We start from the raw sequence: 72,089 nt of genomic DNA, 5'->3' as shown, positions 1-72,089 counted from the left end.
AAATACAAGTTTCATTCATATAACTAACCCCATTTGCCTGTATTTACTATATATAACTTAGCCGTCTACAGAGTTTAAAAATATTACTGGCAAATTCCTGTCTTTGGGATATTTTTAGTTGCTATTGTCTCCTCTGTTATTTTGGTGGATAGTATTGACGAGGACGTGAAAACGTTTAGAAAAGCTTTTAGAATGAATGATTTTCAGTAGGAAATGAATGTGGAATGTTAACTGTGATCTATTTTTGCATTTTATTTCGTGAGTTAATTAGAACTCAATTCAAAAAGAGCTATTACATGCTAGTAAGCATCACTTTATCTCCTTCTTTAAAGTTCCTTTGGTTTTAATGGAATTACAAAGCAGAATTAATGTATCAGTTCCACTAACTATGCACCAAAAAATCATTTTATTGTAAGTGGAGCTGGGCAAAGAATACATAAGGAATAATTTATCCAGTGGATTTTGCCTCTTTTGCCAATATTCTGAAATGTCTTTTGTTATTCAAAAGTATGCCCCATATAATTTCTGCAAATAACCCTTGGTTTATGGATTGCTTGTGAGCTGTTCACATCCCAGGTGCATCTATCAAGCTCCCCTACATGTTTCATGGTGTCCTAGGGGCTCCTGTTCCACATGAAAGAGTTTCATTTCTGTGCTCTGGCTGTACCATTTGCACATGGGCTCCTATAACTGACCTCTGTGGAGCGAGAGACTGATGCAGAAGGGAAAATATTCCCTTCACTTGTCATACCCTACGTGTTAAAATGAAACAGACTGGTACAGAAAAAAGTCTCCCCTTATCAGTGACACATTATACAGTGTAATGACCATAATCCAATATTAGCGTATGATAGCGATCCTGGTGTTTGTACAGAATGTGCTGGAGGCGAGGCTGCACCTTGGGAGCGACCTCTTCTCTGCCCCCATGTTTCCTTTCACCTACTAGAATGATTCTTAGCACTTTCCAGCTCTGTTTTACACTTTCTGACTGGACTATTTATGGGGGATAGGGGGAGGAGGTTGTACCCCAGTAATTCCCTCTCCAAGTATTGCACATGTATAAATGGCACATATGTTTTCCCTAACGAGAGAAAGGAGCAGTCCAGCAAGAACTAGCCAGATGCTGGCTTCATAGAAGAATGACCAAGAAGGCCAAAGAGAGGGGGAAAGCGCCTTGCTGGGGAACTGCAGAGCTGCCTAGGGCAGGGGTGGGCAAACTTTTTGGCCTGAAGGCCACATCGGGGTTGCGAAACAGTATGGCGAGCCGGGGCGAGCCCCCAAACAGCCTGGCTCCTGCCCCCTATGCGCCCCTCCCACTTCCTGCCACCTGACTGCCCCCCTCAGAGCCCCCAACCCATCCAACCCCCCCCCACTCCTTGTCCCCTCACTGCCCCCCCAGGACTGCCCCTCCCGGGACTCCCACGCCAATCCAATCCCCCTGTTCCCTGTCCCCTGACTGCCCACTCCCAGAACCTCCCCTCCATCCAACTGCTCCCTGTCCCCTGACTGCCTCCCGGATCCCCCGCCCCCCGGGACCCCACCCCCTATCCAACCGCCCCCTGCTCCCTGTCTCCTGACTGCCCCCAGGACCTCCTGCCCCTTATCGAACCACCCCTCCCCATCCCCTTACCAGGAAAGCCTGGGAGATGGGTGGGCGCAAGCCGCACAGCCCGGCAGGAGCAGCGGGCTAGAGTGCTCCCTGCATGGCAGCGTGGCTGTGGGGGAGGAGGGCAGCAGGGGAGGGGCCGGGGGCTAGCCTCCCCGGCCGGGAGCTCATGGGCCATAGTTTGCCCACCTCTGACCTAGGGGGAGGAGATGTGTGTAAATGAATTCTCCCATACCTCACCACGCCCTCTTCTACATCTCCTCCATCTTCCTTTTCCCTTGCTGGGTCTCAATGCAGTTCCTACTATCTGTCTTTGGTACTTATATTGTCACCATTCCCAGAGTACCTGAGCACCACCCAAATCTTTTACTGGGTTTATTCTTACAACCCTCGTGTGAGTTAGGAAATAGTTCTATCCCTGGTTGTTGTTTTTTTAAATAGTTGGGGAATTGAAGCTCAATGACTTACCCACAGTCACACAGGGAGTCGGTGGGGGAAGCAGAGACTTGATCCCAGAGACCCAGATCCCCCCAGGTCTTAGCCTAGTGCCTTAACTAGTGGATGGTCCTTCCCATTACCATGGTAGGACCCCTGCCTAGCATCAAGAAGGCCTACCCTACAGTGATCTCTCTCTCTCCCCGTGCCACCGCTGCCCCTTTAAATTAAAAGCAAGAGAAAAAAGAAAATAAACATTGGTGTTGGAGGAGCCTTTCCCCACTCAAACCAAACCTCACTAATTAGGGACAGGGGAAGTCTCCAGCCCAATAGACCACGGGTTTAATCTCCTTCAGTGCCAAGAGGCTTGCTGTTAGGAAGGGAGATCCGGCTGTACCGAGGATTCCTGCCATCTCTGTGGAAGCCTCCGGGGGCATAATGACATTCCCCCAAGGTCATTCTGATGTGTCTGGTGATCAGGCTGAGTGGGAAACTTTGGGCCACGCTCTGCTTTCACACTGGTGTACGACGAGAAGGGATTGCTAACCTCAGGTGTTCAAAAATCATGTGTCACGTGCCAGAAAGAACAGCAGCCCTACGCCAGCATCCAGCCTCCCTCCAGCGAGACGTGGTGGAAGGATGCTGAGATTTTTTTTTTTTAATACATAAAGCTATCTGTCAAAGTGTTGTATTTGGACATGAATTTGAAATATCCCGCGCCGCATGATGAGCTTATAAACATTAAAGCCATATGCCTCCGTGAGGGATGCTGCAGCCAACTCCATTGCTGCATTCTGGCCCCAGCCTCGTTTACCCAGCGAGCTCTGCTTTAGAGTTGGCAGCTGGAGCAGAGCGCGGCAGCACCGCTGACCTTCTGTGCATCGTTAGCTGAGCAGCAGGGCCAGGGAAGGAAATCCAAACCATTTACATGTGCCTTTTAATATTTATCATCCTATAATCTCTCTGGCTCAAGTCAGGATATTTAACGTGTCAGTCACATTACCGTAGCTATTTATTATTACAGTGGAATGAATGCTGAAGAAACTCCTGACCAGGCGGGGAAAGCAGTGTGGGTTGCGCAAGGCTAATTCACTCAGCTGGGGTTTTTTTACTTTTAATTCAAGTAAAATGTAGTCAAATTTGCCCAGCATTTCTAACCAGAAAGTGAAATATGTCAGGTGCTAATATACTGCAGGGGTGGATGGAGGGGGACTCAAGATGGATCGGAACTGCAGTAAGGAGAACCAAACTGGATCCGAAGTTTTCCAAAGGTTGGGTGAGGGGAACTGAAATGTTTAGGAACTGGCTGGTGTCCCTTTCAATAGATTATGACCCCTTAGTGAACCTATGCACCACTTGAGCCTATTGTGAAGACTTAATGGGAGGTAAGAAGTGCATAGTCCTCAGGCTAAGCCTGGTAAATGTCACCCTAAATGCATTTTGGGGCTCCTGAGTTTTAGCTTTTGTCTGCCTGCGAAACAGAGAAACACTTCCCTGAAATACAGCAACATCTGTGAGCAAGCACTAGAGAGGTGTAAAATATTTGCAATGAAACTCACCCATTTTCGTGTGTCAGCATAAACTTGAAATCAGACTTGTTCCTTGAGAGGCCTGCTGGTAGGGGTCAGCTAGAGCCCAAGTGCTATGTACCAGCTGTAGTGCTCACTAGCAGGTGTGCTTACCACTGGCTATTGCGCTAACTTCCAATTAAAGACGTCTCACAGAGGTAACAGCTACATCTGGTATTAAGGATTTGCAGGATTGGGTGAGTGCATGATAAGTATATGGGGAAAAGGGACCCTGTCGCTGTTTATATTAGTCTCTCTATATATGCCCCTATAGCAGTGGTTCCCAAACTGGGGTTCGGGAACCCCTGGGGGTTCGCAAAATGTTACAGGGGGTTCTCAGGAAAAAATTCCCTAATGGCAGACAGAGTTGTCCATAGGGACCCCGGGCAGCCCGGGGCCAGCAGCCCGGAGCCCCTGGACTTCCAAGAGCTAAGCAGATCAAAGCAAGCCTATCTATCACACTGAGGAGATTTAAACTTCAAGACTCCTTATAAGAAATGGAAAGGGAGGTGGATATTTTTTGCTGGTTTTAAAATTAAACTGGCAGCTAATATTGTTTTTAAAATTATTATGAAGAACAAGTTTAAGCTTTGTTGTAATGTGCGTTGTTTGCCTGGACTGCTCAAGACCTGAATGCTTGTGTAGGAGGATCTCTTTGAGTTGGCTTCTTAAATACCTTCCTGCTGTTTCACATCTGACACTCCTTGATGAAACATAGGAGCCTTGTCTTATAACAGACTTATTCAAAGTGATACAAGCTACGAAAGTGAGATCTTGGAAGAGTGTTGCCATTTTCATAATGTAATAAAAATACTGTAATGATAAATAATAATTAATAATAAATAATGTGTAATAAGCATGTCATAAAAACACATTTTATATTTCCAAGATCACTGCTCTTATAATTTATACTCAGGTAAAGGAGAAAATCTCTGGAAATATTCATTTTTAGGAGGGGGTTCACGAGACTTGACATTTTAGTGAAAGGGATTCACAGGTTGTTAAAGTTTGGCAACCACTGCCCTATAGAAATGATAAATATGTAATAAAGTCAGCAATGTTTGGCTTAACATAAAAATCATATAAAATTCCTGATCTCCTGTGACTGAAGTATAAAACCAGGTAAAACTCAGTAGTCTTGATTCTATGTAGATTTGAGTTCATTTGCACCCCAACTGCAAAATGAGATCAAGGGTGAATCTTATGTGGGACAGACTGGAAGAAAACATGTAACAGCTATGTTGTGGCTCCTTGTCCCCCTCTAGTGGCTACATTTTGAAGGTGTAATTGCCATGCCCTCAACCCCTGCAGGCAACACCATCATTCTTCACAGGACTCTTAACAGGAGCCTCATGTTAAGATGTTGCAGAGAACACCAAGTTAAGGTAGAGGGACCGTGGGGATCTTAGCACTATGTAAAGGTTCTTTTAGGTCATAAATTTTATTTAAAGGCTCTTTCAAGACGACAAGAAAATTTAAGAGGGCAGTTAGCTTCTGGCACGTAGCTGCATAACTTTATTTGAGTATTTCACTTCCTCCCCAGTTCATAAAGTAAACATCTCTGATTTATCTGAAAGTGGCTGTACCCTCCTGCAGTGTTTTCTTAAAAGAGTCAATAGGAGCAAAGAGACATAAAATGATTCAGAGAGCTTGACCCAGGAAAGCATAGGTTTTTCAATTATACACATTCAGGAAACAGTTGAATTCAGCATTTTAGATGGAAAGGTTAAAATGTTTGTGCTGAATTGTATTAAGTCTTTCACCAATAAATCCTGTAGGAAGTTGAAGGAACCTACTCATAGTCAGAATCAAGGAAAGACTCCCATAGTTTCAAAGGAAAATGTCCATTAATCACACTGGACAAGTGCACTCTAATAAAAGCTGTTGTCAAATTAAGGCAACTTTTGTTATTAAACATTTTCCAAATTTAGTCTATTTTTTTTCAAAATCCCCTTTTTTGCTACAAAATGATGGAGGATCTTTGTTGCCTTTTAACCCAAAATAATATTTTTAGAAAGAAAGAGTGCCTGGCTAAGCATCAGGAAATCTAACAGGGAACAGCTTAATTTTTGACAGGGATTTCTTTATTGCCAGTATGTTGGGGGTGTTTTAATAAGAACAGAATAGAACTTGACCTAAACATCACCTTTGTGTTTTCGAAACAACCCAAGGCACTTCAAACGGTAACAAGTAAGGGCCATGTAGAACTCCTGGTTTTTAAGCAGATCTCCCCATTGCAATCCAGAGGGAGTTCTGCTCCAAAGCTGTTGGTACCAGGATAGGCTCCGGAGATACATGTGCTGTAGGCCACTGACTGTACTGAACAACCGCTCACACCCTGCATTCTAGGACAGTATTTTTTATGGAGGGGGGGTACAAGGCCTAAAGCAATGGGATTATTCCAGGCTCTTCACTTGGCTGCTGAACTTCCATGTGCACAACTACGAACTGCAAAGTATCATGCCCGTCATCGCGCACCCCTGGAGCGATGCACCACCTCCTACTGTAGGCTGGGTGCCCTTCAGAGCAAGTCTGGCCTGAGTCTTTGATTCAGTGCCTGGAGCACAGCAGCAGGAGACAGGAAAACTGAACTCTGTTCCAATTCCTGCCACTGACTTACTGTTTGACCTTGGACAAGTCACTTAACCCCTCTGTGCCTCAGTTTACCTACCAGTAAAATGCAGATATGATCGATAACTGTCTGTGTCAGAAGGGTGTTGTGAGGCTTCGTTAATTATTGTTATTACTTCACTTTAAGAGCCTTGGGTCAAATCCTGGCCCCATTGCAGTCAGTGGCAAAACTTTGATTGACTACAATAGGGTCAGGATTTCATCCCTTGTGTGAGGCCACTGATGAAATTTTGGAGCTGTTTGAATTTTGAATGTCCCCCCAACTTTGGGGTGTGTTTAGAGATGGGGGTTGGTTCAGGCCCATCCAGTCAGATACTGTGGTGGTGGGCAGCAATAGCAGAACCTGGGTAGACAGGCATGTAGAACAGATTTCTAGTGACAGTTCACTTTTTTTCTTGCCAGATGCTTAATTTCGTGCTAAGAATTCAAAATTCCCTTGCAAACCCCACTCTGAAATTATGGTGTCCAGGGCTGCACAGAACACGGGGTTCTATGAGAAAGTACTTGACTATGATGTGAGTTAGACGTCGTTACCCAAAGCCAGTGTCACATAACAGTGTCAAAGTCAATTACCTCAGGCTAGAGCTCTTGATGGTGGGACCATTGTGGTTAAAACCTGATGCGCAGAAGTGAGTTATTAATATTTAATATTTTAAATGGCTAAATCCTTTCTTTTTTAATATTAGGAAAAGTGTCCTGGTTTAAAACTGCTGACAATCACACATGTTGGAGTCGCTGGGAACAAAAGCCGAGGGCTGGAATTCTGAAAAGAGTAGGATGGCAACTTTGGACCCTGGTCTGCAAGGTGCTGAGCATCTCTTAAAAGGGGCTGAGGGCCTTCACCCACTCCACTGGCTGGAGTGGGACTGGAGGGTTCTCCATGACTAACAGGACTGGGCCCTTTGAAATTCTACCTTTATTACCATTAGAATGTGGAAATTCCTCTGTGGAGTTAATGGGGGCTTCTCCTCAGTCACGCTTGACTCTCCCAAGATTCTTAATGTATTTCAGAAAGAAGACAAACAAGAACAACTCACTGCTGGGAACAGAAAGTCAACCTATCCTGGGGCCTGATGCCTGAGAGGGGCTAAGCACCTCCAACCCCAGCTAAAGGCAAAGAGGTTTGTGGGTGCCCCTGGCTTGGAGGAACTTGCAGATGGAATGATGATGGGCCTAAACCTCCAAGTCTATGGGTCTATCTCTGCATTCAGACGCTGCCCCGTTTCAGATTTGGGGTTCTGGTTTTGACCCAGAATCAAGATATTCTAGGTCTCGCTTTGAGCCGTTACAGAGTTGCTGTGGTCTTTGGGTCCAGAACTATTCCTAATTTAAAAGCAGGAGGGTTTTTTCCCAGCTGCTCCAGAACCATCAAGTAAATCCAGTTCAGACTGATGGAAAATTTGCTGTATTCCTCAGCTCAGCCCGCTGAGAATGTTCAGTTCCTTTTCTAGCCAGGCATTTTACTGTGCATCCAAGTGTCTCCTGTCCATGGAGGGCTTGAAGTCACTCAAGAGACCACTGTTGTTGAAGTTGTAGAGACACTAAGGCCCAGATCCTGAAAAGTATTTCGGCACCTAACTCCCATTGATTTCACTAGGAGTTAGGTGCCGAAATACCTTTTAGGAGCTGGGCCTAATCCACATTATCTATCACATGCACCAATTGAAGGACAAATCCAGTGGTGTCCCATCAGCTGGCAGGCGCCAATGGAGCCATGGCCAACTGACTAGCGATGGGTTGCTTAATGGCCCTTAATCGACGATGATATAATAGATTTTAAATGCTCTCAGACAGCAGAAAAACAAACTTACGCTCTTCTCAGTAAATTCCCATACAAACTGTGAGGCTAAGAGGAGCACTACCATTTATTTTTAAATGCACGACGTTAACAATTGTCTACTGTGGAAATCTTCCACCCCTGTTTGTTGCTGGAGGGTTATTAATCAGGGACGAAAGATGACAAGGTCAGGCTCTGTGATCACAGTCACACTGTGACCACTACATATAAATAATCAAAATTTATAGAGACACAGCAGTGCGGGCTGGCATGCAACAGAGTATCACCAGCAGCAGACAGGGTATTCCTAGTGTCATTAGCACTCACAGGCCCATACTCTCCTACAAAACAAACAAAGGTGGATCCGAATGTGCTGCTCCCCCGAAAAGGCCAATTTATGGTGCCATATAAGCATTGGTTTTCCACATTTAAGGCATACACTGCTTCTATTGCAGCCACTGTCCCATACAGGGTAAATGATTAACCCCTTCCCACCCCCCACCCTAGATTCGACCTGTCTGTTTCAACCTAGTCTTTCTGTTCAAATAAAGAGGGGTATGCTTTTCCCTATGAATTATTTTAATATCAATACTCTGTAAGGAAATATTTAAACACAGATCTCAAGTCAGACGGTACACTTAATTCCTGTAGTTAAATGCTTACCATTTACATTCATGTCACAATCAGGAGCCATTCGTTTTTATTACACAAGAAGAGAGAACAGATGGAAAGTGATATTTACACCTGAAATAACAATAGCTTTAGGGCTGTTTTCCCCGCCCCCTTTCTTTCCTTAATTGATCTTTCAGGCGGCTCTGCAGGGGTGTTCTCTGCAGGCTATCTTGCTCTGCAGCAGGGTGGAATACTAACTTAAGCATGGGATAGGGACACAGGCTGGAAATTTCCTCCATGGTCTTGTTTTTAGGTTATAAAAAGGTTAAGTCTTAAGCTGCAAGATTCAGAACTGGATGCTGAACCCCCTCAAAAATCTAGGGAGATTTCTTTTGGGTGGTGGTGGCGTTTGATTGGGGCCCATTTCTAAGCACAAGTCCAAATCAGAGCAGGGACGATACTACAACAAATAAAAATAAAGTTTGAATTTCTTCCAGAGATAGTTTGGGCCTCTTTTGTTTGCTCTTCACGGACAGTTGGCTGAGAAAATTTTCCCCCGCAAGGTGTCCAACAAGAAAGGAAAAGTGCTGTGAACACTCATGCAAATATGTTTTGGCACATAAATGCTTGGGTGAATAGGGATTTACATAAGTGTACAGCCATCCTGCCAAGGGATTGGGATTGGGATTGGGATTAAGGCCATGGCTACACTTGTTAAATTGACTGAAATTACGCTGGCGATCATAAACCGCTGTGGTTACATTGCTTGTGCATGTTCACACCATGTTCCTTGTGTCGGCAGAGCTCGGCCACAGCTTTGCGCCCACTAACTCCGCCTGAAAGCCTGGATCCTGCGCTGCTCACTAGTCTTGTGATAAGCATTATGAACACAACACAGTTGATCCTGCAGTGTGTCATGAGCTACAAATCTGAACAGGAATCCGTGCTGCCTGCCCTGCTGTGTGCCATGGAAAGAACCAATTCAAGACTGATGTTGGCATTCACGGAGCAGCTGCACACGGTGCACTGTTGCTATAGGGCTCGGGAAACAAGCACCGAGTGGTGGAATTGGATTGAAATGCAGTTATGGGATGATGGGCAGTGACTGCAGAACTTCCATATGCGCAAAGCCATCTTCCTTGAGCTGTGCGTGGAACTCGCCTCTGCCCTGCAGCACAAGCACACCAAAATGAGGACTGGCCTAATGATGGAAAAGTGAGTGGAGATCACGGTGTGGTAGCTGGCAACTCCAGACTGCTTCCATCAGTCACAAATCAGTTTGGAGTTGGGAAGTCCACCATTGGGGCTGCGTTAAAGCAAGTGTGCAGAGCCATCAATTACCTTCTGCTACGAAGGACTGTGACTCTGGGCAATGTGGGGGAAATAGTGGATGGCTTTGTAGCAATGGGATTCTCTGTTGCACTCATCACATAATATTTGAATGCCTCCCTAAAGCTTTCAAAACCCAGAAAAGGTCAGTGGTTTAATATTTCTCGCTACTTCCCTGAGACAATTGGGACTCTGCTTTTTAATAGTTTAATTCTTTATCCCTTTCCCTTTCATCCTCTATTCTCTTTCTCCCTCTCTCATCTCCCACAGTCTTGAACAACACACACACAAGGACAAGATGAGATATTCGCTTCAGAGCAACATCCATTTACAATGGCTGGAGACCTGGCCCTCTAGGATTCTTATCAGAAGGTGAGATTTTCCAAAGCCCGTAGGGTTGGTCTAGCTCTGCTCCCAACTGAAAGGGAAATACAGAGCGTCTTTGAAAATCCCACTGTACATGTGGAAATCAGTCTAACGCCTGTACCTCCCTGGCCTTGATTGAGATTCCAACACTAATTTGTCCTTATTATACTGAAAAAATCCTACAAGAACAGCTTACCCATGCAAAAATATGGCCCTGTAACACCGTCAGGTCCAGTGAGACCAGAATGTCCTATGTACGAGATATCAGTATGTAGGTAATTTGGCACGTTCTCCCTTTTCCTTGTCTGCTTTAGACATGTATTACTTAGGGGCATAGTAACTATCTCCTACACCACTCTTTTAGCTGAAAATAAACTAAAACCCAGGATCCTGAATACAGTAGGAAGGCAGAGCAGTGCCCTTGCAGTGTGTATGACCTCTAGCAAATTTGCACTGGAGAAAGCTCAGCCTTGAAATAAAAGCACTTTTCTTAAGGTGCTGGGCGTGAGCACACCTCCACTAAGAGCTTTCTGGGCAATTCAGTGTAAATTCATGGCAAACAAGAGGTTCTTGGAGAAACACCCCCAGAAAAAAACCAACAGTTTGTAAGAAGAATCCCCCCATGTGGTAAAAGGACAATGCTGTTTATCTTCCTCAACAGCGCATACAATGGCAGGAGTAAATATTCACTTCAGGTTTATCAACAGCAGAAGTAAATTGCTCTGACTCTTAATGGCGACAACAGATTGATTTGAAATGTAATGCTGCCTATTTTGCTTTCTTCCTCTCTTTCTGTGGGTGTTGTTTTTAGGTTTTCTGTTTTGCATAATATCCAGTTTAATAGAATATCAGGGATGGAAGGGACCTCAGGAGGTCATCTAGTCCAACTCCCTGACAGATTTTTGCCCTAGATCCCTATATGACCCCCTCAAGGATTGAACTCACAACCCTGGGTTTAGCAGGCCACTGCTCAAACCACTGAGCTATCCCTCCCCCCAGATGGAGGAAGAACAAGTCCACTGGGGGCTTTGGAAAGCAGGACACATGACACAGGAACACAGACGTTCTGGAACTGTCCTTTCTTTTGGACTTGCAGGGAATGAACCTCAGCATAAGTGCAAACGTGAAGGCCGTGTGTGGATTTACAAACCGTTCTTTTAGCAAAGCCAGGGGCCGCGTATGTTAAAGCCCCAGCTCAGACACGCGTTTAAAAGAGCGGGGGCCCAATCCAGCTGTGGTGGCCTGACATGAAAGATCGACTCCCGCACCCATCACACAGGGTTTGATTGATTGTCAGGGCTGGCCTCTGTCTCTTTCCCGGAGCTGACAGAGGCCAAGGTGATGATGTACAGCCCTGTTGGAGATGATCAACAAATAATTAAGGAGGGGCATTAGGCTCTAGAAGGCAGGTTCATCGCGTGAAATGAGGGCTTCATGTGAAAGAGGGATTAAAGTCTGAGTGTGTTGCAGGGGGAGGGCGGGAGGGAGGGAACTGGGCAGGGCCATAGAACTCCATGCTGGGCAGAGGGCCCCATCAGAGAAATGGATAGGCCATGTAGGTTCAGTATAGACAAATGGGTGGCAGAAAGCAATACTAACCTTTGAGCGCTGAGATCCTAGTAGGCCCCTGGAAGCCTTGGATTCATCAGGCCCCATCCATAGCCCATTGAAACCAATGCAAAGCCTCCCACTGACTTCACTGGGCTTTGGATCAGGCCTGTGGTGCAACAGGAAGTTGGGTGCCATGGTTTGGAATGGAATCCTGGCCCCACCCAAGTTGCTGGGACTTTTGCCGTTGACTTCAGAGGAGTCAGGATTTCTCCCAGGGCTGCTATTGTTCATCTTTCTCAAACCTGCTGTATTGTGAAAGGCAATTTGCCAGGTTTGTGCAACTTAACATTTCTGGCCTCCTCCTTGATGCCTAGCCTTGATGCCCCCATCACCCGCTGCCTGGCCCCCTCTGAATTTCTATGCCCATTTGTTCCGTTACAGCCCCACAGCAGAATGACGTCAGGGGATGCCCGGACTAGGCTGCTGGGCATTGGGAGAGATGCGTGGGGCAGACTCTCCTGGGCCTGGCTGACCAGTTCTGGCCCTGGGTCAGGCCAATTAGTTCTGCCTTTCAAAATTGGCATGAAAATGTATCAGCGCAGCTAGAAAAGGCCAGCTCCTTCGCTGGCTCTTTGCAGTTCAGAGGATGGGAATAAATAACACACCAAGCAGAGGATATTCCACTCACCTGTCCAAAACCGAAAAGCCTGGCCCAGGGAACGGTTGTTTAGGATTTGACAAGGCTGCATGAGCCCCTGATTTGGCACCCAGCTCCTAGGCTGAATAGCCGGGGAGAGGTGAATGAGCCGTGACAGAAGGAATTCATCTCTCTGTGCCACAGAGCAGGTCTGGAGCCATTCGGCAGCTGCTACTGTAACCTTGAGACAACTCCAGCCTTGCAGCACTAGCAAGCCCATCCATGCTGCAGGGAGGGAGTAGCTATGGAGCCAATGGTCCTACCCCTTCCCCTCCCATGTTCATGGCTGGGAAAGGCCTCTGGAGATGACTCCAGCTCATACATGGGGGTGCAGCTGGCTGTTTAACTCTTCCAAAGCCTGCCCCCGTTGCCCAGCATGGCTCCTCTGGTCCCACTGCTAGGGACGCCTCTGTAGCTGCAGAAGCCACTAAACTAACCCACTTTGAAACGTTATGGGCCAGATTCTCAGCTGGTATAAATTAGCATAATTCTATTGTCTTCCACAGAGCTACATCTATTTACACCAACTGAGGTTCTGGCCCTATTGATTAAATACAGGCTTTCTAAGGAGAGCGAGTTTAACCAGGCTTGTTTGTTGGATGACTCATATTCTAAGTGCCATAGCCCTCAGGCAGGGGCTCATTTACATTTGAACTGCCATACAGCTCGCAGCAAAGCAGTGAGAGCATGACCCTCTAGGCCCATTGTACAAATTACACCCAATTAGAAAGTGGAAGGGAGTAACCCTTCCAACCAGAACTTTCGCGACAACTTCCCATTTTCCAAACAGAAGAATAAAGGAAACAATTAAAAGAAAGCAACTGCGTTGGCTAGCAATGATTTCATTGTGCTAGTCATACGCGCCTAAACAAGAACAACATGTTTTTAGCGGCTCGAGTGCGTCATTAGTTACTTGCTGACTTGGTGAAAACACCGTGGCATCTGCATCGAGTGCAAAATGAACCGGATCATTGTAGTCATGTTGTAAACTCATCTGGCTAGGTGACCTTTGCACAATGGCAAGTGAGAGCTCAAAAGCAGCTGTGTAACACCACTCAAACAGATGGTTACATACAGGATGGCAGGCACACAGTCATGCAGATGCTCTCCTGCGACAGCCCAAGCCATCCAGGGGAACCAGCAATGCTTGTTCAGGAAAGGAAAAACCTGCCTTGCAGGTGACTCACTGCACCATTGCAGGCTGGATAAAATTAGATCATAGGACATGAGTGCCATGGGATAAAGAATAGATTTGCAATGCTTATTATTGGTGGCACAATGGTCTGGAGTCCTCAGCCAGGATTTGAGTTAGGCGCTGTAAGAAAAAGTCTCTGCCCTGAAGAGATTACAATCCAAACAGAAAAGACAGATGCAGGTGTTGGAGGGGAAACAGCAGGAGAGAAGGGGGATGAGGCTTGTCCTAGGGCACACAGCATCAGAGCTGGGACTGGAACTCTGGTCACCCTGCAAAGGCCAGCCCCAAATCCATGGGACATAGGAGCAACATGCCTCATGGATCTTTGGCTGCATCTAATACCAATGCCTCGCTCCAGCTCCCTCTGGGCGGCTGCAAACCCATCCCTCTGCAGACACAGAAGCAGCAACTCTTCAAAGGTGAGCTCCTGGTGAGAGTCCTGCTTTTCCACTGGTGGAGATGGCTGCTTCTGACATCATCCACTGGCAACACCCAGGCCCAGATCTTCAAAGAAATCAAAGGGAATTACTTACCTTTGAGGACCTGGGCCCCATAATCCTCCTCCAACCTGGCCCTGTCCTGCCCACAATCCTCCGCCTTCTTCCATGGTCTGATGGAGAGAGCTACCATGACACACTGCACCATGGTCTTCATAGGGCATGGGTCTCTCTGGAGTGTTTCCATGACACAGCTGGCTGTGCTGCATTTCAGGTCTTGGCCCCCAGGCCTTTGACTTGGTGGCGGTTTCGCATGCAGAAGGACTGCAGCACCAATTCTGCAAACACACAGTGCCGGAGCAATTCCCTGACCAAAAAATCTGGTGTCAATGGGGGGAAAAAAATGTTAAGCTCAGCCTGAAATGTGACAAAGGAGCCTCGTGGCAGGTGCACATCGTTAAGTGCAGGGCACCAGCAGGAAAGGAAAGTTACATTGCACACCTCAATTACTTCATTCCTGTCATATCGTCTCATTTTGTCAGCCATCCGGCCAGAGAATATCCAGGCTAACAGTCAACATTTACTGACAAGCAGGCAATAAATAACATTGCTGGAGCCATCGGTGTCAACATCTTTGGCATTGTTTGGGTCTTGCCTGTCTTTCAAGTGACACCCACTCGGGGTCTCACACGCACACAAGCAAAAGCAAGACCCCCTGGCTATTGTCTGTAGAAGTTATCGTCTCGCAACATCTCTTCAGATGCCCCTCTTTTGTATACAGCTCAGGATTTAATTGGTGGTTTGACCATGTGACTAATTTTGCATAAGGTGTTTTCTCCACTTGCTGCTTTCAATCACTGCCCAGCCAAATGCATTAGTTTGGGATCAGGAGTGCCTCCATTTTGCCCGAGGCAGGGCCAGAGGGGCAGTCTGCCAGGAGTCTGAAGGAAACTTTTAGGACTGGATCCTTAGCTGGTGTAAATTAACATAACGCCATTGACTTCAATTATACTGATTTACAGCAGGTGTGGCTATATTCCGTGCTGTGTGAAACTCACTAGAGTGTTGCATTCTGTCCCCCTCTTTAATAGGGAAGTAGGACTCTTGCAGATCACAGCTCAGAACACCAGTTCTCCATTTTCATAGGAGCACTTGGGTCAAGATCATAGAATCATAGAATATCAGGGTTGGAAGAGACCTCAGCAGGTCATCTAGTCCAACCCTCTGCTCAAAGCAGGACCAACAGCAACTAAATCATCCCAGCCAGGGCTTTGTCAAGCTGGGCCTTAAAAACTTCTAAGGACAGAGATTCCACCACCTCCCTAGGTAACCCATTCCAGTGCTTCACCACCCTCCTAGTGAAATAGTGTTTTCTAATATCCAAGATAGAGCGTAGCGTGTTGGGAATCATAGTGTCAGTGGGTCATTGATCTAATCCTATCCACCAAACTTTGCCCGCCCCTTTGTTTGCAGTTTATCCAGTGAAGTTTGCAGTGAAGACTATCTCATCTTCTGGCAAGTGAAGGAGAGGGTGAACTTGCAGGATTGGTACAATTCATCAGGTGAACTCTTCCTCCATTGCCAGGGGGAAGACGGAATCAGTGGAAGCTCACGCCATTGAGTCAGTGGGCAATGTCACGAATGGTGAAGTACAAAAAAGCGTTGTGGGGCAGAAGATATTTTTCTGAACACGATTGGCCAGGGCTGAGGTCAAGGGAGTTGGGCTGGTGTTAATGAGAGCAAAAGCTCGCCAACTATTTCTGGGGAGAGGATAGTGGTGAGGAACTGTGGGCACAGCCTAGCAAGTGAGCTAGCCAGATCCATGGTGCCTATCTAAGGATCAAATTCTGACTTGGTGCAACGCCAGTGACTTCGGATGCCATGCACCTGCTCACACCAGAGCTCAAGCTGATGCTGAAACGGCAGTGCCATCAAAAAGCCTCTTTCAGCCCAAGAGGCGGCGTAGCGGCAGGAGAAGGCAGCATCGTAAGTGTTTTTAAATGAATATAGACGAATACCCATGAAAAGCGGGGGAGCTGCAAACAAGGGAATCAGGAACGGGAAGGCGTGTCTGATTTTTATAACTCCATCTCGGAGCATGGGAGGAGGTGGGATCAAGGACTGTGAGTGAGAAAGGGCTCACATGCGGGCGAGTGAGTGTGGGTGTGCGCACGGGTGTATGCACGGGTAAAATGGTGAGGGCTGAGACTCTCACGGGAAGGTGGATGAGAAGCCCCGATAGAGCACTTTAAAACAGCTCAGCGGGCCTGGCCCGCCTCTCTCGCACATGAGGTTTACATCAGTCTGAGGCCATGGAGCTGTGTGAAATTGCCACTAGCTCATACTACTGCAAGCGAGCAGAGAGGTCAGCCACTGAAAGGGGAACTCTTTGGCCCAGTCTGTGATCTGAGTGAAACCAATCAAAAAAGACTAAAGCCTCTTGTGAACCACACCCTACTTTTACTGAGCCTCCGGGATCAGTCGGGGTCAGCCTGAGGGGCAACAGAAAAAAACTCTTGATTCTGAAATTGGACCAAAGCCCAACCATTAGAAACTCCAACCAGGCACGACCCATGCCTGCCGATGGAGGGAGGCCGGGAGGAAGGCAGAGTGAGGGCAGCTGGCTTCGGCAGTGTTACTGAGCATGCTCAGTACAAACCAACCAGCAAAGCAGGAGGGGGCACATAACCCAGCATAGCCTCTCCCCCCTTTCCCTCATCGCCTCCGACTCCAACACAAAATGAATGATGCTTTGGGCCTATTGCACTTGAAAGCAGAGACCCAGGGATAGCTCACCACCACCACTTGCTCCTCGGCAGATATAGTAAAACCATGGAAAGATAGACTGGAGAATCAGATCCCCAGCAGGGATCAGGGCTTAGAAAGACACCAGCTTCCCAGACAGGTGAAAGCAGTATTGACTGGCGGGGACCAATGAGCAGGGAAAATTTGGGGAGGCCTGTCAGGCATTTATCCACTGTGTTTAATGCCAAGCCCAGCAAAGCGCTACGAGCTTGAGAGCCCCATCAGTAGGTGTAAATCCGAACAGATGCACTGCTGTCGAGGGAGCCGCACAGATTCAGACCAGCTGAGTTTGTCACCCAGACTGTCCGTTTGGAGCATATTCTTAACTCACTGTAACAAAGGAGTGTTACAAAGGGGGAAAGTGTCTCTTCCAGCCACTCTGCAGCACCGAAGTTCCACCTGATCTGAGAAGCTAATAAGACTTTTGAGTTAAACTAAAACAAACGGCAAAATATTCTTATTTTAGGGTTTTAGATAAAAGGCTGGATTGAAATCCGTAATCTCTTTAAATGACAGCTAAGGGCAAAGCCAATGCAAGCCTGCAGCTATTTAGCTTCCTAGAGGGAATGAGTTTTTATGTCACTTTTGAAGTTAAGCAAAGTTGAAAGGGGACTAATGTTCCCCAAGTTGCTTGGAGCATCTGCTTTCTCTCTAACCAGGATTAAATGGAGGAAAAGTTCCACGCTCCATTTCAGATGAGACATGATTTGATGCCAGATCGCACTCTCCCCAGATTGTATTTATCCTGTTGTTTATAATAAAAATCGAGTGATCCATTTCTTCTGACAGGAGGAAGAGCGGCTTCAGGAAGCCTTGTACTAGTCTGTGTCTATATTAAGGGACTATTGCTTGACAGCTTCCTGACCATAAATAGCTATCCAGCTAGGCAGAGTTTTAATTTAGATGTGAGAAATAAGAGAGTCTGGAAAAGTAATTTTATGACGTTACTCAACTTCTGTCCCCCCCCTTTTTTTGCTTTTCAAAAATGGGGTGTCTCTGATCACGCTCCCCTCCCCCCCCCAGCACTGACTCTACTCCACCTGAGCTCACCCCCAACCAAGCACATCCCCTGTGTTCACAAAAGCTGCAAAGGGAAGTTAGGCAGCTCCCAGGTGCTAAGTGCATTACAAGTGTCACAGGGGAGGCCAACCTGAGCCGGAGAGGGAGCCAGAATTTACAATGTACATTGCCAAAGAGCCACAGTAATATGTGAGCAGCCCCCCATCAGCTCCCCCACCCCGCTCCCAGTGCCTCCCGTCCACTGGCAGCCCCGCCAGTCAGCACCTCCCCCTCCCTCCCCACACCTCCCGATCAGCTGTTTTGTGGCCTGCAGGAGGCTCTGGGGGAGAGGGGTAGGAGTGAGGGCATAGCAGGCTCACGGGAGGGGGCGGGAAGGGGTGGATTGGAGGCAGGGCCTGTGGCAGAGCCAGGGGTTGAGCAGTGAGCACCCCCCTGCACATTGGAAGGTTGGCGCCTGTAGCTCCAGCCCCGGAGTCGGTGCCTGTACAAGGAGCCGCGTATTAACTTCTGGCTTCGGAGCCACAGGTTGGCCAGCCCTGGACCAGAGAGCTCAAAGGGCTCTTCCCTCACTCCTCTCCCCAGGGCCTTGTGGAGGCTGCACTGGCAAGGCAGCTGTAGGGGGCAAAGGGAGGTGATGCACTGGGGTGAATCTCACTGTGTAGCTCCCTACCGCCTCCATGAGGCCCCACCAACATCATTTCCATGGGTTCATGGCCATTTGACTTGTTTTGCTGCTGCACAATCAAGGGGAATCGAGAACCCTCTGTGATAAGACCACCTGATCTAAGGAACTGATCCAAAAACACATGCAAGCCAATGGAAAGGGGTCCCACTGAAGTCAAGGGCAGTCTTTCATTGATGTCAGTGCACCTGTAATTGCCTGGGTTCTCCATTGCTGGCAGGAGTAAAGAGTAGGAACCATTTATTTTCTCCCTAAAGTAATACGTTATGACTCAGGATGCACATTGAAAATAGACCTGTTGTAGACCAGGCTGCCATTTTACAGAGCCAGTTCCCAGACCGTAATCCCAGCTCTGAGTTCTCCGACAGAGGAGTCGGTAAGCCCTGCCCGTACTTCAGAGAAAAGCTCAAAAACATGAACTCTAAACATTCCAACATCAGAAGGCAAATGAAAAGAACCACACATGTATTAAGTTGTTTAAAAAAAAAAAAAAATCTCATGAATTTAAGCCGATCTCGTGATTTTTAGGGGCTTTGCTTGTGATTTTTGAATGCTTGGAGTTGGCAACACTGGAAACGACAACAAAATAACCCAAAAGAAAAAGGACATTTCAAGATTTTTTTTATTATTATCGGAATCTTTTTTGACTATTTTTGTCACATGGTTTGCCTAAAAAGAAAAAGAAATTCTTTCTTTGGAGATAGAACTGGAAGAGCAGCGTGTTTATCTCATGGATGACTTGTGGGATCAGTGTTGAGAGAGTAAATGCTTCAGAAGCTAACGCTCTATAGAGATGATTGTTTTCAATATAAAACAGTATATGTTTAAAACAACAGGGTCTTTTTTTCCTTTCCTGCCGTGGCCAGTAAACATAAGGAGGCAACACGGTTTACGTGTTAATAGAATTAAGTTACCTGGTGCCATATTATCACAGTCTTTATTGGAAAGTGGAAGAAATTGCACACAGAGGAGTCATAGAAGGGAGAAATAATCGTGAATAAACATAGATTCTGGGATGTATTTATTTGTTTCGTCTCGGGAAGATAAAGGATTCCTCATGAAAAGAGAGACATCCCCATTTCTTTTGCTTTGGGGAGGCGTCTCCAGTTCACTTCTGCAGAGTGAAAGCTTTTAGAGGAGTGAGTACCACCGAACCAGTCAGTCAGGAAGAATGAACTTGGCCAAGTACAGCCAACATTTTCTAAGCTTTCACTCACAGCTTCCGAGAGAAATCTGTCTTTGAACATAGAATCATATATTGACTACTTGAAACCTTTCAGTCCCAAAGCTCTAAGGCAGCCATTCCTTTTGCCTGTTATCCATTAGCGGGGAAGGTAGAAAGGTTGGTCCAAAGTGTTTTATTGGAAGCCTCGTTTCTAGGCCAATGCCAGTGCACACCAAGAGTCCTGACGGAGGGGAATGCTTAGTCCTGACTGTTGAGTCATGGTAGCAGAAGTGAAGGCGTAATCCTCAGGTTCAAATTTGAACTCGGAATGGCCGTTGGCCAGTGTGTCATCCGATTGGCTTTGAGCCTATGAAGATTATGATAAGGAGAAATGATTATAATGCCACTGATGTATTTTAATATATATTGAAAGCAGCAGTTTCAGAATGAGAACATTGAGTTACAAGTTACTTTTATTTATTTATATTTGTCTTCGATCAGTGATGCAATAATCTAGCTCTAAAATCATCTAGCTAATCACTTAGGATGGGATTTCCAAAGAAACTTAAGGGAATTGGGTGTCTGACTTCCATCGAAACGTAATGGGAATTCAGTGCCTATCTTCCTTAGGCTCAATTGAAAACCCCAGCAATTTAGCTGACACTGTTCCAATTTGGAATTAAGGGGATGTAAGATAAACCCATTAGTCGCATCATGTCATTAGCAAAGGAATAGTCAGATTTGTCATAATTTAATAGTATGAATATGACAGATCATGAATATGATAGATTAGACCCTATCAGAATTGTGTGCTCAAGAGAACCCCGGAACTAGACAAGAGGATTGCTTCATTCTAAGACTAAAGTGCCTTAGCAGAGCTCTCTGGAAGAAGCCTGTGTTATACCTGGCTCTACTGATTGACTGATTGATTGATTGTGTCCAGTTCAGAGATCTTTGGGCACATGTATGTTCTTTATTATCATAACACCAATCACATTTATCAAAGTCAACCAAGAACCTCTACTATAAACTAGAGAGGGCACCAAGTCCTGCAGTTGGGATCTCAGTCGGAACTTCCCTTAAGTTCAGACATGTTCAGATTCAGGGGCTTGGTTAGACCCAATATAAAGATGACGCACAGTCAGAACATTTTGATTTAGAGACATCTCTTCCACCAGAGAAACAAAGCACCAATCCGTGCACCCAATGCAACCCATTCAGACAAACTCGTGAGACAGGAAATGGGTCTGACACCCAATGATCTCTAGAGAACACTCTGCGCTGCACTTTCTTGAGTGTTAAATTCACTTCTAATTGCCAGCAGAACAATAAAGAAAACTCCATACAGATAAGTATATACCTGTCTGACTAGAAAGCTGTCAAGAACTCTGCAAGTTCCTAATCTCACTTACACTGTTTTTTCATTGACTCCATTGTGTTATTCCTGATTTACAATGGAGCAAGAGTAGACTTAAGCCCAGCTACCCAGCTTAGTGGTTTGAGCATTAGCCTGCTAAACCCAGGGTTGTGAGTTCAATCCTTGAGGGGGGCCATTTAGGGATCTGGTACAAAAATCTGTCTGGGGATTAGTTCCCCCTTTGAGCAGGGGGGTGGACTTGATGACCTCCTGAGGTCCCTCTTCCAACCCTGATATTCTACAATTCTACCTAGACATAACTCCCATTGCTATCAATGAGAGTTGAAGCTGTGTACCGGGTAGAACTGGACTCTGTGCCAACTATAAAACTTGTGGTGACCCTTTATATCTGTGCCTAATAGTTTCCAGAGCAAAAGGTGCGTTTATGGGTTAGAAGATAGTTTGAGGTGTGGATGGGAGAGTCTAATTATGAAACTGGGCTTGTTATAGCAACAGACAATTAAACTACTTAGTCCTGTACCAGCTAGTCAAAAAATCAATGTGAACAAATACTCTCTGTTCTCAAGCTTTACCTGGGAGACTGACACTAGGGTTTGTCCAGGGTACTGTGATGTCACGTTGGATTCGGTTTTTAAAGTGACGGTGCTGTCTGAGTTTGTAATGGAAGAAGGGGAGTTAGTGGCTGAAGTTGTAGACCCTGAAAGAGAACCATTACAAGTTGATAAAGTAACATACACATAAAGTCAGTTCTCAAAGAAACAGTCGTTTATATTTTAATAGCTGCCTGGACTTTTTAGGGGCGAATCTCCTATCTCATGGCATTATTGTAGCATGAGAGTACTTTTTGTGTGGTAGTTTGTTTGTTTCTCAGGTAAAACACGGCAAAAACAAAACTGATTGGTAAGTGACACGCTAGAGGTACTGTACTTGGGAGGAAGGAAGGCATGTGATAGACATGAACATTATTCTTTCTGGGTGATCCTTCCTGTCAGAACCTGAGAAGAGTCCACTCATTTGCTCCCCACCTTAACACCCATCAAACTAAAGGCCCCATGTCATGGCTCTCATCATGCATTTGACTAAAGAGGGCTGGAATGGTTTCAGAGTCCAGCAGCCCCGCTCTTAACCAGCAAGAGGGTTGCTGCTGAGGGCAACATGAGGCACTCCCCTGACTGGCTCAGCAGACCATCTGAGGCATTCCCAGCCCCCGCCTTTCCCCTTTACACCAGTCACACCCTTGCTGCTGAAGTTGCTATTCAGGAACCCTTTGCCCACCCTGGCGTGCAGCATGGAGGAGTATAGCAGCGAAGTGAAATCGACAAGATCTCTCTCAAGTGCTTCTGAGGGGAATTTTTTAAATCATCTCTTAACCTTTCCTAGCTCCCTCTGCCCCAGCAACTCTTGACCATACCCAGCTGCCCTACTGCTCCCACCCCCTATAGACTCCATCCATCCAACAGCAAGGGATACAGTGACCGCATGTTTCTTCTAAAATGCCCAGCAGTGAAATAGCTAACAGCACTGCTATTTACATCACCAAACATGAGTGGACACCCCATTGAGAAGAATGGTACTGTTGTTTGAGGCCCAGGAAAACAACATTGCATCTGCTCGCATCTGGAGGATTTTTTTCCCAGTCATAAAGACTAAAAGACACTCTTTTTTCTTGTAGGAAAGATTAGATTCTGCAGGCATATTCCTGTTGCAGGCATTCATTTTTTAGCCAATTCCACAGCTGTGGAATCACTGACAACATTAGGTCCTGCTTACGGTCTAAGCCATAGGGAGGAATAATAAAAGAACCATACCTGTTGAGGTTTTGCCTTTGGTAATGTTTTTAGGCTTCCTTTTCCTTGTCTGGATGCTTTCCTTTTTCATTGCCAGAGGTCGTGGCACCTTGACACCCACAAAATTTGGAATAATTAATATTGTATTGTACTGAGCTCTACCACGTGTGTTGCTTTTCTATTTACATACTGTAGCATGTGCAAAGACCTTGTCCTTCACTAAGTGCTATTTTTCTCCACAACAGGCCTTGGCTGGAAGATGTATAAGGCTGAACAGTTGAGGCTTTCCCACAATTTTTGTTTTTTTTCCATTATTTCCTATTTTCCTTTTTCTGATTTATTAGTGACCTTTGCAACTATGTCTTATTAAATTACACCAGTGTGTGGGGCACTGGATGTCTCACGGGGAATGGTCATGGGATAGGGAGATGTTAACCTCGAGGGCACAAGCTCAAATTGGCCCAGGCTGAAGTGAAGCACAAAGTCTGCTTTGTGGCCTATGGACAATTCACTAGTTGTTCCTGCCCTGAGTGGATAAATGTCATCAAACCACCTCCACAACTTGGCGGTAACTGCCCTTCTTGCTAGAAACCAAGAATTGAATGGATGTGGAGACCAAACCATCCAGTCTCCTCTAGAAATGCCCCTGCCAGGTCTGGGCAGGTGCATAGTCCTGGTCTGGGAAAGTTTGTCCTGCTGCTACCTTGGAGGTACCTGTTCTGTGGAAACAGGGCACTCCAGGCTAGCAATCATACATCTTTTCTTATCCACAAAATTCATATTAAAATGTTAGCAGAAACACAATCACACTGGTGTCCCTGAGATAATAGAAAGGAAAGAAGCATTACCGTCTTCAAAATTCATAGATTTTAAGGCCAGAAGGGTCTGTTATAACCATCTACTCTGACCTCCTGCATCACAAAGGCTAGAGAACCTCACCCAGTAATTTCCGCATCAGGCTCCTAACTTCTGTTTGATCTACAGCAGATCTTTTAGAAAGACAGCAAACCTTGAATTGAAGACTTCAAGTGATGGAGAATCCACCACGTCCTTAGGTAAATTGTTCCAATAGTTAATTATCATCACTGTTAAACATGTGCACATTATTTCTAGTCTGAATTTATCTAGCTTCAGCTCCTAACCACTGAATTTCATTACGCCTTTTTCTGCTAGATCAGTGGTTTCCAAACTAAGGGCGCGGCTTGTTCAGGGTAAGCCCTTGGTGGGCCGGGCCAGTTTGTTTACCTGCTGTGTCTGTAAGTTCGGCCGATCACAGCTCCCATTGGCCACGGTTCACCGTTCTCAGCCAATGGGAGCTGCAGGAAGTGGTGTGGGCTGAGGGATGTGCTGGCCGCCCTTCCTGCAGCCCCCATTGGCCTGGAGCAGCGAACCATGGCCAGTGGGAGCCACGATCGGCCGAACCTGCAGACGCGGCAGGTAAACAAACCAGCCCGGCCCACCAGGGGCTTACCCTGGAAAAAGCCGCGCCCCTAGTTTGGGAACCACGGTGCTAGATTAAAGAGCCAGCTACTATCAGAAATGTCTTCCCCATGTATGTTCTTGTAGATCATGATAAAAATCACCTCTTAACTTTCTCTTTGATAAACAAAACAGACTGAGTTTCTTAAATCTCTCACTATAAGACATGTTTTCCAGACCTTAGATCATTCCTTTATCTCTTTTCTGAATTCTTTCCAATTCCTGGACTGGATAAAGCTGCCCCTTCCAATAGGAAGTGAAGGCAGAATATTTTAAACCTGGTGGGAAATGATTAAAGACAAAATGGTTTCCTATAGAGGATAAATGAGCGCCTTACCCCATGGAGTTTCATGTATAATCCACAGGCATTGCAGACTGGCTCTCCTTCTGCATTCCGTCTCCAGAGGGTAGTATTGGTTGTGTGACAGTTAGTGCAACAAAGACCAGCACGTCTCGACGAAGACTAAAAAAACCCACACACGTGAAAAAAAGAAAAGTAAGAGTTTGCATGCAGGGGGAAGAGGAAAAATCTCAAATTACACTGATTTCCTGGACAATGAAAAATGTTGACTAAATGCACAAGATAACAAAATTCACATCAAAGAAATAGCAGTCCAGTGAGCTCACTTTGATTTGCAAACCTTCTTTTATGGAGCTTGACAAACCTGGCAAACATCCTTTTAATCCTTTCCACTAATGTTGAACAAATATGTTCCGAGAAATAATATTTCATAACATGATGCAATAATTTAAAAGTGATCCACTCAGAGGGAGACGGATCTTATAAGTATTATTATCCACGTTTTGAAAGCAGAAATGTTGCAAACTCCATTTTGCGGTCGATTTAAATTAACTGTTAAAGTTAATGGGGGCCAGACTGATCTCTGGTGTAAATCATCAGTGGTGTTTGGGCTTGGGAGGGGTTCATAAAAAGAGAATATCCTCTGCACTTCCTGCATCTCCCGCCTCTCATCTAAAGAGCCCAAAGCACTTTCCAAACACTAATTAATTCCGATTTTTGTGGGTGGCTTGGCTGCAGGTCAGGTCCCAAAGCTAATGTTTCTGTAGCTGGAAGCAGAAACACTTTGTAGAAGCAGCAGGCCTGTCTCTGTCAATCGTGTTCTCAGCTAGTGGTAAATTCAGAGCTCTCAACACAGGGTTTTAGCTGGTCAGCTTATGGGCGTCTCATTGTAATGTCTCTTAGCGCTAGGCATTCCAGCTATTTGAACAGGAGACTTCAGTAAGTGTAAAGATATTGGTGCCATATTTAATATCATGGACTATTGCCACATTCAGGTGTTGGAGTGATATTCTTCAGCCTGGAGACAAAAATGTCAATTCATCGCGGAGATAGATGTTGGGTGATGCAAGTAACAAAGAATTCCACATCTGTTTTGTTTTTCCATTATTGCGTCATATCATTACTAAGCATTGTGATAAATTGGGTAAAGGGAGCCGGAATAAAAATGAAACGTTTTACAAGGTTAGTTGTTAAGTGCAGATCCGATTTGAGTTTCAGAAGACAGGGAGGGCAAAGTGAGAGAACACTCTTTGAGTCATTGGTTGCTAAGTCAAGCAGCTTCAGCAACTTGTTGCAGATCATTATATTCCTTTATACATTATTTATTTTTCAAAAAATAACCTGTCAAAACATAACCCTGAGATGCAAGCGGATTACTTTTGCACAGAACAGAAGCGGATGATGTTCAAAATCTTTCCCTAGCAATTTCTGTCCTGTGCAAGAGGGGTGGGGTCATGTTATACCTGGGATAGCTAGCCTGGGCAAAATCCTGCCCTCAGATATGCCTCCTTAACTCCTATTAGGCCCCATTTGCCTAGCTCACATCTTGTGTGGAGCTGAGCGTCCTCAGCCAGAGAAGAAGGAGATCAGCATCTTGCAGAATTGGCACAACCCAGCCTGCAAACAGTCCCATAGTATCTCCTATCATCAATAGTCCCATGGAAGCAGCACATGCAGCAAGCCAACAGGCCTACCCACAGTAGTAAGGACCACATCTGGTATTAAGGGGAGGGTTTACAAAATGCTTGGTTTTGGCCTAGCTGTCCTCGCTGAAGACAGGGGGACTTCTACCACTGACTGGATGTAGAGTAAGGCCAGCGCTGAGAGCTTTGGAAAGTTCCACCCTTAAGTGTTAGAAGGACCAGTACTACCTGAGGGGCTGGACCCACTGCCCAGGATGATCAAATAGGTCTCATGACATGAGGTCAGACTGAAAATTGGGCTCCTGACCACTGAATTCCAATACTAGGCATGGCACCAAAGTGGTCTTCCTATCTAGATACTTCTATAGCCTTCATCACCCTCGTATTTGAGGGCCTCAAATCACTAATGGATTTTATTCTTTCCCCACCACTGTGAGACAGGAAAGTGCTATTTCCACTAAACAAATGGGGAACTGGGGCACCGGGTAGATTAAATGACTTCTCCAAAGTCAGACACAAAGAGTTTGTCTACATGGCATTCTAGTCCACACCATACAGGTGTCAATTTTAGTCTGTCCTAGGGTATTGTGCACTAAATGGCCTGGTGCATGTTAATGTGCTCCCATTTCAAATGGTACTACATTAGTGTGCACCAGCGGGGTCCACCCGGGTACCCTAGAGCAGACTAAAAGTTACACCCTCTTGTGTGGACTAAAGCACCATGTAGTAGACAAGTCTGAAGCCAGTGGCTGAGCTGGGAATAGAAACCGCATCTCCTCAGTTCCAGTTCAGTGCCTAACTCAGTGGAAAATCCTTCCTACTCTGTAATCTTTGCATCATCAGTCACCTAGCAGTTCTGTGACGGAAGAGTGGGTAATATGTAACTGACGGCATTTCAGAGCCAACTATAAGATAGTTTAATAAATTGCTGTTTCAAATAAGTTTACAGACCATGGGGCCAGCTCCTTCTCCTAGGGTAGTCACTGGGAGCATGATCAGGCCCAGGGTTACCAAAATACTGGGTCTAAAAAACTTTAAACATTCTCTGAAGTTGCCCATTGTGATTTAACTTTCCACTGCAGCAAGAAAGACACAGTCAAGGCCACTTTTGCTTACTGAAGGACAAAGGTACAAAATGTTATTGCTAATTTCCCAGCAGTTTACTTAAAAGAAAGAACGTTCTTGCCCTTCCCCACCCCCAACCCAAGTCCACCATTGTAGCATTCTGACCTTGTCTAGGAAGTTGTTGACTTCAACATTGTACTCCAGTGTTTATTTATATAAATGTAGCGCACACTTAAACAAAAAGCCCTTCATGGGCTGCACTTGACAGCCAACTGCTGCTGATAAAGCTCTTGGAATCGTTCCTCTGAGCTTATTTAATAAAATGTATGCTAAAGTTAGCTACATGAAGGTCTGACAGAGCTACTGGCCCAAGAAACTAGAATTAACAGAGGATGGTCCCTCTGTGGAGCTGTCTGAGTGTTTACAGAAAACCACAAAGCCATCAGAGACTCAGAACATGGAAATGGAAGCAGGGGAGTTTCATAGAAAATACCTTTGAACCCCCAAAACATAAAATCAAAACTCAGCAAAACTTGCTGCCACTTTAGACAGGCATGACTGTTGGGGAATGGGGTCATTAGAGAGTTTGCTACAGGTGGGCAAATGGTAGGTCTTCTTGGTCAAATGAACCTTTGTGAAACCTCTGAAATCTGGATCACTGAGATGTCTCATGAAACCATACAAACCCAGACACAAGGCAGAGTGTTGCAAAACACACAAGTTTGAAATCTACTGATAAAAAACATTACATAAGAACTGGGGATTATTAATTTGAGTTCCTTTGCCATTCTAGCTCTGAATGAGCCTAAAACTCAAGGAGTGAGAAAACACAGGAACTGAAACTGATGAGACAGTTAATCAAAACACATCATACATTTTGCACAGATCTAGATACCCATCAGTTAACATTGTATTTAAGCTCAAACTCCAAGTCAAGGTCCCCCAAGGATGTTATAAGTGGAATTACCTACGCATGAAGAGTTAAATAATGGCTATAGTAACTCTCTTCTGAAACCTACCAAATGAACCTGCTTCCTCAGCTCAGAATGTGATTGGTGTTATTGATTTTCATGAGAACATTGTTCTTATTATCAGAACATTTTAATCATTTTAATTCCTTTTTTGTTCTTTATTGGGTTTTTTTTTTTTGCTAATAGTGCAATAACTTGCATGGAACATATCCATGCTCTACTGAAATTATTTCACGAGGTGCTGCAGTAACCAGGTGGTATTTTTCTATGCCACATTTGCAGTGGAAAGTTCTATGTTTGCCTTAAAAAAAAATTACAACCTCGGTAACTTGGACAATAGTTGATTCCTCAGAAAGGGCCCAATCTTACAATTGTGGACGTGAATAAGAACCAAGTTAAGAATAGATCCAGCAGATAATTGATATTTTTGGTTTGGCAGCCAAACCAAAAGAATCTGAAAAATATTTTGTTTCATTTGACCCAAATCAATTCTCCCCCCCTCCTCCATTTTTCCATTTTGTTTTGTTTTATTTTGGGTGTTTTTACCCTTTTAAAAAAAATCTAGCTACATTTCTAAACAAAACGTCATGTTTTGTTTTGAAAATGTCAAAACAAAACAGTTTGACTTTTTCGGGGGGAAAATTCTCTGTTTCTTTGTTTGGGTGAAACGGTTCGCCAGATTGGACTTGGATTTGCAAATAGTTTTGGTCGACCCGAAACGGCATTATGAGAGGCCTGCATCCAGCCTTTCTGCTGTGGGGTCTGACAGGTATCAGGTATTAGGCGTGTTCTCAGCAGGCTGCCGGATTGTGCCCTGCTGGAGAGAAAGCTATTCCTCCACCTAGGCTGAGAATCCGGCTTCAGGCATGCCAGGGGTTCAGCTTGAGCCAGGACTCCCGGCTGCTTGTTACCTGTGGGACAGGGTCACTTGTGCATTAGCTTAACTTTATACAGATGAGCAGTCCCATTAAAATCAATGGGACGACTCCCGTATGCCCAGTTACGTGTGCTTTCAGAATCAGGGCCTAACTTACTACTTTGTAAAGTGTTTCAAGATACCTTGACTATGAAAGATGCTCTATAAAACAAAATTCCATCCCAGCCCATCACTAAGTAATATAGCTTTCTATGGAAATCAATAGGGCTGCATTCTGTTCATGTCAAAGATAAAAAATATGTCGCAAAACTGCTGCCTATGCTACTTACAGAACATTGCCGTTATCATATAAAAGGGGCTAGTAACTATTATTCTTACTTACTGTATAGGGTTACCATATTTTGTGCCTCCTAATGGAGGACACTCCCAGGGGCCCCGGCCCCGCCCCCAGCCCCGCCCACGCCCCCGCCCCAACTCCGCCCCCTCCCAAAGTCTCCGCCCCCTCCCCTGCTTGAAGCCTGAAGCAGGTAAGGGGGGGAGGGGGGAGGCGGCGCGGCCCAGGCTGGCCCCCGGCGGCTCCAGCCTGGGTCGGCTCGGGCCCTGGCCGACCACCCCCGGCGCACCTCACGGCTCCCGGCCCCGCGGGCCGGCTCCCGGCTCCCCGACCCCGGCCCCGCGGGCCCGGCTCCCGGCTCCCCGACCCCGGCCCGGCTCCCGGCCCCGCGGGCCCGGCTCCCCGACCCCAGCCCGGCTCCCGGCCCCGCGGGCCCGGCTCCCGGCTCCCCGGCCCCGCAGGCCCGGCTCCCGGCCCCGCGGGCCCGGCTCCCGGCTCCCAGCCCCGCGGGCCCGGCTCCCGGCTCCCCGACCCCGGCCTGGCTCCCAGCCCCGCGGGCCCGGCCCGGCCCCCGGCTCCCAGCCCCGCGGGCCCGGCCCGGCTCCCCGGCCCCGCGGGCCCAGACCGGCCCGGCACTGCGACCCTGGCCCGGCCTGGCCCCCGGCCCGCCTCCCGGCCGGGCACCATGCCCCCGGCCCCGCACAAAGAGGCCCCGGCCGAGCCTCCCGATTTTCCCGGACATGCCCGGCTTTGGGGGATTTCCCCCCGGACGGGGATTTGAGCCCCCAAAAGCCGGACATGTCCGGGAAAATCCGGACGTATGGTAACCCTATTACTGTATCTTCTTATACATGACTACACTACTGTACACAGAAGTGCTAATTACCGTTCCGGCTGTACTGGGCAGTCATATTGAAATCTCTAGTGCAAAATATGCCTTTTATTTTAATTCAACTTTGCATAGTAAAAGCAGCATATCCAGCAGGCAAAATAATACATAGTGAAATATCTGTCTAGGCTGGTTACAGAATGAAGCTCATAAGATAAAGACAACAGAGCATTATTTTATTACAAAGTATATATTTTTATGCACTGTAAGGGAGTGTAATTCAATGGTTCCTCATCTTAACAAGACTTTAGTGTTTCATTGAATTCACTGGTTCAAGGACAGCACCTTTTACTACCAACGAAGCTAGCGAAGACTCTATGCAGGGATATTGCACAGAAAACTTCTATGCAGAAAACATTTTTTTTTTTTAAGTCTAGGACTTAGCAAAATCAAAGTAAATGTGAAACCCTGAAACTCGACTTTTTTTTTTTTTTAAAGTTTTGGGAATGTAAACAATGGTTTTATGGAGGGCCAGGAGAAATCAGACTTAGGATGACAACATGTGTCTTAAAAATTAATCCTTGTGGAATTTGTTCAGCTCAGATATTTCAAAGTTAATTAAATTACAACCACCACAAGCACCAAGTCTGTTGTAAGACTTTAAATAGGAATAAAGGGAAAACAATAGGGATAAACTGGACAAGAAGACATGGGTCCGTTTCCTGGAGTGTATTGAGAGCTCATTCCAGCTCCCTTTACTCAACTGTTGGTAACTAATATAGACTCAATGATGTTAACAATTGCTTAGGACCCATTTCTGCAGAGCTTATATCGGTGGAAGGTTTGTTACCTAGGTTTGTTACATAGGGATGGTAGTATTGGGCCCCTTAGCCCTGGTTTACTCTTAGAGATTAGATCAACCAAGCTGTGTTGCTCAGGGCTGTGAAAAATGTTGTGTCCAGCTGTGTAATGTAGTTAGGTTGACATAATCCCCTGTGTAGACACGGCTAGTTTGATGGAATAATTCTTTAGTCAACCTAGCTACCTCCTTTTGAAGGGTGGATTAACTACATGGATGGGGAAAAAAAACCTTCCATCCATGTAGGAAGTGTCCATGCTACAGTGGCACGGCTGCAGCACTGTAACGGTGCCGTTGAAGTGGCTGTAGTGTAGACATGCCCTTAGAACCAGAGCACAGCCATCCTCAGTTTCACCCCTTTTTGCCCTCCCACTTCTGCCTTACTGCTTGAGGTTTAAACCTGTTTCCCAGGTGGTTCTGATCCTGACTCTAGCGAAGACAATGAGAGTTTTGCTACTGATTGAATGGGAGCAGAACTGTATTCTTTTTTCAAATGATCTTGCATATGGAGACTACAGACTGGCTTGTTCTATTCTGGCTGAGCCATTTCTCCATTTGGAGACCGCATTTTGTAACTGCAGCAGGAAATGGTTGGTATTCCAGCTGTCGGCTTGCTGATGGACCCGTCACTTTGCTTTTAAATCACCAGAATAACCAGGTTTTTTTATATGACGAATAAAAAAAAAGGACAACCGTGTTCAAATACCAGTAGAAAAATGCCAGTGGGAATCTGACATTAAAGGCTAGATTTTCCAGTGCTCAGCACCGATCAGCTCCCATTGTGACACTAATGGCTTGATTTTCAAAAAGGCCTGAAATTATCCTGAAAATCTGGCCCCTTCCAGTGCCTAAATGGGCGCTAAGTCCTTTTGGAAATCTGCCCCCTTAAGGCCAAAGCACTGTGCAGGGGACTCCCACCGAAGTCAATGGGAATTGTACATGTCAGTTGTGGGTTTCCATAGGCCAACCCCTGATCCTGCAATCAGACCCTTTGGTTCACAGGCCTGCAGATGGGTACAAGTGTCTGCCTACGCGGAGCTGATTACAGGAGCTGGTCCCAATGTTTTCCCTTTCCAGTTCACAGCATTGAATCGGGTATGAATAATTGCTTAAAAATGATGAAAAATAGTTACCGTGCATGTAGAGAGCCCTCTGGGGAATGGGTGTTACATGCTCAGCGGCTCGTTAAAATGTAAATATATCAGACCTGACCATTTATTTTCCTGACAAATCCAAATGATATTAGTCTGTACTAGCCTCCTTGCTCAGCCAAGAGTCCTGTTGACTTCAACTGGAGTAACGCGCTAGGAATCGCTGCAGCAAAAAGAGCAGCTGTCATGAGCATCTCGTGTTTTCAACTGTCTGAAACTGCTGAGGTGCATGAGGTTCCCTTCACTAGAAGCGTGATCCTGCAGCATTTAAGTCAGTAAGAACTTTACCATTGACTTCAATGGATGCCAAATCAGACCCTATAGGTGTAAAACCCTGTCCCTACCAGGGCCTGTCATGGCCAGAGAAAATCCTTCACGTGGTCATGAATCCTGACCTGAATAGGATACTGCCTGGACATTAAAAATGAGAAGCTAGGCATGCATGTGTCTGATAAAGGGAGTCTTTGGGAGGTGGGAGTGAGGGAGAGGAGCTGTGTGAGAGCTTGCCAGACAGGCTAAGGGCTTGTCTACACTTACCAGGGGATCAACGAGCGGCGATCAATGCATCAGCGGTCGATTTAGTGAAGACCTAAATTGACCACAGATTGCTCTCCCGTTGACTCCTGTACTCCACCAGATGGAGAAGAGTAAGGGGAGTCGACGGGAAAGCATCTCCTGTCGACATCGCGTAGTGTGGACTCCGTGGTAAGTAGATCTAAGCTACGTCCATTTGAGTTATGCTATTCACGTAACTCAAATTGCGTAGCTTAGATTGAATTTCCTCTGTAGTGTAGACAAGGCCTAAGACACACACCTGGCTTGTGTGCAGTAAACTTTGCACATGGCCCTAGACCTCTACAGCTTGAGATTTGGGGCTGGTCAGAAGAAGGATGGCTTGTACATGTTGGGGTTTATCTAAATCTTAGATTAGTTCCATTTGTCAGTCCTAGCTGTTACATCTCTAAAAACTGGGAATTAAAAGTATTTAATCAGTAATGATTCCCCAGTGCTAGGCAGATGGCCTGTACCAGGAAAGCCCCAACAATGAATAAGTCCTAATACTTCAACAAAAAACCTTAGCAGCATATCCCAATGCGGCAAGGCCTGGAGCTTTGAATATATACATATGCAAATGCATTACATCCCCCCAGCTGGAAATACCATCAGAAATAACAGACTAACAACAGTTCCTCCTGATCTGGCGCTGAGGAGTATAGTACGTAGGTAAGGCTGGACCTATCAAATGGCTGTTACATATCTGTGTTTTGAGCTCAGAACATGCAATAAGTGGGACTAAGCTCTGAAACCATCTCTAACTTGATCACTTTTCCTCTGATGGGGAGAGCTGGTTGAAAAATTACATTTCCATCCCATGGGAAATTCTGGGATTTTTAATTTGGTTTTGTCTCAAATCAGGACAAAAAGTCTAAATCTCTGAATGTTCATGTCACAAAATATTCTGAGATATTTCATTTCAACCTTATTGAATCCTTTAGTTTTGATAAGATCAAAACATTTTTTGACTTGATCATTTCAACTATATTCTAGTATATTATTATCAAAATGAAGCATTTCGATAATTTCATACTGGATTTTTTGGTGAAATTGATACATTCTAGTGGAATGGTTTAGATTTTGTTGAATCATCATTTTCCAACAGAAAACCATTGCATCAGAAAATTTTTGACTAGCTCTTCTGATGGGGCTGTTGCATAAAGGACGGGTGAGCAGTAATCAGGCCTAACCCCCTGCAGCATAGGAAATAGCCACGGCGTCTTTAGGCAGCCTGGACATAGTACACGAGTGGGAAGGTGTGAGAGTTCGCCTTTCCTAACTCGATGCACCCTTAATAATGGTGCAACCTATTTGTCTCTATTTCATCTGCTATATGTATTGAAAGAACTCTGAGAAACATCTGCTCTGAAGTCAGTTACAATGCCAGCATCATTCAGATCAGAGAACGGTCCTGGGTATTTTTTGTTACACAGTTCTCTCAACAAAAAAGGCATTCAAAATCAGTGGAGTTGCTCTGGATTTACATCACTATACCTAAGATCAGAATCTGCCCCAGTATACGGACACTACACATTACAGCTGGTCGGAAGTTTTCTGACAGAATGTTTTTCCATCAGAAAATGCTGATTCGTTGAAAGCAAAACGTTCCGTGGAAACGTGTGGATTTCAATGAAATTATGCTTTAAAATAATGGGATGGAGCATTCTGATGACGTCAAAATGGAGGCAACATTTTAATTTTCTGGTTTGAAACAACATTTTGTTTTGATATTATGTTATGTATAATGTAAAAAAAAAAAAAAGCAAAATCAGAAGGAAATGTTTCATTTTTATCAAAACGAAACATTTCCATTCACCTGAAATTATTTGTTTTAATTTTGATTTAAGGAGAAATTTCACATTTTTGGGGGGTTGTTCCATTTTGGAATGGGAAGAATTGAAATCATAGACTAGTTCCAGCCCAGCTCTAATTCAGACACAAGCATCTTGACTATTTCCAGTGACTGACTTTGAAGATATCAATAAATACCAGAAAGCAAAACACAGCAAGGCTGATGGAAGAATTACATTTTAAAACAGTTTGTCTTAAGAAATTGGTTATAATCAGAAGTTGGAATCCATTAAAAATCTTATTAAAAATTGGCACTAGACTTCTAAAACAGTTTAACTGATACATGTTAGTTTTAATTTTAAAAAATCACATCTGCCTGGATAACTTGTAAACAAAGCTTCAATGGCGATATGATAGAAAACAGACAATTTATACTGAAGCACAAATGTTGCACAGAGATTGTAATTGTTCATAGAAATATTTTGTTAAAAACCAAAGTCCCTGCATAGTGACCTTGGTAAGATTTATCATCATGCAAAGGAAAATGGGCTTCTTAGGGATCCCTAAGCTATATGGATCTGATCCTGTAAATTCTCGGTCAAACCTGTCCACTGACATCCAAAGAGAGTTTTACCTGAGTAATGAGTGTAATATCCTATTCATATTGTTACATTATATCGATAACTGTCTTTAATACCAAAATACTAGGGTCTTTACCAAATTATTTATCTATAAGCCCTAATTCTGCACACATGCTTTACTTTACACACATGCACAGATTACATACACATCTAAAGTTAACATGTGCAAATATCTTTGCAGTTTTGGAGACATACATGTAAAAATGAGGGATTTTACATAAGCATTCATACCCTAAGCTCTAGCAAAGAAATCTATTTCCGACTGAAACTTCATTTCACTAAGGACTCATCCTAAACATTTACTAGTTTTTAGCTTGACTGATTCAGAGTTTGAGGGATCGAGCCCTGAGCTCTGTTACCAATCGCTGCAGTGTGAAAAGGTGAAACTTTTTACAACTAAATTCAAATATCAAAGGTGAATTTACATGAAAAAGACACGCCTTCTCCCCCTTGCAAGGAGACCCAACTGTGATGGAATCCAATGTATAATACCTGGAAGAGTAATATTTTAATCTGAAAAGATACAGCAACTAATGAACACAGTAACCATAACCTATCCTTCAGCCAATGCTGACTGCCAGAAATGCACCAGTGACTGTATGCGATTCCAGCCTACAGTATTTATTTAACCAGGGACAATTCTGTTCCCATTTAAATCAGTGGCAAAGCTCTCATTGGGTACATCTTCACTACCCACCGTATCGGCAGGTAGCAATCGATTTATCCGGGATTGATATATCGCGTCTCGTTAAGACGCGGTATATCGATCCCCGAACGCACTCACCGTCAACTCTGGAACTCCACCAGAGCGAGCGGCGATAGCGCAGTCGACGGGGGAGCTGCAGCCGTCAATCCCGCGCCGTCTGGACCCCAGGTAATTCGATTCAAGATACTTCTACTTCAGCTACGCTATTCGCATAGCTGAAGTTGCGTATCTTGGATCGATCTCCCCCCCCAGTGTAGACCAGCCCATTGACTTCAATGGAAGTAAGGCTACATTAGTGTTCACTTATTGTTCCATATTCAGCCCAGTCTAAAAAGTAAATTAGAAAGAGGTGATAACATGCATTCTAGTAGATAGATAATCAGTTTGTCTATCTAGATGCATGCATGACTATATATTAATCTGATACTATGCCTATTCTATGTGTTTGTGATTATCGAAATGGTTGGAAATTGTGAGGCATATTTAATCTGAAAATACTGCTTAGTTGCATGTCATTTAGTTTCCTATTGTCCTGAGGGCATTTACGCTACGGACAGTAATTGTTAAGATATACTCATTATTTCAATTTATTAAAGGCCTGATGGACTTTAATGGGGGCTGGGTCTGGCCCTAAATTGAGCCTTTAGGCATTTTATCCTTGAGCCCAGCCTGTACCTTCCAAAGGGACTATTCCCCTGAATCAGAATTGCAAGATCAGCCTCTTCACTGAACACACAAATAGCTACTGTGTTCAGTGCCTTCGTTTTGGTCAAGGTTTTCACAAGGACAGGCACATGCCACACCACTAGTAACTCCCCGGTTGCATTTTTCAGCTAATTTAAACAACCCTCAGCCACAATCTATCAAAGTGGTGCCTGGCTTTGTACGGGGCCCACGCATCAGGTAAACATTCTACCGCCCATTTTTTTGATGGTGCTCACTTGAAAAACGGCTCCTCTCAATTAGCACCGAGCCATGATGTCTGATCAGCCGCCTTGAAGAGCCGCACTCAGGCAACGCACACCCACTGACTTCAGCACTAACTGTGACTGTGGAAGCAGGACAACAGGGTGGGAGCTGGTGACTTGCGTGTAGGGCAGAACTCAGACCTTTCTCTTGGTCTTGGGTAGGGTTACCATACGTCCGGATTTTCCCGGACATGTCCGGCTTTTGGGGGCTCAAATCCCCGTCCGGGGGGAAATCCCCAAAAGCCGGGCATGTCCGGGAAAATCGGGAGGCTCGGCCGGGGCCTCTTTGTCCGGGGCCGGGGGCATGGTGCCGGGCCGGGCTGGGCGCGGGGCCGGGCCCGCAGGGCCGGGGTCGGGGAGTGAGCCGGGGGGTGCGCCGGGCCGGGAGCCGGGGTCGGGGAGTGAGCCGAGCCGGGGTCGGGGAGTGAGCCGGGGGGTGAGCCGGGGTCAGGAGCCGGGGTCGGGGAGTGAGCCGGGCCGCGAGCCGGGGTCGGGGAGTGAGCTGGGGGGTGCACCGGGCCGGGAGCCGGGGTCAGGGAGTGAGCCGGGGTCGGGAGCCGGGGTCGGGGGGTGCGCCGGGGTCGGGGGGTGAGCCGGGGTCGGGAGCCGGGGTCGGGGGGTGAGCCGGGGTCGGGGAGTGAGCCGGGGGGTGCGCCGGGCCGGGAGCTGGGCCCGTGGGGCTGGGAGCCGGGCCCGTGGGGGGTGGTCGGTCGGGGCCGGCACCCCAGGGCCCGAGCCGACCCAGGCTGGAGCCGCCGGGGGACCAGCCTGGGCCGCGCCTGCTCCCCCACCCTCCCCCTTACCTGCTTCAGGCTTCCCGCGAATCAAATGTTCGCGGGAAGCAGGGGAGGGGGCGGAGACTTTGGGAGGGGGCGGGGTTGGGGCGTGGGCGTGGGCGGGGCTGGGGGCGGGGCCGGGGCCCCGGGGAGTGTCCTCCATTTGGAGGCACAAAATATGGTAACCCTAGTCTTGGGGAGCCTACATGGGAAAACTGTTCTGCAAACCCAGAAATGCACAAGCAGCTCTGGAAAGGTGATAGGCATACTTAGTTAGAGCTCTATGCATAGAACTAGGCCTTTCCTATTTGAGAGCAATATTAAAAATATCCTCAGTGTTCATACATGTTTTTTATTGATCGGCCTGTATCCACCAATGTGTTTGGAGCTGTGAATTCCTGCATTCAATAATAAGCAAGTTAAGTAACTAGAGGGTCCTAATAGATCTCTGCCTGTCACTTGAAAAGATCCTTATACATTGGAGGCAGAAAACCACAGCTACTCATGTTAGCATTTAAATATAAGTACAGTCCCATAGCATTGACCCTCGTTTTTGAGATCTTTATTCCCATTAATATCTATTTTTTATTCTCTAGCTAACCTGGCTGTATTTTCCTTTGGTAGATTCTTAGTTGTCTACTCCTTACTTCTAAGAGAGCAATGCATACATGTGCACGCATGTATTTATCCCAATAAAATATACTCAAAATGATCAAAAACCCAACAGAGGGTCATAGTCAGACACTCTATAGATCATTTTAATCTATCTTTGGTAGCCTTCCAAAATAAGTTGTTGGTTTTTTTGCTAGGCATTACAGCAGGAAATTTCAGGGGCCTCAAGAGGTAACACTTTGGAAAGATAACTTTATTATTGACATGAAAAGCAAATTCACTTCTTCTACACTATAAACACACAATATTCTCTCCCACACAATATTGTTTTAATTGGCCACTGTATACTAGAATCCCAATTAAGCTCCGGCCTTTTTCTTTTCTTTTCTTTTTAAAGAACAGTGTCAAAATATGTCAGATGAACATTGAATAACTTCCCCTGAATTTAAACACAGACTTTTTGTTGATAGAGGGGATAAAAAAATATTTAGAGAAAGGCCAGTCCCGGGGTAATGAAAAGGTGGTCATATTAAAAACAAAACAAAAAGGGACATGACAGTTTGCTTCTCTCTTTAGATTCTGCTTTTATACAGCCCCAAACATTAAAGATTTTCTCCAGACTAGCAAGAAACCCTGTCCTTTGTTTGAAACGCGAGGCAAGTGGACAGAGAGGAAAGAGGACAAGAGAACCCGCGCTTATCAATGTTAATTTCATTCTACCTTGCAAAAACGAAAGCACCCAATTGCTCTCAGCTCTAGATGTCGGTTAAGGGGTTTTACCTCTGTATTCCCGTGTCAAATAGTATTTTATTTTTTATTGTTAAAGCAAGCAACTGGATTTCTCTTTGTGGGAACGATTGAGGGGAGATCATGTCACTCTGTTCTGATTAGATAAATCATATGCCAGAGGAAACATACAACCTTTGGTTTCTTAGCCTATCGCTTTCTATCCTTTCAAATCAGTCCTGTAGGACTACCACCAGTGGTGCAGTAGCTGTGTAAATAGCTAGTTAATTTTCTTGCAAAATTGCACAGAAGTCGTAGGTTCTAAAATGTCGCCGTTGGTACGGAGCTGATGTCATTTCATCCTTCCACCTTTACCTACTGAACAGCTCCAACTGGGCGGGTGGGGTGTGCTCGCTGCATTTACACCAGTCAATAATAGCTAACGACTCACGAGCGATAATATCATCCTCATCGATCGCCCCCGACCAACGGCGCAAATGGGGCTGGGATTGTTGTGTAACACTGACGCGTTCACGTCTCCGCTGGATTCCTCGAAGCTGCAACATCTCCAAGCCCCAGAAGACAGCTCCAAGGCACCTCACTCGCCTCTCCCCCCTGGGAGCGCACAAACCACCCCCTCTAGCCAGAGCCTGGCGCAGGCACAGAGCCCTACTTCCCTAGCGCGGTGCGGGGGAGAGGGGGAAAAGATCAGCGGGTTGGGGTTGCCAGCCTTACCAGCCTCTTCTGTGGCTTGATGAGCGGTCGGTTGATGCCATTCATTTTGTGATAGAGCCCGCAGGCGTTGCACAGATAGTGCCCGGTGCCATCCTTTCTCCAGAGCGGGGTGGACATCGCCCCGCAGTTCACACACTCTCGGCCATCCCCGGGGAATTCTTCCAAGTACTCTGAAACTGACCCAAACGCAGCTCGTTAGGCGCTCGCTCCCTTCCCCGGACAAAGTCACTTCCCCCAGGGGATCCCAGGCGAGCCGGGCTAGGCAGAGCCAGCCTGCCTGTCCTCAGAGGAACCCAGTTTTGTCTTCAGAGAAATAAAAGGCAAAACCGGCATTCCCTAGCCCTTTCTCTGGGGGCTATGGGAGAGCATTTGGCTGCTGCCAATTCAGGTGCCTCTGAAAATTATCTTTAGCGGCCCCCCCCCCCCCCGGGCCCCGGCTACTTTCCTAAATACGACCTACGATTCCTTGCAAGAGCAAACAGCCCCGGGACACCGAGAGTCAGCTACACCGGGGCGTCTGGCTTCTCTTCGGCCAAAGAACCTGCAGAACTTTTCTCCGTCCTTTAAGGGTTTTGTCAGCCATCTCCTGGCTCCAGCAAAGCACTGTGCTGTGTCCCCCTGGCTGGTCTCTGGCTCACCAGGATCCGGCCAGCTTGTTTTCCCTCCATGGCAAATAGTTGTAACATCACTACTGAAAATAACACGCCCGTGCGCCACGGATACCGTGACCCAGGAAGAAACGCAGCTGGAAGAAGGGAAACAGTACATGGGAAGTGACTGAGCGCCATGGTGAATAAAGACCAGAAATGAAATGTTATGGGAAGATCCCTCCCTAACAGGACTCCCACTGGAGCCACTGACCGTTTTGCCCACCTCCAGATCGCAGGTGAAAATCCCACGCGTGAAATCCTGGCCTCGTGGAAGTCAAAGGGAGTTTTGCCACTGACTTCAAAGGTTTCTCCTCATCTCACCTGTATTGGATTTGTCCGACATGAAAGAAATCCGAGGCGACATAGCTGAGGGCCCTGTCCCAGGGCTATGAATAGGGGAGTTCTGCTTAAGCAGAGATGGCAGCCGATAGCCAGGTCGGTTTGCCCATCCCGTCAGCCGGTCTCCCACTTTTCATGCCCTGGGGAAGGGTCAGACTCAGGGATGTCAGCTGCAAAACTCCCATTGACTCCAGCCGCAGCGGGGTCAACAGAGAATTGGAGAGAGCCAAAGAAAGAAATCCAGGCGAATGGATCAGCCCAAGTTCTTCTCTGCCGACCCTCACGGGAGCCTGGATTTTGAAGCTGGACTTTTCCCTTTGGCTTCACTGGGCTGAAGATCTATTGCAAAGCACCAGAGGGGACCTGCTAGCAAGGACCCATTTCAGTTAACCCCCAGCCTTGCTTTTAGCAGCAATCTCACGTGTCTCCATGAGCTGGGGACGAAAGAGAAAGAAGCCCCCGCCCTCTCCCCTGTTTTCGTTTTTATTTAACCTTTTAATGTATCATTTAATGATTTTTTAAAAAATAAATAAATAAATATCCCCGGCAAGGGGCGATAATGAAGATTGATTTGATTTCATTTCCCCCACGGGCTCCCCAGAAACCGCTTCTCATGTGGCTGGAAGCGGGCCGGGTGCAGCCCAGCTCGGTTGTAAAAATAAATGATCGCTATGATGTTATTGTAAGATGATAAAAGGAGGAGGGGAGGGAAGGGAACTGGAAGACTTTCCTGATTTCAATCAAATGGTGTTGGTTGCTGACTGGTGGCGACAAGCAGGCTGGGGAAGGCCTGGTGGAATGTCTATGGCTGATGTACAACTTCGGGGGATGCTGGCCTGTGGGTATCAATCACACCTAGAGCTCCGAGCTGACAAATGACAGACTCGCAGGGGAAAGGGGGGTCAGCTTTCCCGAGTCAATCTTCCAGCTCCCAGGACCAGCGTTGGAGGAGTTTGAAGTTGTATGTGGCTGTAGACACACACAGCTAATTGTATTCTATATCCATACGATGTGGCTACCGAACATATATGTAAAATAAACGTTGACTATAAAATAAATGTGCTGTGTGTGTACACACATATCTACACACATACGTGCGCAACTTTTACACACACACATATACACCCACTCAAGAATGACATGGGTTTTAAATACACACACATATTTTGCACATAGGTACACGTGTATACTTTCCCATCTGTCCCAAATATTATATATTCATAAGGCACTGAACTAGACATTTCAGAGTGAGATCTGACCCCCGTCTTCCAGAAATCAGAAGGGAAAGTGAAACGTTTTGTTTGTCTGATGAGCGTTGTGTATCTCCCAGCTGAATATTTTTGCCTGAGTTATTTTACAAGCAGGCAATACAGAACAACCCCTATTATTTCAGTCTTAGTATAAGTTGATTTAAAGCCTCATTTTTTTCTGAAATAACTCCCTCCCTCCCAATCTGGAAGAAGCTGTTATTCGTGGTTTGAAAATTGCCTGTTTTCTTTCCAAATAAAAATGCACTCCTGGTTTAACCTTCTTTGAACTTATTAAAGAAGCGTTCCTTAAAAAAAGAAAAGTTTGGACTTTTTGTTGTTGTGTTAAGGCACTTCACACTCGCTTACATGATCTAAGAGCAAAAATAAATAATTACAAGAGATTCTTGAACACTGCATTTTGGAAGACCAATAACATACAAAATGCAGGGCCAGAGAATGACTTTGCAAGGAATCCACATCTCTCAACAGAAAAGGGGATAGTTTATAAACTGGGGTGATTTCTATGGAATTAATGTTTGCTTTAGGCGCATTGAAGAGTTACAATTCAACTCATCAGGGGATCCTACTAATGCAGTGGGAAAAAAAGATTGTACATGACTTTCAAAGGCAAAGAAAAACGATTCCCAGAAATCATAAGGAAGCAGCTGTTTAAAGTGCAGTAGAAGAAAGTAGGATCTTCAAGTTGGAAAAGTTGGTAAGAAACACGGAGTGGAGGCATTTTTTCCTAGTTTACTTTGTTCTTACTGGAGAGATAAGATAATTCGATTCACCGCAGTAAAGATGATAAGAAGGCTGAGATCCTGAAGTGGATTTTAAAGTACTTTTCAAAACATAATCTTAGGAGAAGAATAGACCCATGAGTTATAAACCAGAGCTGGTCCTATTTATTTAGCAGACCGGGAAGGGTCAGGGGGAGGAGGGGGAGAAGCTGGAAAGTTGGCTAGGAACTTGATTTAAAAGGGCTCTCCGTGTGGATAAAAACGAATTGAAGTGGGTTTTATTGTTCAACGCCTGACTAGATTTCACTGTCTCTCCAGAGGCAGCAGATTGATGCAATTGGGGAATTGTTTGGGTGAAGGCGAATTAGGAGACCAAGAGTCTGTTCAAATATAAACTAATTTACCACAATAAATTACTTAAAAGGGAAGGAGCTATAAATCTGCCCTCCTAATTCAAACACAAGGGCAAGTATTGAGGCGAAGGCACAAAGTCGATATTGTAGAAAGGAGGGATCATTCGGGGTAAAGGGCAAGGCGTTTAAACAACCTCCATTTTTCTGTCCTCCAGGGAAATTACTCTCCTTTTTAAACGTGTTCTTTCCCCTTCTTGCAATATATATATATATATACTGGCATTCACGTGGCAACAGCCCAGCTCCTGCCTGGGGAGGGGAGGGGACGGACAGCTGTTTCCACCACTGGACCCTTCCTAGGGTTAAAGACACAGGAGGTCTTTCTAGAGAACCATCTTTTCCTTCAGGTTCACTTAAAACTCAGGGGTCAGATTCTCCTGCCTCATTGCTCCCATTACCTGACGCCTCACATAGTCCCATTAATTCCAGCGGGGCAGAGTCAGGCGCTACTTTGACCACAAGAACCGGGCCCTGCATTAACACGCTGGGTTCTTTTTTGTAAGTTTTCCGTTTCCACGAGGCTCCCAGCAGTACTTTAGGGAGCGGATCCTGATGCCCACTGAAGCTAGAGAAGCGGGGGCCTTACAAATCATTTGCATTTAAAAAAATAGCTAAACCTACCCCAGGGCCGCCAGAATGGAGAGCTCCTGGGAGCTGGGAAGGGGGCGCAGGGGCTGGGAGCCGCGTGCCGCTCAGCCGGGCTGGGCTCCGCGGTGCCTGGAGGCAGCTCCCAGGGCCCAGGTGCGGTCACCTACCGAAAGTGGATCTCCTGCCCGGCAAGGCAGCCTGCCTCGTCTGGAGACTGTGCAGGACGCTGCTTTCAAAGTGTCCCGCGGTCCAGGAGGGAGGCATCTCCGGGCTCACGTAGGCAGGGTAGGGGCTGGTGTAGGATCCATTGACCGAGCGCACCAAGGCATTGCTGTACTGCTCCCTGGCCCCGCCGCCCAGAAGCAGCGGGTTCTGGTAGGCTCCCTCCCGGCCGGCGTTGTTGCTGACGGGCGGACTGTGCGAGTAGGGGAAGCCGGAAGACGGATGAGGGCTGCTCGGGTTGAAGGCCGATGCCTCGCCGCCGGTCTGCGCCCAGCTCGGGTGGTTGCCCAGGGGGTGGCTCTGGTGGGCTGTCTCGCAGCCTTGCAGATAAGGCAGGGTCTGCAGCATGGAGGGCACCCGGGTGGTGGGCACGTACACCGGGGAGCTGGCCGACGAGTGCAGGAAATTGCTGGAGTCGTGGGAATAAGCCGATTGCCCATGGTTGGGGGCTAGAGCTAAACTCTGATACATTTTATATCCTCCAAAGCGGGACCAGGGCCCGGGGCAGCCGAGGGTCGGGGAAAGCGGCAGCCCAGTTGGCGCAGAAGTTTTCTGTGTTGTGAAGTTTAAAGATTCCTATGTCAAGGGCTGGGAAATTGACATGAGAAGCTGGGCTGCCCCGCAGCTGTCTCCAGATGTTCGAGCTCAGGTCAGTAACAGTCACAGGCACCTGAAACATGAAAGCAGCGAGATATGACTTTTTTTTATGGCACAACTATTATATCATAAAAAAACCCGTGTTGGTTCGCAGCAGCCTCTTGCACCTGTCCTTCCACACGGACGCAGTTGCAAGAGGAGGGATGTTTTAACACGTCTTCAGTGAAGGAGATCGCGGCTCAATACGACGAAAAGAATTAGGATGGGTAAAATCACCGGGCGAGAATTAAAGGTTTGGATTATTGCCAGATGCAGATGTTTCTTTCAGAACGGATCCCCCTTTTAGTTATTCAATTTGCCAGTATTATCCATAACAATTCACTCTACAGAGAAAAATCACTCTATTGGGTATTATTATATTGCATAATACAACACACATATCCAACCTATCTAATTATACCACACATACAATTATATACATATGCATGATCATAAAAAGCAACAGAGGGTCCCGTGGCACCTTTAAGACTAACAGAAGTATTGGGAGCATAAGCTTTCGTGGGTAAGAACCTCACTTCTTCAGACTTCAGATCTTGCATCTGAAGAAGTGAGGTTCTTACCTACGAAAGCTTATGCTCCCAATACTTCTGTTAGTCTTAAAGGTGCCAGGGGACCCTCTGTTGCTTTTTACAGATTCAATCTAACAGGGCTACCCCTCTGATACTTGACATGCATGATCATATCCAACATATATAATTATACCACACATACAATTATATACATATGCAGGATCCTATACAACAGATATAATTTATATTTATTGTGTATATTTCGCATCATATGTATTGAAATATATGGCGTTACTTATATAAATATTGGCTTTGCAGTAGATAATATATATGTTGGATTTTGCTTTACAGTATCTATCTATAGAAACGCCACTCAGAGTCCCAAAGTTACATTTAGGCTAGATAAAATAAAAGAGTGTTTTAAACGGGGGACTTCTGTGTTTTAAACAAATGCTCTTAACTTTTGTTACTAAGAGGTTTTTTTTTTAAAGGATTTCTTCACAAATATTCTGCTTTCCATGTAAATTTCGCCAAGTTCTAATGTCATTTGCTTTTTCTTTACAACATTGATTTGTGCAAATCAAAACCCCGAAGTCGGTTTAAACATTTATGCATCCGAAGAAGTGAGGTTTTTACTCACGAAAGCTTATGCCCAAATAAATCTGTTAGTCTTTAAGGTGCCACCAGACTCTTTGTTGATTCTTGGTTTGTTTGTTTTTTTAAGATACATTTTTCAAATGAAATAACAGGAATAATCGTTCTCTAATGCACACAAACACAACACATAAAATCGACACTTTTCGAAAAGACTTTCCTGCCGTATAAATAGCGTGTTTTAACCCTGCCAGGAAGAGAAATTACTGATCGCTTTCAGCCATCACAGTCTATCCAAGAGCCACAATCATAAGTCGCAACACAACCCTACAACTTCCTGGGCGATTTTAAGAAGTCAGGAAATTAGGTGTCTTTTTAAAAACAACTCAGCAACCGTGGCTGTGCTGTAAATAATGGGCCTCGGTGGAAAGATAACCAGTGTAGCTGCTGCCCACAGGAGCAACAGAAACCGTGGCGTTAAAAAGCTCTTTTGAAACGAGACAGCAAAGCGAAGAATTCCAAGTGTTGCTAATTCCCCCGGCCGGTACCGGCCTGCTGGGTAGGGTGGGAGGAAAGGCTCCTTTCCACATCAGGATTGTGCTGCTTCCTTGATAAGAAGAAAAAAAAATCCTAATCTGGCCCCTCTAAAAAAGGACCATCTAAAAATGGGATTTTTTTTTTTAAATCGGAGACCACGTAAATCACGGAGCAATCTCACTAGCTGCCTTGCAAAGCTAACAGAATCCCATCGGGAAACCTCCCGACTCCCGAGCCATTATCTCCGAGATAAGGACAGCTGGCAGATAAATTCGCAGAGAAGTACTTACAGTGCGGCGGGGAAGGAGCAAAACCGTGCATGGCTGGGTGGGAATTAAGCAGCAGCTGAATCCAAATCCTCGGGGAAATTCCGGCAAAAAAAGGGACTGATTTACCCCCCCCCCCGCCCCCCAGTAAAGAATCGGTGACTTTAATCCCCTCACCCCCCCCCCCCCGCCGCCTTCCCCTTTGAAGGGAGTGGTATCGCTCTGATAGGGTTTGACCCAGCTCCCCTATCTCCTTTAACTGGCTCCTTTCTCTGCTAATCTCGGAGTTAAAGTGGTTCCCTTCGCTTTACAGCAGGGCAATTGTATGGCCCGGATCACGTGACCCCCCCGGCTAGGTAGGCCGTTGTGTTCTCTAAGGATTGGGTGTCTCCCAAAACCAACCTCCAGCGACAAACTTTCCATGGGAGGGGGAAGCGAGAGACTCCCGGGGAGTGAATCGCCCCTTTAACTCGCAGGGCTACACAAGGGGCATTTGTTTTAGGTATTTATTTCTTACTGGAGTCCCTTTTGTTGGCCGGGATTTTTGCTACTCTGTTAGTGGAATGGGGAGGGGAAGTCGATCCCCTGTCTGAGTCAATTGACTGGCTCGGAGCCATTGGTCTCTTAAATACATACATATATATATATATATGTTATTCGTATTATTTTATTAGTATTTATTAAGAACCAGAAAGTTTTAGAGAGCTAGATCCCGCCTTTGCCTAATTCTCCGCGGTGCTGACTACACCTGGGTCTCTATAAGCCATGAGCTCAGAGGGGAGTTTGTTTGTTTGATCTGGCGCTGAATATAAGGACAAGTCACCTTCTTCCTCACAACCCCCTACCCCCACCACACACACACTTACTTTTCAGATCTGAAAATGAGGGAGCTGTTTTGCTAACATGTATCCGGCTCTCAGATATTAGAGTTAAAATACGCGTGGGTTTTACAGCCAGTAAAGACCGCCGGGTCTGGAAATTACTTTGAAACGGTGTATATCTATTTTGAAGTTTCTGTTTCCCGCAGAACTACGATCAAATGCACAAAGTTCCCTCTCCTGGTGCCCTCGTTTTAAAAGTGTCAGATGAGAGATTATTGTCCCCTTCCTCACCCCAAATCAAAGCACTTTTTTTTTAAAAGAGTCACTTTGTATGTTATCAAGTATGAAAACAATCTAAAACGTATCTACCGAGCGAAGAATTCTTCACTGGAATATAGGAAGCTGTGGAGTGCTTTCTGCCTTACCAGCAACTTCTACATTTTTAAAAAACAAGATAATAAAGAAAGGGGAACCCGACTACCAGTTTACAACATTACTCAAAACAACGACTGAACTAAACCTTCACAAATCCCAGATCCGGAAGAAGATGTAGCAATATTTTATTCGCCGCGTCTGGGGTGAAGCCGACGGAACTTATAGGGCCCTGGGTCATTCCTAAATGGATTTCTAAAATTTGACAGTTTCAATAAACTACAGAACAAACTGTTCAATAAACTTTACCGAAGACCAATAGTGACCAAGGACAGAATTTAGCTCTAAGTAACAAGCCCCTGGTTGTTTATTATTAGCGTTATTAGTATGAAAGAATTTCGGGAAAATCAGAATTTTAACATGAGTTTACTCAGTACTTGAAAACATCCCTCTGCTTCTGAGGGAGTTGTGGTTAAAGGTGTCACTGTTTGAAAGAGGTTAAAAGAGCAAGGAGCTATTATGGTAAGGAAAAAAAAACAACAACATCAGAAAACAGTTTATTGGGAGTGTATTATCACGTAGGATTTGCAGCCACCTTTTATTTAATACACACATTTATAATGTAGTCTAGATTTTCTCTCTTAAGGAACAAGGCTCTTAAATAAACATAAATCCAAGTTATAGCTTGTACCTGCTTAACAACTATTTAAATTATGATAGTTATATATTATTACGGTGAATATTAAAACAGCTCAAAGCTATAACTTGGATTTTGTCCCAAAGAGAGACGATGCAGAGTTGATTCGGATCGTATGTAATAAGCAAAGGGTGGCAGGAAATGAAACTTGATTTTATATTCAACATTTTAAGCCCTTTGGCAGAGATCGGTTAAACAGAACCAATAAAAAGTCTCTTTTCTGTTTCCATCGCTGGGCAGGTTCTCAGCCGGCTGTACTTGCGCGGGCTAGCAAAATTAATCTCGGGAGTCAAGGGGTCTCTGATTATTTTCTACTGCCTTGAAATACCTGTGAAATTCTTTCCCTTCCACGGACAAGGAATTACACCTTAGTTAGCCATCAGCTCAACGCAGCAATCCAGAAGGCGTGACTCCCCTCTCCCCCCAGCTCACGCTGGGCAGCGAGTCCTACAGACTATCCCGCCCAACCCCTTTTGGGCAAATGGAAACAAAAATCGGGGTTTAATTCCTTATCCCCCACTCCACCCCACTGTTTACTGCTTCCCAACAAACTAGGGACCCGATCTTGCAGTCTCTGCACAGGTTAAACGCCCACTGCCACAGTGGGAAGCCCCACTGCATGCAGGATCGGGCCCCCTATTCCAATCTGTTCAATTCCTGCATTGGGATTTATTGCTAACATCCTATAATAAAAATTAAATATTAGGCGGGTTTTTTAAAAAAATGCTAGTATTAATAATTAGAAAAGAAACACAAATAGACAGCAGGGAAGTAATAAGAGCTGGATGTTATTTCTCCGGTTTGGTTTATTGTGTACTTTTAGCTGGGATATTTGACAGTAACAAAAAATATGTTGGAGGCATAAAAAATCTCCGATTCAAAATGAATTTGTATAAGAATGCGAGCTGTTTACCACGGAATAATACGATGTAACTGGCGAAACGTGTATTTATTTACTTGCTACATTCTAGCTGAGTCAGATAAGATTCTGCAATTTACCACCTATAATATATTCTCTGTACACAGAAAAGAAATTCAAGAAAAACAACGTATAGAAGATTCAGAGCTTTAGTCTGTGTTTCTCATATGCAGCAGTTACTAAAACCCTTTGAAAATACCCTTCCGTTAGCCTTTACGGCAAAACTGGGAAAAACGGTGGAATTTGAAGGTAACTGAAAATATTTCAATTTTCTGATTTTACTATTAAAACTAAAAACATTATTTCATAATATTTTAATGTAAAATCTTTTTGAAAGATTGCTTTTAGGACTAGCATGATTGTAAAATAATATTAAAACATTATATATAATATATATTTAATATTATATATATATAATATAAAAGTTTGTATGTAGAAATTGACATCTCTCTATATCTATATCTAGAGAGAGCTAGATGTCAATATGTGCTATATATATATATAGACATCTAGCTCTCTCTAGATATAGATATAGAGAGATGTCAATTTCTACATATACATTCTATATATATATATATATATAACGCTAAAAGAAACTTCCATAAAGTTTTCTAAACTCAAACAAACACACACATATAACCCCCCCCACACACATATATTCACACACGTGGACATATATATGCATGTAGATACTCATACACACATTATAGATATTAATCTTATGCCTAAACTTCAATCTTGCTGTACTTGTAATTAATTACTTGTAGATGGCTTTAAGTATCCTTGCTTCCACAATTCTAATTGTTGCAGAAGAAGGTTATATTTCCATGAACAAGAGTGGTCTAATGCTCGTGTGTGTGTGTTTAAAGGCTCTGGGACCCTTATTCATTATATTGTAGACACATTGGTAGCCATTACAATGGACAGAAGCAGGTCTACGGTGGTTCCCCATAATTGGTACCAAGTGCCAATTAAAACTGTGGTCACTTTAAGCACCAAATAATTATAAGAAGCACCAGATAGAAACCCACAGTTTAAAAGTTTTCTCTCGATGTCTTTCTAGGCAGAAAATATGTCTACGGAAAATAATTGCTTGGCAAACCCCAGATTGTTTCCATCAGCCTTTCCTAAACGCTCATAATTTCAGTGGTTTAATACGTTCCTAAAAGAAAAGGGGTTCATTTACGTAGTTTAAGCTACAAAAGTGGGTCATTTGTCAACGGTGCATTATGTATGTACACATCACCGCATCTACGCATACGGAGTACTCACATGTATGAGCATATACACGTTACATATACATGTTACACACATACATTATATTTATAATATACACGTGTGTATATGCAGATGTGTATATATTCGTGGAGAATTTACATGAGTCTGTGTGCGTATTATGTATGGATACGCCTCTGTAAGTGCACACAGTGCTAGTATTATGTAAGTTTGTGTGTAGATGTGCGCGTATTATGTATGTTTATATCTGTGTATACCCAGTGTTAGAATTATGTTTGTCTGTATGCGCGTATTATGTTTGTGTATCTGTGCGCGCATTGTGTATTTACCTGTGTAGAAGTGTGTATACACCGTGTGTTGGTATTGTTTGTGTATATATGTGTGCGTGTTATGTATGCAACGCATACATGATATCTCTATGTTTGTCTATATAGGTAGTATGATTTCAGTTTGTGTATGTATGTGTTTAAATAATACATATATATATACGTGATCGATATGTATTTATGCGTGCGCGTTACGTGTGTATATAACGAGTCTATTTTTGAGATGGCTGTCCATGTCTCTTTAAAAGCCAGCTGTGATTTTAAGTCTAAAGCGTTATTGTACTTTTAGAAACCGGCCTTTGCACATGTTTCTGGACCATCTGATTGCTGAATACTGCAAACTTCTCAAACTCATCAAACTGAAACAAACAAACAAACAAACAAACACCCCCCCCCAAGGAGCTATGGGACGTGTGGCGCTCAGATTGACCAAATAAAGATCTTGTTCTGCTAGTTGGTCCGTAATCGCTGGGCTAGGGCAGATCTGGGAGATACAGTCAGCCAAGGACCTGCAGGATCTGTCCGAGGTTACTGGGGGGCTTTGAAAACGTCTCTAAATATTGCTGTAGTGGGAGGATTCTGGAGGCTCGTCAGAATTCGTCTGCGACCCCCTAGTCCATAGCCCAAGCGTTAGCTTCAGCTGTGGTGCAGAGTCCCTGTCTCGTTGCAAGGAAAACAGCACTCGAAATTCATGGGGTTTACTGAACCATTGCCGGCTAGAAAAGAGACGCTGGGCGCAGGGAAAGCTAGACGGAGCTCAGGTGCTGGGAATAGAGCCCAGGGCTGGACCAGACAAACTTCTGCAGGGTCTAGTTCTCGTTAAGATCTTGCCATTCTTACTAATGGGACTGACCCCACTGGCTCCGGTGGTACAATTTGCGGGGTAAGGATTACTTAGGCTACGAAGGGTTTGCAGGGCCACTCTCAAAATCCCCATGGAGCTGAAATCAAGAACCTCTCCGAGCGCAGACCTCACTGTTTCCAATCAGGTTTGCTTGTCTGGGCTCGAATCCATGGACGGTTTAAACGGAAATCGGTATCGTTTCCAAGCTAACCCGTTTGCATCAAACTCAGAAGTCCTCAACCCTGAATTTCGGGGGGGGGGGGGGGTGCAAGGGGCCAGCACATCTGGAAAGAGGAGAGCACGTAGGGGCTAGCACAGACGTGTCAGCCAATGCAGGGTCCCTTCACTGGGCTGTCTTGTAACTGCAATGGTTTAATGTAAGAACGCAGTAAGGCACCTGACGGGAGAGATCAAACAGCTGGTTTATGGATCTCCAGAGTGAAGTTCAGCGTGACAGCTAGATCCCACGTGCATCGTCCTCTAAGCGAATGTGGCCTGGAACTTGGCAAGGCTAACACAGAGTTCAGGATGTTTCACACTCCTGTGTCTGGATGGAGAGAGAGATTCCAGACCGGGCGCTCCTAGGGAAACCTAGGGGATCAAGGGGGACCTGTCTGTACAACTAGGCAGCGTACACAGAGGGTCAGGCTGATGCAGCCAGCCCCATTTCCGCCCCACCATCACCTCTGGAGCCCAATTCCCCCAATCGCTCTGTGTGGCTGCAGCAGGCTGCCCTAGCCAAAGGCGCCTTAGACATGACTCTAAAGAAACAATGACTGGCCAGAGGGACAGGGCGTAAGGACACGTTTCCAGGAGAGACAATCTCCTCTCTCTCCGTGACTCTATTTCTTCTGCACCCCGATGCTTCCACCCAGGTGGCTCTGGGAGAAGCAACGACTCATAGGAATGTAACTGTCAGACTCAAACACACTCCTAAAAAAGGCGACACCAGACCAGCATCCCGGGCTCGTTCCGTGCTACTCTGGGAACTAGGAGGCGAGTCAAGGCCAGGCTAACTCCCCCGCGTGTTCTTTGCTTGTCTGAGAACCAAGCGCTTTCCCGAGCTGCTGCCCGTGGCGCTGGCTTGCAACCAGGGACCCACACGTGCTCCCCCCTGAACACAGCCCCTCCGCCCAGCAGCGGCCCGGAGAGACGGGCAGGTGCTGCCCTTGTCACAGGAAAGACGCGAGGCGCTGGGTTGCCTGACAATTGGCTTCTCTCCCTCTCCTGCGCGGGCACAGCCACACCAATACAAGATCGGCCAGGGGCACGTGCTTTGCAGGGCTGCATGGAAAGGCGCAGGGCTGGAGCCTACCCCCCCTCCCCGGCAGTCAATGGGAGTTTTGTCCCAGGAGGGGCTGGAGAGTAAGGACTCCATCATCCTATTTCCAGCCTTGCTCCTTCCCCGAGCTCCCGGCGGGCGGTGAGACCCCGCACAACACGAGCGCCGGGAGAGCTCCCCCGTGTCAGGGTGTAGCTGACAGTGGGGGGCCACAACAGATGTATAAATCCTGTCCAGACAGTCTTATAAACTCCTGGGGAAGGACTGACAGCAGATTGGCGGGGATCCGGATCCGGATCGGTTCAGTACCAGGACAGGGTCCTTGCTGACAATGTTCCCCCAGAGCTGGCACCTTCCTGCTCACGGAGGGGATCCAAGCTCAGGAATGGGCCCGTGGTTCCCCTCAGCGCATCGGCCTCCACTGGGCTGTTGCACTTCGCAGCCACGTCCTCATTGCGGGTGCTAGCTCAGGGGAGAGAGAGGAAAAGGACCCCGCTAAAGCAGGGCTTTGCCCTCCCCTGTCCATCCAGCAGGGCAGGGTCTAGGGAAGGTAGGTTGTGTAGTTGGATGTGGGCTATGGGGTTTTTTAGGAGCGGGTCACTTGGTCCTGCAAACAATCGCCCTGTTCTCCGCTATGGGAGCGGTGTGCGAAGCTACCGCAGCTCCCCCAGCGGGGATGTCACCGTGTGGAAGAGCTCACCGGATGTCAAAGGAGAGAAAACTCAGTCTCAGTGTGGGGCAGGCTGCTGGTTATACCTGTTGGGGCTCCCCCGGGCAGCCAGTCGTGCTCAGGAACCCCATCCTACAGTGTCATGCAGGGATCGACAAGGATCTGTGCCGACTTCTCTCTCGTGAGAGCAGGATCGGGGCCTCGGGTGGCGGAGGGAGTCCCGGACCCGTGTTACACTTGCTAGGGGTAGCTGCGAAACACCTTTGGGGGCAGCTCCTCAGATGGTGGGAATGGTCAGAGCTGAAGTCAATGCCAATTCACACCAGCTGAGGACCGGCCGCTGCTTTCCTTTGGTCTTTTTGCAGAGCGATCAGAGCCGCCAAAGGGGGCGGGGGATACCCAAACCCAAGCGCCTTAAAGTGCAGCCCTGCTAGCAAGAGAGCGCCCAGTAACGCGTACTGATTATTGTCTAGCTGCGGTAAAAAAAAACAACCCACCATCCCCAGCATTAAGTATAATTCACAGCTGCTTGGAGGCAACCCCCGCTAGTGTTGGGGAAGAGGAGAGAGAGATTTAGGAGCTGAACTGCCCAGGTGAGGTTTTTTTCATGGCTCTGGGACAGACTGAGTGGCGCCCCCAGACCCCGTTGTCCTAATCCCCGCCACCCCCACTTCCCTTTTGATTTGTAGGATATGTTCTGATCCTAGACATGTGAGGCATTCGCTACAGGAGCAGGTCACTGGAAGGAGGGTGGTGGGGACTGGGGGGGTCAGGGGACATGCCTTCCAATTAAGGTGAAAGGGAAAGACACCAGGAGCCTTTTGCCAAAAGAAGAGATAAGCGGGGGGAAGAAACACTCGTGGTGTTTAGACTTTAAGGAGTGAAACTCTCTGATCTCGCTTCAAGGCTGGGTGGGAAGTGAAGTTGGAGGGGGCATGCGCTGAAAGAAGAGCAAATGCAAAAGAGATTCTCCTTTAATTAGACAAGTTGCCCCCAATAAACCAAGTAACATACAAGCCCCATCTTTCTTTTGAATCTAAGACATGCCCTTGGAATGAGGGTACAGAGCCAGCATCAGCCATTGCTGAGCGGAGGGGAAAACAACGCAAATCAGGTGATGTGCCCTACCGATCGATCCTGGTTCATTCCACGCAAGCTGCCCAGTGAAACTGAAAATCCTTCAATGCGGAGCGAGATTCACCCGGCATTCGCTCCGAATCACAAGTCACTTCAAACAGAAAGGCTTGTGTGCAGAACAGCGCGCCCCTTGCCTTTTAAACAAGCGAGAACTGGAGCAGCAGGACCAGTGTTCCGAGCTGAAAATGCACAAAACAATCCTAATGGGAGTGCCTCCCACGAGACGATATTTCCAGACTATCTGTACCTGCTCTATCTAGAGCTCAAATGGTTCCCTATTGGTTCCCTAATGCCACCTAAACGCCCCCCCCCCCAATTCAAATCCAAATCTACACTAGCCCCATGGAGTATGTTGTCGCTCCAGACTTTGCAGGTTCCTGGAAAGGACTGTACACTTTTAAAACCTTTCCCAGGCTTTCCAAACCAACAGCCAGGGGACACACTGTACCTCGATTCGCTTCCCTCTTCCTGCCTAAATTAAGTGGAAGGGAAACAAACGGGAAAGCCGGCTTCAGGAAACACTTCATTTCAAACATTCGCTAGCCAAGTCTTGCTAAACCCCGAAATGCGCCCTCTCTTTTGCTATGTCGGCCTTCAATGAGACAAGGAGCATACATAATCCTATTTCTCCTTTCGTTTGTACAGAAAAGCATTTAAACCATGTTTAAAGGATAACATAGGAACCTTTTCCCCAGCCCCCGAGCAGGGATCAAATACCAGTTAAATAAACGGGAACCAACATTTCCCCAACAGGGGAAAGCCCCAGAGAAATAATTACCTTTCTACCTGTTTAGAGTGAATTCTCTGTCTTTTTCACAGGGTGTCGATCTCAGGTGCCTAATGCAACCTACAAGCGAGGTTAATTTCCGCAGGTAACCCTGGAGAGAAAATCCAGACAAAAGGCTTGCTGGGAGGGAAGAGTGGTGGGATGGAGGAGAGCAGAGGCTGGACGAGGTATGTGTGAGGATTGGGCTAAAGCAGCCCCATCAGCGGAAAGGGGAGCTCCTGGTTTTGTGGGGAGGAGATGCATGACACTTAAGAGAAGCCGCTCAAAGGGTTAAACAAACAACAGGCTTAATGGGAAAATATTTATCTTATGTTCAATGCATGTAGCCACGTCTCAAGGAGTTTGTATTCGTGTGTCAAGTATTTTTATGTCCTTCAAAGATGCCTTTTCCCCCTTTCTAAGAAGCCTTTTCTCTCCTAGAATAAGTTCACATATATTCTCTCGTAACTCAGCCGAACTCCAATGGCAGGGGGAATATGGGATCATCCACGGGTTTCAAGATCTCAGCAGTTTATATCGTCTGCTTCTCCTCAGCTCCTGGATACATTGCACACCACCAAGCGGGCGCCTGGTCACAGATAAAGGTGTAAAGTATTTTTTCCAAGGAACAACTATTTTAATTTGTAGAGAAACAAATTGCTTGGCAGTGACTAAGGATTTGTGGTTTGAATTTCAAATGGATCACCTGGCACAAAGTTATTAGAGCCTTTCCACACTGACCCTGGCTTGTAATTTGCTTTAACAATTTTGTTGATAAAGAATTTATTTAAGATTTCAAACTCATCTTTGCCCCACTTATGAGTGACTCTCAAATAGGGACTTTCACAGCAATCAAGCTGTATAAATCTAATGGAAGATGGGATGGAGTCTGAGCAGAGTGGGAGTCTGTTATTATCATTATTAAGGGAATACAATCAAATAAGTGGTAGTAATAATCCTGCACTTGTCCCTACTGATTTTCATCTCATAATCTCAAAGAATTTTGAAAACATTATTGTAACTTTCCACTCTCCCGGTGAGATAGGTAAGTACTATTGTACCCATGCTCCAGCCAGGAAAACTGAGGTACAGAAAGGTGAAAATTATCACCCCCATTCTACAGATAGGGACACTGAGGAGGATTAGACTCTGGGAGCTGTTGAGCCCCTCAACTTTGAGTAAAGTCATTGGGAGACATGGGCATGCAGCTCTTCTCAGTAGATGCTCAACATTGTGTAGGATTTGGCCCAGGCAGCTAAAGGGACTGATCCTGCTCCACCGAGGTCAATAGGAGTTCTGCCATTAATTTCAAGGGGAGCAGGATTGGGCCTTGGCCCTGCAAGCACTTAGACATGTGAAAACTCAAGGGGACCTTTCTCTTGTGGCTAATGGTACCTCTAGGTATAAGGGCTTGCAGGGTTGGAGCCTTAAGGGCAGAGCAAGTTACTGACAAAGCTAGAAATAGAATCCGTGAGCCTGCGCTCAACCCCCTCCTCTCCATCTGCCCACTCTCCACCTTCCACCTGTGTGCAAGTGTGTGTGTGTGGGGGGGAATATTTCATGCTAACAAAATGGAAAATACCAGACTTGTATCTGTTGAACCCTTCAGCTGGTGCTCCGGATCCTCCGGCTGCCCCCTTTGCCTGGCAGAGGCCAGCCCAGCGAGGCAGGGAGTTGTGGTTGAATGCTAAGCTCACTTTTCGTGCTGTCCCACTTACATTTGGTTTCCACCCTGCATAGTCTCCTCCCCCAGCCCAAAGGCAATAAATGAAATGAAACAAAAAAAGAGGCTATTTTGGTATATTAGCCTCCTTGTGGCCAGGTGAAAGGTTAAATTCACATGATTCATTGGAGGCTGAGAGACAGCACTTTGTTGCTAGGATTTTGGGGAATGCGGAGGGCTCCAGCGAAGGAGTCTGAGTAATCTTTAAGGGAGAGAGCCAGGCTCCTGTCTGACGGCTGCAGGCCCAGCAGTTCTGTGTTTCATTTCAGACTGTCACTCTCCTATCTCTCAGCTCACTCCCAGCTCCAGCTTGCTGCCAGATCTGGGGAACTGTTAACTCAGACAAATTTATAGATGGAAAAAGAACAGTTAGCCATTGTTCAGTGGGGCGGGGGTGGGGGAGAGAGCAGGGCTTCAGCCATCTAAGTCATGATGTAACATGGTTATTACATGGCCCTGGGGAGACGTGCCAAGGGTCTTTCTCCTCCCTGCCCCATCAGGGAAGCTGTCACCATTGCACAGCTCCTAAAAATGGGACTTGGGCTTCGAAGCCACTTAGGCGCTTTGGAAAATTCTGTTGTAAGTGACCAGTTTCTCCTCGCCTGGCATCTTGGGGACTGGACTCAGTGTTGCCGATTCTCACCAGTTTTATCATGAGGCTTGTGATTTTTTTCTTAAGCCTCAGTCACTGGAGTCATGTGATTACCCCAGACTCCCACCTTTCATGGAAACAAAAGGTAAGTTTCTAGCCAGAATTGTTACAGAGAACAGCTTGACGGTGTGATACAGGCTCAAACACTAGAAGGCAAATTTAAAGACCCCAACAGGCAGGGTAGGTTAGTGGTTATATCACTGGACCAGGAGACCTGGGTTATATTTCCAGCTCTTCCCCTCCTGCTGGGTGACCTTGGGCAAGTCACTTCACCCCTCTGTACCTCAGTTTCTCCACCTGTAAAATAGGGATAGTGATACAAACCTCTTTGTAAAGGACTTTGAGAACTGCTGATGAAGTGTATAATATATTATTATTTTTTAAAGGTCTTATGATTTTTGGGGAGCCTGATTCATGATTTATGAACAGTTGGGCTTGGCAATGCTAGGATAGATCCAAGGCTAATGGGGGACATTTTGGGAGTCTTGTGTTGGACTATTTGCCTTGTGTCTCTGCCCCTTACTCTTGTTTGCATTTACCAGCCTCTTGGGTGAAAAGACGTTTCTAATTCTAAACTCAATCAGGTGTCTGGAAAATGGAGCTACATTTCCCCCCCCCCCATCTTTTCACATCAACTGTAGCCATGTAAGGTTCATGTATTCTTAACACAGTTGCCCATGTGAAGGGTCTGGCTTCACCGCTTAACATGGGTGATTGACAGTCAGCTTGGCCTATCTCAGTGCAAACATTAGCACAGCATGTTACTGGGTATTCACTGGTTCTGCACTCGCCCTGGGTGTGTCTGAGGGCATATCCCATAATTTTTTGTGCCAAGATGCTCTAAGATTCTTTCCCAGTCAATTGTGTCAATTGCAGAGAACTTGTCTGTCCTGCAGGGGGATTATGGGAAGGCACTGGAGGACTGTCAACACTCAAGTGATTTAGCCGGCGTCTGCACTGTGAAATGGACAGGTTCCAGCCCAAATTAAGCTGGAGACTGGGTTCTAACAGCCCAGCTGGGTAAGCTAGTCTGGGCTTAAAGTACCTAGAGACCTGGGCCGCTAGTTTGGGCTAATTCTTCTTCGAAATTTATGGTGACTCGGCACTGCTGAGAGCTGCAGAAACCTATATTCAGCCGTAAACTAAGCAGCTATCCGAAGAAGTGAGGTTTTTACCCACGAAAGCTTATGCCCAAATAAATCTGTTAGTCTTTAAGGTGCCACCAGACTCCTTGTTGTTTTTTAAGCAGCTATGACTCTGAAGACACAGAAGGAGAAATTAAGTCCGCTCCCATTTTTACCATCACTTTCCTCAGCACATTTTAACTGCAGTGTAGCTGGACACATGCATGTTCACATTATAAAACCTGTCAGCTGTGATAGTAATGGTCATTCATTATCTAAGAATCCATTCCTAAGAGAACTCATTGAATCAAAGCACTGACATTGCACAGACACACACACACACATGAATGTATCCAGGTCTGAGTTCAAATCTGGTGCAAGGCCACTGACGTTAATGAAGATACACCCCAGAGATGAATTTCAGCAACGTCTTTACCGTGGGCTAATTTTCAGTCTGCACCTCTCTCCTCATTTCACATAGATAGAAATAATTTTCCATGAGGGAGAAGTGGCACCCCGATGTCTCCTGAGCAAGATAGCGATGAGATAAATATTCAGTGCAGCCACCCCTAGCCATTGTAGCTAAATGGAACATTCTTTGCATTACTTGGCCAGATGATTTTTATACCATCATGTCTAACATGCTTTTCTGCCTTAGGTCCTTTACCTACATTCTCAGACGAATGGTTTTATTTCTCAATTTCTCCAACACATCTCGGCTCCTCTGGCTTTGTCCGGCACACCCTCCAACCACATCTCTAAACAGTTCTCATGGCCTCACTACAGCTCTTTGGCTGCATCTCTCACCTGACCTAACCTCATTTTTCAGTCCCTCACCATTGACATCCCAACCTCACTGACTGCATTTTTCCTTTGGCAGAAAAGTCTAGCTTCCAGGAGTTTGAACAGACTCCCCTGGAGTGAGAACAGTTTGGGATGGCTATTCCATCTATACCAATGATCTAAGTCTCTCTGGCTAGCCAGAGGAATATTTCATCATGCAATGTGTTGTCTTAGCCTCTTCTAGGCAAGCCATTGTTTTAGTGAAAACAATTTCATTCTGTCCCAAACTCTCAAGAGTGCACATACTAAACTATGTTCACACAAGTCAAGGATTCATGCCCATGGGACTGGCACTCTGTTGGCTGACACACGGGGGTATTGAAAAGGGGAATTCCAGCCATCAAAGCTTGAGGGGCTACAGCTTACGCTAAAAAGCCAGGGCTCTGTAACTGGGGCCTGTAACAACTCATAGTCCATGCAGATCAGACTAGAGGAGGACTTGTAAAACACACTGCCAGAGGGTTTCACACACACACACACACACACACACTTTGTGCACATGCTCTGGGCACTGGTTGCACACGAGTCAGGAGTGTGCAAAAGTAAACATGTACCTTTGAACAACTGGAGCCCACAGTGGGAGGTTCACTGTAGATGGAACTGCACTTTGCACGCTGTGCATTGACGCAATACTGGATTTTCATTATTTCACTACAAGTAGAGTTTCAGTACCTGAGTGCGGTATCTGGGTTCACCATAAGTGTGTTCCACACACAGATCTAGGTGTGTATAGGAACAAGTAGGGCTGATCTGGTCGAGCTGCTGCGTATAGTCATGTGGGAGACCTTGGTTCGCTTCTGGGCCCTGCTCCATTTGCTTCCACAATTTGAAAGGCCTGGAAACACTGAGAGGGAACATCCTGTCTTACTCAGCAATCCTCTCTCTCTCCAGCTAATGGACAAGCCGTGGTGGTTGGTTCCGAGGGGAGATCCCGCCCAACCCTTTTCATTCAGAAGGATGCTAGCTTGCTGCGACAGGGTGATGCACTAGTATGCGTGTCAAGGGGGAGGCGAGTGTAAAGGACAGGAAAATTGTGAGATGCTTTGGGACACAAAAGACCCTAAAAACAAATGCATAAAGTAGAAGAACCACGTTCTTCTCACAGCTACACTGGTGCCAGCCAGGTGGCTTCAGTGGAGCTGCATAAGTGCAAGTGAGAGGAGAATTTGGGTGACTAGCTGTAAATATGCCCAAGGCCTTCATGTTGCTAAATACATTTTGAAAGTGATTTCTCTTATTGCAGATGAGTCCTTTCAGGGCCAGACAGGAAGCAGAACTTACCTTGTTTAGATAAACCAGCTGAACGAGATAAAGTCTAATGACATTTTAATCCTCCAATACATTTGATATTCAGAAGCAGTGGATAGAGCATTGGACTGGGATTGAACACATTGAGTTCTATTCGCGGCTCTGCTACTGATTTACTGCATGATCTTGGGCAAGTCACCTTACCTTTCCATGGCTCGATTTCTCCACACCCTTCGTCTGTGATGTTGTAAGTTCTCCAAGGCAGGGGCTGTTTCTCATTGTGTTTGTACAGCACCCCCTAGCATAGCGGGGCTCTGTTCTCAGCTGGGGGAGTCTAGGTGCTACCATAATACAACTGCTAAATAATAAACATTTGTCATGACGATCCTCCCTGAAGAAAAGCCCAGCCTTCTATTTTAAAAACAACGACAAAGGTCTTCCTACTGCTTATGCATCCCCACAGCCATAGCATCATAGGGTTAGAAGGGACCTCAGGAGGTCATCTAGTCCACTCTCCTGCTCAAAGCAGGACCAACCCACAGACAGATTTTTACCCCAGATCCCTAAGTGGCCCCCTTAAAGATTGAACTCAGAACCCCTAGGTTTAGGAGGCCAATGCTCAAACCACTGAGCTATCCTTCCCCCAGTCACAACCAGTTAGTCCAGCGCTCACCCATTTAGAGTAGCAAACGGTGTAACCAGCACACTAATGCCAAACACCACTCACTGTGGCAGATGCCAATGTTTTAACGGTGACTCTTGCATGTACGAGGCATGGGTTCCAATAGAGAAACAATTCTGTTTATAGGTTCAAATCCAGACCCTAGCCAGGGCTGTGCACAGGGGAAAGAATCTTCTTCCAGGCCATAGAGGTGCTCCCTGATTGCAGCTGCAGCCCTGAAGCTGCAATAGCCCATGTGGATCTAATCCAACCATCTATGGTTGGGAAGAGGATGGAAATATCAACCCGAACAGCAGATCTGCATGCCAACATGCACAGATCCACCATGGAGCTGAGCTTTATGGGGCATAAGGTGGACACATACCTTAGGTGACTGTCCCTAAATCCTGCTTCCTCTATGTGTAGTGGAGCCACTAATTTAGTGGCCAGAGGCACTCTGTGGCTGTGGAGGAAGGGCCAGGAACTGGCGCTTAATGGACAACTTTTAACATCCAATAACTCGCTTCTGCAATTCCACAGAGCCAAACTGAAGAGAGTCATGTGTCATTAAGGGCCATTGGAACTACCCATGAACATGCACAAGTGTTTGTAGGACCCTAATTCTGTTTCTCATGAAGGGAAAGAAAGTTAGTAACCTGTTTGTTCCATCCCACTTTAACTGGACCAGCCTTTGCGTTCAGCAGCCAAAACCCTCGGCCAGGTATTCAAAAATCTTCAGCTCAACATTTGGTTGGCCAATCATTTCTAAGAGCAAGGTGTTGGGGTCACTTGTGCCAGAACCTTACGCTAATCTGCATACAATCATTACTATGAGTTGAAGTTGAGGTCACCAATGAATAGTATGTTTTAAGAGCTTGTTGATCAAACAGAATTTACAGACCAGGACAGTTATTGACAGGGCTGACAAACGTGATGTTGCAATGATTTACAGTCCAGGTGTGTGTTGTCAGAACAAGATATTTACCTGAGATTCCAAGAACAGTTAAATGTTAATCTTTAAAGACCTTTCCTAACTAGGGCTTTTCTGCAATGTCTTGGGAGGTTCACAACTTCTGGTCCATTTGCAAATAATCAGAGAAACGATCCTGAGTTTAAGAACCTTCAGGGGAAAATAATAGCAGATTTAGTCATTTACAATGTTTTTAATGGATATGAAACTTGTAAGGTGAATTGACAGAGGTGACCTTACTCTCATTCCAAAAGTATAATTCGCGCACTGCCTAGAATATATACACATTAATCAGGATTATCTCTGAACATCTAGCAGGCTGGGAATATGGATCCTGGAGACGTCAGCAAGAGATTTCATTAGAAGAGACAGCAAGTGCTTGGAAATGGGAAATGTATTCTATTATAAACACAGCCTGCACTGAGGCTGACCCTAAGACTGCACAGAATTGGCTGGAAAGACAAAGAAAGCTGAAAATGAAAACTCTGTTCATATGTAACAGATTTCATTTATTGTAACAAAATCCGTCTTAAAAGTCTCCTGTAGTTTTTCTTAACGTTCAGAATGGCAAGAACCCTTACGCTGAATATTCAATATTTATCTCTGCTGATGTGCAGAAGCTTGCTACATGACCAGAGCATTAACAAATTTCCTGTCACATATTGCAGAATATTTATTACTATCTCCTAGGCCTTACTAGATACTTCAGTTTTGCAAAACATGCCGTGGATGAGATTTTATATTTACAGTTAAAAGATCCACTCCGAGAATATTTAGGGATTTTGTGCTGATTTTTTCTTTGTTATCAATCCTTCCTTGATGTTATCTAATTTGCCTACTGGGTAAAATTTAAAAGAACTCCTAACAGTCAGTATGAAAAGAACCCAGCAGGCTAACATTGACTCGGTCCTCAGATCTATTAGCTGTAAATTACTTTAACATGAGTGACATCACACTTGACTCTTGGTAAAACAGTGTTAAGTTAGTGGGTAATAAAACAGCTTGACACTAATGATGGGTTCTGGGTGATAAATTACTGTCAGTGATCAGATAAGGGTTCCTGAGACTAACCTTGAACTAAATCTGGTTTGTTGCTACATCTTGTGTGCAGTGTTCGAACTGGGAAGATTAAGGGCGAAGGGCCCAATCCTGATCACCTCTCACAGACGTGGGCTTAATGTTCAGAGTAGACCTACTCTCAATAGTCTTACTTTTGCAAGTAATGATTACTCATGTAAGGAAACATTTGCAGGAGCACTTCCCATCCTAAACACTGGGGATACTCATATGAGTAAAGCAAGGAGGAATTGGCCCTAAACTTGAGACCATCAGCCCAGTTCTGCAGTCCTTACGCTATAGACTCCAATGTAGGAGCTTCGCTTGAATAAGGACTTCAAGACCTGGATCTCTGTCTCATATTATTTATATTTTAAAAAACAATATTCAAAATACGGGCCTGATTCTGCAAGTTGCTGAGCCCTTACGGGGGGTTGCTGAGTATTTTCAACTCCCATTTATTGGTGCAGGAAGCATTGGATGAAATTCCATGGCCTCTGTTACACAGGAGAACTGACCAGAAATCTATGAATCCCAGAGAGGTCAATAAGAATTGAAGGCACTCAGCACTTTGCAGGATTGGCCCCTAATTCACTAGGCTTGTTTTCCTTACAGAGATTTGGGGAAAACTCTGTATACCGAGCTCTGAGCCAGCCAACGTCAATGAAACCACATGAGATTTGGAATGTTTTTGACATCTATTTTCTTTGGAAACTAACCAAGGTGTTCTTAGGAAACAGCTTCACAAATTGTTTTACATTATTATTGTTATTGGATGCTTGATTTTAATGTACCATTCAGGTAAAATTCTCTGTAGATGGTCTGTGTATTAGTTCTTATATAAACTACTGTATTAAAACATTCACCTTAGTTAAATTTCGTGCTTAATGTATTATTGTTCCAGCCCTTTATTATGACTGGTATAATCCAGAGAGACTAGGTGGATGTGGTAATATCTTTTACTGACTCAACTTCTGTTGGTGAAAGAGACAAGCTTTTGATCTTACACAGAGCTCTTCTTCAGGTATAATCCAGGGATACTTGTATCTTTCTCATGTTATAAAAGATTGTAGATTTCAATAAAGAGTAATCCTCCATATAGAAATCCACATACTTTCTTAATCTAGGATAGACCCAAACTGTATTTTAAGACATGCCAGTTTTAACACAGGCAATAATGAATTTATAATTCTGGAAATTACTAGTGCAATGTGTAGATTTTTACCTCAGCGCAACATTGCTTTGAAAATTAAAACGTGGGAACACCTTATCCTACCAAGAATGAAAATGATGTCGTTCATTAAGAATAGTCAGATGAAGGAGGCTTCAGCACAACCCGCTTCTCTTATAGTTTGCATCATCTACGTCTGGCAAATAATATCTGGGTTATTGAAATTTGAACTGCAGTACGTTTGAGACAACTCGTGTGTTCCCATTTTTAGCTCTTTGCTATTAGAGCCCTTCGGACTCAGAAACCGAGGCACCCAAAGTCAGAGGCCTCTTTTGAAAATATTAACTAAAATCTAGAAATAAATATATTTAGGCTTGGAAAGATTACATTTTTATCAGTAAAGTCGGTAAATGTCGATTTTGCCAGACACCTACAAACTGAAAAAAATATTTTCATTGATAATCATCTAAATTTACTGAGAGGCAACGGAAGAAAAATGCTGCTTGAGAACTTTTTAGAGTTTGATTTAAGGATAGTTCCTTTGCGTATTTTAACATGTGATGTTGATCATGTGTGTTGTAATGGTTATAAAGCTTTAACTTTTTGAATCTCAATATCTACAGTCATTAAATAATTATTGTATGACCTCCCCATAATTTCCCACAATGGAGACAATTTAAATCACATAATTTTGCCCAACTGTGAAAATTTAAAAATGGGAAAAAAAAGCTTAAAATAAAAATTGATATTAGCCAGTGAAATTATATAAAACAATTAAATTCTATGAAACCTAAATATACTTTTTATAGTCCAGATGCTGGTTAGTTCTCCATTAGCAGCATTTTTGAGAAAGATGATAACAAAGTCCAAGCAGTGCTCGGATCTGGATTCTAAGCCCAGGATTGATAGTCTACAGGCCCTCCTAAATTGAGCCATTGAGGTACATTGTGGGCTAGCTGAATACATGTTCTCACATGCTCTTACTAAACAAAGAAAGATGGACCTGAAACAAAAAAACCTTGCTCTGAATACCCTTGAACTTCGGGATATTTGAAATTATCTTAAGAGGTGAAATCAGCAGCTCGGGCCGGTCTCTATCAGAGACTTCCTCATAGCGGCTCTGGTTCTGGCATTGCATAAGAGCAACATTTTGGCAGATCTGTAGATATAGCTAGAGCTTTGAAATTTCTACTATATTCTGCCCTTTGATTTGCCCAGCTCAGCTATGGGCAGAGGGTTCATATTCCTTCTTCTGACAAACAAGCCCATAAACATGTCACACATATGCTCACAAACATGTCTAGGCTTAAATGGTTTTGTCTATGTTGTGCCTTCCTTGTCATTGCTTTACCAGACATAACACAGACTGACAGAACAGAGTCACTGATTAGCATGGGAAGGAAGCAAACAATCTCTGGCTGCAACTACAGTCTCCAAAGAGCTTATCAAACATATGCATGAGCAGGAAATGCAAGATGTTGTCCCATTTCTCATATATTCATGACTGTTGCAATCACAGAACACATGTACCCCAGCAATATGCTTGTACCACCAAAAAAATAAGTACTTACATGGACAAATGGAATGATTGGTCCATTGATTTTAATGGACCTACTCATTGTCAGCAAGAATCTGACCCTAGGTAATAGACAGCTCATAAGCATGCTATATAAAAGAAATCTAAGCATGCTGATTTGTGAGAGGGTGGGAACTGAAATATTGAATTCAAGGCTTTTGAAAGATGCTTATATGGGTGAGTAATCCTTACTCCTATGTGTAGTCAATGTCTCTACTCATGGGAGTAAGGGTAAAGGTTAGCAGGGCTCAGCCCCTCTTCCTTACACTTTTGCATAAATTAATTCACCAGTTCTTATCAAAGATGATCAAGCTTTCAAAATATTGGTCTGCACAGTTACAAACATTGTGTCCAGAGAATTTAATAATAAAGTATGTACATTCTCACCCAAAGTCTAATATTTTCCTCTAAACCAACAAGCCATACAGTACATGTTGGTAATAAATATCTGTACTTGGTATAATAAAAGCAATGTTTATATTCTTGACAGAATGCATTTGTGAACTTACAGTCATTAGAGATGTAAACTGAAGGCAATAAGATAACCTCTTTCCCAAATGTTCTATTTATTTCTGTAAAGTAATTTGTATGATTTATCTTATAGACTAAGGTTTATGGTTCACTTTGAACTGGAGGTTCTTAACTCAATGATTGCCTGTTTGGGCTGAAGCATGTAAGTGATGGCATGACCTAAAGTGCGAGATGAAAGGAGAAAGACAAAAACAAGACAGGCTTCTGGGATTTTGACCATTATTTCTATATTCCATTGACATCTCTGGGTTAAATATTTTCTTTTGGAGGCCAGTATGATCATTTCATCTGGATATCATAGATTTTAGCAGCTAGAAAAAGCTTGGAACACTAGCATCTTTAGTAAGATATGCAAGGATGCATACAATAGAATTCAAGGCGGTGAAATGCTAGTTTTAGACATAATTCCCAGTTTTCACATCTCATAAACAGGCCTCCATATATTCTGTGATTCATAGCCTCAGAATTTGTTGTGGAATTCACATATCACTGCATTCACACTTCACTGTAGAATTTCTTCTTTCATTTAAAAAAATAGTTTCTAACTAACATGACTTTGAAGATAACGTTAAAAATCTTGGAGCAGAAATATAAATACAGCTTTATCTTCTTAACTTTGCAGAAAGTCTGATACAATACACCTGAAAGGGTGTGAACTGCCTCATTCATCTGTGGCTGGTTAGCACTGATAGCTAAAGATGGAAATCAACATATGAAAACGTGACGAGAATGTGAAATAAACAGAATAGAATATAAAAATAAACAATTGTTGAATTTAATTCAATAAAACCTTCAACTTTGAACATTTATCTGCAGCTGTCACAGAATTTTGACAATTTCCAATGGAGTCCTGTAGATTCTAGGGCCCTTGTTGCAGAATTTGGGATCAGCGTGCTGCCAAATACACAGTGCCTTGGTCAGACCTTTCTAAAGAATTCAGATTAAACGTTCCATGCTTGGTCTCGCAGTCAAAAGGTGAGTGGGTGGGATTTTCAAATGTGCTCACCATTGGTTTAACTCAGCTCTGACTGAAGTCAAAGGGAGTTTTACCACTGATTTCAGTGGGAGGAGAGCCAGGGAAAAGTGAAGCCTTTTTGAAAATCCCATGCCATATTTCTGCAGAGCATGCGGAAAATCGCTTCAGCTGTTTCTCAGATATAGGAGAATGAGAAAGAAAAAAAATCTGCCTTAAAAAATATCCACCCACTAATCTCTCTCTTTTTTATGTATATAACCTGGATTAAATAAAGACGGCTGACATTGGAAAGCTGAAGGTTGATATGCCAATAGTCCTCAGTGAGGAGCAGCATCTCAGCTGGGTTTGAAATAAACAACCTGGTTTTGATTAAACAAATCTATAAAGAGTTGAAAGTTATGTGCTGGGCCTGTGCAAAGTCAACACAGCCAGAGATACCCATTGAGCATGTACAGTGTGCTCAGGATTGGAAAGGGGACATTCAATCCTGTGAACATGGCCTAAGCAAGGCCTTGCATTTGCTACTCAGGCCCCATTGAAAGCATGTCTTTAGGGTTTAAGTGGTGCATATAGTTGTTTGAGCTGTCTGTGTGGGGTGAATGTCACCATAAAGGCCAAATCCCCCTGTCAGTCACAACTATGGAACTCCACTGATGTCAGTGGGCGTGATGACTGGACACCAGAATTTGGTCTGAAGTGAGCACTTTAAATCCAGGCGAAGAAGCAACCGTTGGGCTTTTCTCCTCACTCCTGGTTACAATTGTTGGGAGAAATCCCTGTTCTCACATGGAAGTGGGACTTGGCTGCCTCTGCCCTTTCCCCTATTCCTCAGAACAGTGCTTGTGTGCGCTGTGCATTCAGGAATCTGCAGAGGAGGAGAGAGGGTGGGGACTAGGATGAGAAGATGCATGTTTCCTCTGACCCAGTGGAGTTTCCTCAGGAGGGGTAATAGAGCCTCATTAAAACACAATCCCTAGAGTTTCAGGACTGTGCCTCCCAGAATGGCCTGGGGCCTCCAGAGATTCAGAAATATGGAGTAGATGACTAGAGATGCACCACCCACCTCCTCTGGCTGGCAATCAGGTGCCAGGCACTGGTTTGACCTTCTCTTTCCACATTGGCAAATAAGTCTCAAAGACAGTTCATAGCCCCTTGTTCCATTGGTGGGTGGATGTCGCTTCCCATTTCATCTCCTGGCCTTAAGAGGGGGTGCACAATTTCTGTTGCCTCTTGGCTTGGCTGGGTGCACATGTCAAGTCTATTCCCTTGACTCTGCTCTGAATACATGTAGCTTTGAGAACTGGCAAGTGGCCAGCTGTACAGATAATGTAAGTGGAAATCACACCTTGCAAACTGGAGTAATTATCCACCCAGAGCAGCAGAGAGAAAAACATTCCACAAAAGAATGAAGAGCACAAAGTAGTACTAGATACATATTGTGAAGTGGATGGATTGTCCTACTTCACCTACAAAGCGATCAGTCAAGTAATGGTGGCTTAGCCATTTCTTCTCCCTTCTGGAGACTATTCTGGATATCCAAGGTCCAGTTCAAATGGCTATTTAGCATAATGGAGTTGGAATTGTTGAAAAATATTTCGTCCCAACCACTGTGATTGAAGGTACATGCACCTCATCAGTTCATCCCTACCCCTGAAATATTACAGGGCCACCAACACTACTAAAGAAGAGAAGAGTCTTCTTCTGACATCTTCAGAGCAGCACCCTGGGGCTGTAAACAACCTCAAGGGGTTGGGACAGAGATACCAAATGTAGGTAGTGCGTTGGGTCACCGTAGGGGGCTCGCTGTCTGAATCTAGCCCGCTGCCTTTTAATTCTTCATGTGCACCCTGTTGATGCGCATTAACAGTCCATTAATGTGCTTTGATTTAGTCCTGTTTCAAAGATGACTAGATTAAAGCACCCGAACGTACTGCTAATGCACAAAAGTGGGGTGCACATGAACAGTTAGATCAAGGCAAGCTAGCCTAGGCTAGATTCACACCCCAGCTTGCAGTGGTTTTCTTGTTCATGTAGATGAACCTGAGAGCAGTTTCAGCTCCTGCCCATTCCCGCAAAACATTTCAATTTCAGTGAAACTGTGTTTTCTATGAAAAATTGTTTCACTGAACATTTTTGACCAGCTGCACTCTCTATGTACTGCCAAGACATTTGCATAATATCAATTATCTGCATCAGTGTTGTTTAGTGGATACAGCACCAAAATCAGACTCAGGAGATCTGGCATCTACTGACTCTGCCACTGGCCAAGTCATTTCCCCTCTCTGTGCGTCAGTTTCCCTATCTGTAAAATGGGGATAATGATACTGACCTCCTTTGTAAAGTGCTTTGAGATCTGCTGATGAAAAGCACTGGATAAGAGCTAGATATTATTAATTATTATTATTATTACTATTACTACTACACCTGGGATTTGCACAACCCTATCTCCCTTAGTCTCTTTTGAAAGTCTTGGCCTATATGTCCTTTGTTGGGGAACATTATTACATAGATTTTTTCAAAACTAGATTTTTGTCATTGAATCAAAAGACAAAACACATTGAGTAGGAATTTCAAACCTTTCTTGTTGAGCCATACTCTCTGGAACCTTGGCACTTTTTATGCTAACAGTAAAGACAGGGTGGATGGTCCAGTGGTTAGAGCCAAGGCTGGCTCTAGGCACCAGCAAACCAAGCACGTGCTTGGGGCGGCACATTTTCAAGGGCGGCATTCTGGCCATCTTTTTTTTTTTCCCTTCGGGTGGTAAAAGCCTAGAGCCGACCCTGGCAGCAGCAGCGTGTCATGTGCGGGGGGGGAGGGGGGGCCTGGGGCTGCTGCGGTTCGCGCCGCAGGGGAGCAGCGCCCGCACCTTGTGGCTGGGCCGGGCAGGCTCCTAGCGGGGGACACTCGGGCTGGGGGCCGCCCCTCGGGGCACACGGAGCTGCCTGCAGATGCCGCAGGGCGGCTGCCCCCCAGTGCCACAGCCGGGACTGGGCGAACCAGCCCGAGCCACCCAGGGACTGTGGCAGGATGGCCAGAAGCAGCAGCGGGGCCATAGCGGGCGGGGCTCTGCCGTGCGGGGCCCACGTCCCGCTCTCCACGGCTCTGCTCCCTCTGGGGCTACCCTGTGCTGGCTCCTCAGTCCCCTGCCGGGGCGGTTCTGGAGGCGGGAGCCCTGGCTGGAGGGACCCTGGGCTGAGGTGCAGCCCGGGAGCACCGCTGCTTACCCCGACCCTGCCAGTGCTGGACCGGCTGGAGGCGAGGGGGGAGCGGGCGGAGTCAGCACTGGTCGGGGGGAGCCCAGGGCTGGGGCGGCAGGGGGTGCGGTGGAGTGGGGGAGAGAGCCCAGCACTGGGGCAGCAGGTGGTGCGGGTGGGGTGGAGATTCCAGGGCTGGAGCAGCAGCGGGGGGGGAGGGGGTGTGTGAGAGCCCAGGGCTGGGGTGGGGGAGCGGCCAACATTTTTTTTGCTTGGGGCCCTGGTTAGAGCTTGAGGCACCTGGGTTCAAGTCCCACCACTAACTTTCTTGGTCAGTTCACTCAGTCTTTCTGTGTTTTAGTTCCCCATCTGTAAAATGGGGACAATAGCATTTCCCTATCTCATGCGGGTATTGTGAGGTATCCTTTAAAGACTGTGAGGCACTCATATGCTCTGTCAATATGTCCCA

General features: G+C 45.5%; 1 protein-coding gene across 3 annotated transcripts; it reads right to left on the bottom strand.

Moving 5' to 3' along the window:
- Nucleotides 1-19,315: 19,315 nt before the first annotated feature.
- GATA5 (GATA binding protein 5) lies at nucleotides 19,316-46,948 on the bottom strand. Of its 3 annotated transcripts, none has more exons than XM_054045605.1 (7): nucleotides 46,850-46,948; nucleotides 44,208-44,932; nucleotides 40,061-40,236; nucleotides 24,858-24,983; nucleotides 23,063-23,150; nucleotides 21,827-21,951; nucleotides 19,316-20,243 (listed from the first exon to the last, which is right to left on the bottom strand). In XM_054045605.1, exons 2-7 carry the CDS (start codon nucleotides 44,731-44,733, stop codon nucleotides 20,088-20,090), a joined length of 1,197 nt encoding a protein of 398 aa, XP_053901580.1. In that variant the 5' UTR covers nucleotides 44,734-44,932; nucleotides 46,850-46,948; the 3' UTR covers nucleotides 19,316-20,087. The 3 variants fall into 3 exon arrangements, with proteins under 3 accessions (XP_053901580.1, XP_053901582.1, XP_053901581.1); XM_054045607.1 differs by having other exon boundaries at nucleotides 40,061-40,230; XM_054045606.1 differs by lacking the exon at nucleotides 46,850-46,948 and adding an exon at nucleotides 45,027-45,326.
- Nucleotides 46,949-72,089: the final 25,141 nt, after the last annotated feature.

The sequence above is a fragment of the Malaclemys terrapin genome, chromosome 12, assembly GCF_027887155.1.
Source record: "Malaclemys terrapin pileata isolate rMalTer1 chromosome 12, rMalTer1.hap1, whole genome shotgun sequence".
NCBI lineage: Eukaryota > Metazoa > Chordata > Testudines > Emydidae > Malaclemys > Malaclemys terrapin.
This window is presented reverse-complemented; position numbering and strand designations above follow the sequence as displayed.

What these genes read in the sequence shown, in the direction of transcription:
- GATA5 (XM_054045605.1), bottom strand. Translation starts at nt 44,733, where the DNA reads ATGTATCAGAGTTTAGCTCTAGCCCCCAACCATGGGCAATCGGCTTAT. An exon ending in GGGCAGGAGATCCACTTTCG is followed by an intron (nt 40,237 to 44,207) that starts GTAGGTGACCGC and finishes CGTTTGGGTCAG; the next exon opens with TTTCAGAGTACTTGGAAGAA. An exon ending in CCCTAGTGTCAGTCTCCCAG is followed by an intron (nt 20,244 to 21,826) that starts GTAAAGCTTGAG and finishes TAATCTTCATAG; the next exon opens with GCTCAAAGCCAATCGGATGA.